Raw genomic sequence first — 71,724 nt, 5'->3', positions numbered from 1 at the left:
TTGCACAACGTATCAAAATACTACACACCACTCTTAAAGAATTTAATTGAAATGTTAATTGTATTTTTTGATCACAGAAACAATGACAAAATATGGAAAAATAAATAATGAAATATTAATTATATAAAGCAGCCCGTGTAATCATCTGCCAGAGAGTAGCCTCAATCGGCCAGAAACTCTCACCGGAATCGGCCCGAGCTCAATCTCCGCATCCTAGCCATAAGTAATATTGCCGAAGGCAGCCCAGCCTCGGGCCACATGATTTCGGCCTAGTCTGACTCTCAGCCAAGTCCCCCGACTCTCAGCCGGAATCGTCCCAGATCCACTGTGGTAGCTGGGTTGTAATGATGTCGACCAGACTGAGCCCCATTCTCCTCAGCCAAATCTTAAAAATTATTGACAGCGACGGCTTGACCTCATAACAGACCATATACTGTACCAGGTGACCCCCACAGCCCTGTCTGGATAGTAGCTATTCCAGCCACAGAGCTCCAGCCACAGTAACATATTTTGGAGATTTCGTTTTCATTTAACCTAGAGTGAGTGAGAAAAAGGCAATCCTTGAACATGGGGTGAGACGTTCTCACTAATTTGTAAATAAAGCCAGTTTGTTACTAGAATGATTTATTTCTGGAGAAACCTAACTTGATTATTTAGCAGACATCACTTGCTTATATTCAGTCAACACATACAGTTGAAATCGGAAGTTTACATACACTTAGGTTGGAGTCATTAAAACTCGTTTTTCAACCACTCCACAAATTTCTTGATAACAAACTATAGTTTTGGCAAGTCGGTTAGGACATCTATTTTTCCAACAATTGGTTACAGACAGATTATTTCACTTATAATTCACTGTATCACAATTCCAGTGGGTCAGAAGTTTACATACACTAAGTTGACTGTGCCTTTAAACAGCTTGGAAAATTCCAGAAAATGTCATGGCTTTAGAAGCTTCTGGTAGGCTAATTGACATAATTTGAGTCAATTGGACGTGTACCTGTGGATGTATTTCAAGGCCTACCTTGAAACTCAGTGCCTCTTTGCTTGACATCATGGGAAAATCAAAAGAAATCAGCAAAGACCTCAGAAACAAAATTGTAGACCTGGTTCATCCTTGGGAGCAATTTCCAAACGCCTGAAGGTACCATGTTCATCTGTACAAACAATAGTAAGCAAGTATAAACACCATGAGACCCATCAGCCATCATACCACTCAGGAAGGAGTGCAAATCAATCCCAGAACAACAGCAAAGGACCTTGTGAAGATGCTGGAGGAAACAGGTACAAAAGTATCTATATCCACAGTAAAACAAGTCCTATATCAACATAACCTGAAAGGCCGCTCAGCAAGGAAGAAGCCACTGCTCCAAAACCGTCATAAAAAAGCCAGACTATGGTTTGCAACTGCACATGGGGACAAAGATCGTACTTTTTGGAGAAATGTCCTCTGGTCTGATGAAACAAAAATAGAATTGTTTGGCCATAATGACCATCGTTATGTTTGGAGGAAAAAGGGGGATGCTTGCAAGCCGAAGAACACCATCCCAACCGTGAAGCATGGGGTGGCAGCATCATGTTGTGGGGGTGCTTTGCTGCAGGAGGGACTAGTGCACTTCACAAAATAGATGGCATCATGAGGATGGAAAATTACGTGGATATATTGAAGCAACATCTCAAAACATCAGTCAGGAAGTTAAAGCTTGGTCGCAAATGGGTCTTCCAAATGGACAATGACCCCAAGCATACTTCCAAAGTTGTGGCAAAATGGCTCAAGGACAACAAAGTCAAGGTATTGGAGTGGCCTATAGAAAATGTGTGGGCAGAACTGAAAAAACGTGTGCAAGCAAGGAGGCCTACAAAGCTGACTCAGTTACATCAGCTCTGTCGGGAGGAATGGGCCAAAATTCACCCAACTTATTGTGGGAAGCTTGTGGAAGGCTACCTGAAACATTTGACCCAAGTTAAACAATTTAAAGGCAATGCTACCAAATACTAATTGAGTGTATGTAAACTTCTGACCCACTGGGAATGTGATGAAAGAAAAGGAAGCTGAAATAAATCATTCTCTCTACTATTATTCTGACATTTCACATTCATAAAATAAAGTGGTGATCCTAACTGACCTAAGACAGGGAATTTTTACTAGGATTAAATGTCAGGAATTGTGAAAAACTGAGTTTAAATGTGTTTGGCCAAGGTGTATGCTTATCAAGGTCAAAATATAGCCCTGCTAATAGCCATAATGATGCTGTACAATGTGATCATCTGTGTTTGAAAGAGTACTTTCAAGTAAGCAACAATTTGTTTGCTTCATTAGACAACTTTGTTCCAATATTTTTGTAATTCAGTGATAATTATTCCCATAGTAATTCGTTATGGATCCATAACTAAATCAGCATCTGCATTTTGAAAGAGTATTTTTATCATTATTTTATTAACGAAAGCATAAAGATGCTGATGAAGAAATGCAGTAGTGTACATTATATGCTTTTACATTTGGACAATAAAGCATTTAAAGCATTTTGAAGATATAAGCCACCTGCATTTGTTTATTAGGCTACTGTGCAGTCTGACAAGTAAACATAGCCTACAATACATACTGTAGTAAACATGGAAAAGTGTAGAATTTCTTACATAAGGGAGAGCAGGCCATGTCCAGACTTTCTCGGTGACCTCAAGTACCTTCAATAATGGCTGTACTAGAGAATGCAGGCACGCGGGAGACCAGGGTTCAATTTCCTGATGGGCGTAAGGAGTAGGCTGTCCTTGAAAGTAAGAATTTGCTCTTAACTGACTTGCCTAGTTAAATAAAGGTTACACTAAGACCATAACATTTCTACACCCTATTTTTTTATTCTAGTCTAACCAATACCCAAACAGAGATGAAGTGAAAATAAACAATCTCATTGATTTATCAAGACCAGTCCCCATGCTTGTTTCAGAGCATGGCAAAACGGTGCTAAAATAGTTGTAGGCTATTGCTTCTAATATCAATATGCTCTTTAAATAAGTATGACCTACACCACTTTTAACAGCACATTACTCAACACTATTGAGACTCATGTTGACTACGGTGGGCCTATAGTATATCGAAAAATATGACGTGACCCTCTGCCAATAATTACATATAGAGGATATTTCTTTAATTTAGTGATATTTATTCCCATAGTAATTCGTTATGGATCCATAACTAAATAAATATTGGCATTTTGAAAGATAATTTTTATCATTATTTTATTAATGAAAGCATAAGATGCCATTATTAGTTACATTGTTTTAGTTTCAAAGTGCAGACTGGCACTAAGAACAGAACAGCGGGAACGTTTCCCAAGTCAGTGCCATTATTAGTGCAATCCCCATTAAATATTTTGGAGATTTCGTTTTCAAATCATGTAAAATGAGCGAGAAAAAGGCCATTATTGAAAATAGGGTGAGAAATTGTTACTAATTTGTAACTAAAGCCAGTTTGTTATTTAGAATGATTTATTTCTGTTTTTAGAGGGAGAAAAATCAAAAACCTACAGTCATCTCATGTGTCTACCAGTCGAAGCCAGCACGGGTATTGAACCAGGATCTGTACCAACACAGCTTGTGGTGTCTTAGACCATTGCACCACTCAGGCACTGTACAACATCACTGGTCGGGAGAGGCCTACAGTACTACAGTAAGAGCAAAATAATCATAACATAATAAAATAAGAAAAACCTTAGTGTAACAACAGTTTTAGTAAGTAATACTGAAGTCGTGCACAATTATCCGTTTCTATTTAGGTTTATGTCGCCCATTCATTGTCAGTTAGAGACACAGTAGGACCCAAAAGCATAATCAGTGCTCTAACTCCCCCCTTGTGCTGGTCCTGAGCAATAAAGTGGTGACGCAGGGTACCATACTAAACCACAAATTACCTCTAAGTCCCACGGCATAAGCTTTGCAACTTTCAAAGGAGGAACCAATGTAGGTTGATGTATCGTAAATATGTAACTTATTAATAGTCACATTATGTAAGCCAACCGAGTTGCAGTAAAATGTACCTACCAAACCATACACAAACGCAGCCAGCTGGCCACACACACACTAACTCACGTACACAGCCCTGTGCCTAGCTCATCCTGTTCTTTGATGAGAGCTAAAGTGATGGGCTTGAACAGATTAAGCTGGGCTCTGAAGTTCGGGGGCTTTAATTACAGAGACTATTTACTGCATGTTACAGGGAGATGTGCTCCGACCACCTCCCACCCACACCAAAGCCTCCTTTTGAAGGGGCAGATTGAGACAGAGGAAGTCCAAGGGCTATTTCCCATCACTAGATAGAGGGGAAGAAAAGAGGAGGTTGATTGCGTGCAGGAGTGGAATTGGGGTGGGGGGTTGGAATCACAACATGAAACTCCCAATGCAACATCCTAGGAAAAACACTTTTTATATGTCGTATAACTCTGTTCTTAAGCATTCCTCCCAATTCCACCCCTGGTTATTTTTGTACTGACACCATCATCCATAGCCCTGGAAAGCCTCAACAGCACAGTTGGAAAATCCATGCACCTTCAGTTTTCTGCTGCTGCTAATGATATATGTTCATCCCAGTGATAAGTAATAGAGTAACGTATATACTTACAGTAAATCACTTGTGATATGGTCGCCATTCCCCTTTTGTTTCTTACAGTCACCCAAGGTGAGAAGGTAACACGGTAGGCTAAGCTGCTGTATGAGCCGCGTGCACTTCAAAGTGCTCAATCTATTCAACGGACCCATACCAGCTTTCCTTAAATAGGGTGCCTGTAAATTAGGTTCATGTAAATAGAACTGTTCTACTCTCACTAGGGGTTTCTACGACAGAGTATGAAAGTGAAAAGTATGAGTCCCAAGACAAAGAGAACACTTGCATAAAATAACAAAATAAAGATGTTAAATCTGTTTTAGCAGTCAATTGTTTCAGCCTTTCTGTTGAACAAGTCCAGTACCATTCACGTCAAGCATGTACAGCTATCACCAAAACAAGACTGGACCAAGCGTAGTCAACCATTGACGTCATCATTCAAAATGTCGAAGCTCGGCAACATAATGAAAACATGACATATTTCACTGGCGAACGCGGTGAATGTACAGTAATTGAATTGTCCGTGTCATCTAATTTGTGAGCAAGAAGTGAGAGGTTGAGGGAGTTTGCTTTTACACATCATTAGGAAGGGAAAGTGTGGAAAAAAAGACAGCTGAGTTTCTTTCCTGCAGCATTCCCAATGCTCCTGGCTGGAACCAAAGTGAAGCACAGCCCGATGTCTCCTCATTCCCTGGGAGCAGTGTGAGAGACTGTGTGTGTGTGTGTGTGTGTGTGTGTGTGTGTGTGTGTGTGTGTGTGTGTGTGTGTGTGTGTGTGTGTGTGTGTGTGTGTGTGTGTGTGTGTGTGTGTGTGTGTGGGAGAGACCGTGTGTGTGTGAGAGACTGTGTGTGTGTGAGAGACTGTGTGTGTGAGAGACTGTGTGTGTGTTGACGGTGTGAATGGGGCCAGCTGTTAGAGTCGTAATCACTGAGTGTTCTGAGGCCTTTTCTGAAGCCTTCCCAAGACTTCCCCCACATTTGGCTGTAGCTAGACCTCTGTGGGATAGGTGAGGGCGTGCGTGTGTACATGTGACCGTGTATGTGTGTGTGTGTCTATATCCATTAAGTTGGGCTGTACTTGGATCTATCATCCAGCGAGACTGCTAGAGTACTTGAGTAAGAGTGATATTGACTAAATGGCACCAAAAAAAACATATTTTTCAAAACGACAAAGTTTGGACGTGATACCATCATATTTCAACATTTGGTATTTGGAAAACATCAATGGCCCATTTGTTCAAACCACTTTTATTTCATGTCAGACTGAATTAATTGTGTTCACTTTCTATCGCCTTGGGTGTCTCTTTATGCATTCCAAATGAAAACTCTAGCAAAGTCATTTTCAACCAATACTTATTTCAATTCATCACATAATATGCCTCAGTTTGAATTCAGCATTACCTGTACCCATATGTGAGTGGGTACAGGTAAGTCTATCCATGAATGTGTGTTTGTAATAAGAAAAGTAGATTTGAATGGTGCTTGCATTTGTGAGGCGTCATACATTACATTACATTACAGTTGGGAACCATCGCACTGGCTTCCTGTAAGGGCAAGGATAGACATTCCTGAAGTGAAACAGAAAACTGGGTCATATTCAGTAGGCACCAAATGGGATGAAACAGACCCAAGAAACACTTGTTTTCGTTTCCCGTTGCATAGCGTTTTGCTACGGTGTGCCCCAATAAACACGACCCAGTATGGTAGGAGGAGCAAAAGTGAGACAAGACACCAACGATATGTAGTACAGCTGTGGATATTAAAAAGGTTCCTTTTCAAAATGTCTGTTGCAGCAACGGTCCATTGTTACTGTGACAAACTCTCTTGCTGGGTGACGCCAAGCAGCAACTTCATCAGCGAACATCTAACAATAACCTATGCAGTTAAATACATTTCTGAAATATACCCGATAGTGCAATTGCGTCCCTTTTTAGAGCAAATGTTTTTACCTGAACTGCAGGTTAACTTTAGCATGCCCACACCTGTATGATTAACTTTACCACTCCCAAGACATACTATTAGTAAAAGTGCAAACACCAACAAAACACCACTCCACAAATGTATACATGAACATACTCAATACTGTTCTGCACAGTGCATAGTGTCCTCATACATGTATAGAAACTCAAACATGCATACTCTTGCACGTGTTTTGTGCACACATGCTTGCATGTTCGCACAGGGACACAAACACACCTACACACATTTGCACGTACACAAACACACCCGGGCAGGCAGGCAGCCAGAGCGTGCGCACACACAGCCACACACACCTTGTTCACCTTGTGGTGGGCCGGTATCCTGCGTTGACAGCGCGGACAAGGACTCCCATTGAAAAGTTCACTCTTCTCCTCCCCCCTGGCAGATGTTCACAGTTAGCGGGCAGTTTGAAAATGACAGATACGCTCACACGCCATTTTAGATATCCCAAATACCCTGAGACATGGCATGGGCAGAGGGAGAGAGGCAAAGAAGAAGGAAGAGAAACCATGCATACCACACATGCTAAATGGATGGGATAGTCTTGTGTGCCTCAGTCGGTGGTGCTAGCAATGTCAAGGGTTCAATTCCCACAGGGATCACATAGACATACTACACATGTATGCACTCACTAAGTGGCATGTATTAAGTTACTGAACATTGCTGTATGCAGCAATCGACAAGTGAATTGACATCTATGAATCTCTATGGTACAGAGGAGTGACTGGTAGAATGCACGACAGTTCCGAAAATCTTCACCCCTTCAGAGGACTCTAAAAAACGTGTCTCTTTATTGCCTGAATTCCAATCCTCTCTAGCACAGTGACCAGACTCAGATGCGTCATTCTTTGAAGAATCAAACATGTTGTTTATCCTAATTCCTAGAGTGGGCCCAGTTCAGTTGGATTGGCTCATCTCATCTCTCGCCCCAGAGAGTTATGTAAGAAGTACATTTCTCCACGTGGAGCGGAGTGGAGTCCAGAGAGAAATATGAAAGGAATGGACATCCATCCCCCATTGCCCTGCAACATGTCAAACACGAACACTGTGTGCCTGTGCTGCACAAAACGGGATGAGAAAGAATCATTCATACCCACTCCAAACAGACAAGAACAAGTGCCAAGCTGGCCAAAAGACAGGGCCGCTGCAAGAGCTACACTGCAGTGCGAGAGAGAGAGAGATAGCGAGAGCACAAGATTGAGCGAGAAACAGACAGAGAAAAAGACAAAGGGAAAGAGAGAGAGAGAGGGGAATGAGAGAGAGAAAGAGAGCGAGAGGGAGGGAGCAGGAGGGGGCAGCTGAAAGCAATCATCTGTCATGGGAAGAGGCCGTTACTGATGCGTTTCAGATGATGATGATGACTTAGAGGTTATGTTGCAGGTACAACATGTGAAGGTTTAGTAAAAAATTTCTCTAAAATCCCTTGAGTTCATGAGGGCACACTATAGCAAAACGCTGCAATGGAAAACGAGCGTGTTCAAACAGTACCTTTCCTTCATTTCGTGCCAGTAAACACGACCCTGGTCTCAGTCAGAGGTGGGTGGGTGGTGGGGAGGATGCTGGACTCATGTGTCAGGAAGAGAAGATCAGCCTGTGATTGGACGTGAGCGGCTAAAACAGATCAGAAATTTGGATTGATTACACTCGATATTCTCTGGACATTCTCCTATTTAAAACGTTGTTGTATCACATTATGTCAATTACACAGTTATTGAGACAGTCAGTGGTAATCAGGGGTGGAATAGGTAAAAACTGAATACCAACCATGTAAAATCCTAGGAATTCACCTTCAAAACCATTGCCTGACGACTCAAACTGAATTCTTCCTCTGCTCTGTTTGCTACACACTTCATTCTGAGACTGTCATTGTTGAAGTCGTTTGTGGTGACATCAAAATGAGGGGTGTTGTACAAAACAAAGTCATCAGCGATTGGATCATCTCTAATCAATCAGCGTATCAAAGCCAATGGTGAATTTTCAAAACGCTGCTTTACCGACGTATGTTCTAGCTCCACCCGAACCCATTGGTTTCTGGGATCAATCAGAATAGTTAGAATGTTGTGTTTGCGTTCTAGAAATCGTTGGGGAGGTACTCAGATCCAGACTCATTGCGGAGAAGAAGCTAGGGTGGTGTGGCCGGAGCAAGGAGGGAGCCAGGCAATGAAAAACACACTTTTACATGTCAAAATGTTTCCACTCCTACTTGTAATGCCTTGTGCAGAACAAGTCTTTCCCTGAGAGCAGTGATGTGTGGTGAACACTGGCCTATGCAGTTGTCTTAATTCATTTAGATTGGACACTCCCCATGTCTACATCCCATAACTGACTCCAATGCCACAAAGTATTTATTTTAGCTGGCACCAGCTTTACAAATGTGTCGAAAGTCAGTAACCATTGTTGGATTTGTCTGTCCCCTTTAATGTGGGGACAGAAATAAGCCCTTGTGGTTTGAATGAGAGACTCAGCTGGATTTATAGGTCCTATTTAATGTGGAATTCAGAACTCCATTAGTGGTATCAACTTCAGCAGTGATGACTTGATCTGTGTCCATCCATCTAAGTCTGATTAAATCAACAGGAAGATGTCATTCTGTGGCTATAAACTGCATCACTAACCAAATGAAAACAAATTCGTACAGTCACAGCAGTGACTGTACAACTAAACTCCCCCGTGGTCAATGAATCCTTCAGTTTATTGCATCTTAATCCAGTCTTAGATCTTTGGGTTTATTTCCTGTATTTACTAGAGACTGGGACAACAAAAAAATGAGAAATATTTCAAACTAGATGGATAGTTGTTTGAACAACAACTGAAGGGCAGGAATCTTTTCTCCAAGTGTTTTCCCTGGCCACTCACATGGAAACCTTATGCACATTCTGAGTGAAGAAGTAGAGATGCCTCAAAGAGCAACAGACCCTCCGCAACACAAAGTAGATGCTCAGAGGAAAGTCATCAAAACACTGACTATGAGATGAGTGGGTGACACACAGGACACATCAAAACTGGGTTGTAAATGGAAGAAAATGTCCTGAAACAGGTTGGGACTACCTGAATTTGTCCAATAAGAAACGCTTGTTTTCGTTTTCAACGGTGTGCCCTAATCAATAGGACCCTGTAGTCAGTTAGGTCAATCATTCTAATCTAAACTACTTGGCTGTTTATTTCCAACCTTGGACACTGAAGTGTTTACAATAGACTGCAACATCAGTAGTTGTGGCATCTTTAAGACTCCGCAAAAGGAGATCCTCTTTGTTGACGTTGGAGTGGCATGAAAGGCAAACCCTTATGAGCTAAATCAGGACATCATGACAATGGCAGAGCCAAAGTGTAATGCCTTTTGTTCAGAGCCTGCCAGAGAATGCATCAGCCCAACAGGATACACAGCTGAAACGCACGCACACACTTCAATTGAAACGCATCTGCATAGTGAAACAGCCTCAGAATGTCCGCTTGAACGGGGACGACCATTCTAGTAATTCTATTAATATGGTTGGCGGCTCGGAGCTATTGAGCCGACCCCCGTGGAGACCACTCTTCTCCCCCAGCTAAGGATGAAGGGGTGGGGTACAGCCAAGCCTCCAGTGGCCAAGGCCCAGCCAACCATGACATACTCTAGTTGTAGGGGTCTCTGAGGGATGGGCAAGGCTCTGTATCGTGTCAAACCCCTCGTCCATCCACACATACATTTGTGCTGTTGCTGAGACCGCTAGGTCACTGAGTGATGCGCTGTTTGGCAGGAGTTTAGGTGACCTGTTTCGAATTCCCTCTGATGTCATCAGAGCAAGTTGAAAGCAAAGCAGCATCACGGCAGAGTTCTTGTAAAGACAGGAACTGAAAAACATATGCTATCCAATCAGTGTATTAATAATTTACTTTACAGAGTCCTCATCTCGTGGGGACATAAGGTAGTAACAATCTTTTGTCACTGGAGTCTTTGGCCACAGCTTGCGCCCTATCCCAGAGACCAAACTCTTCCAGCTCAGCCGGCACTCTGAATAAGATAATAAAAAATAAAAAAGGCCCATCCATAACTCTAAATTATCTCACCGGAATCCATGTTACAGGACCGATCAGGAGCTTGTGTGCACGTTAGTAAATGCAAAGTGTTAAGAAATGAATCCCCCGCTAGGAGAGTGGGTGTGTGTTTAAAGGGCTGAGGTGAGGCAGTGGAGTCACAGTGCAGGGAAACCAGCAGGGGCCTTCCTGTTGGAGCAAATCTACCTTGGCCCATGGTCCAAAACTCCCTCAGAGAGAAAAGACACTGTTTCAATTGAGTATTTCACACACACCTCTCTGCAGGGAGTCGATACACATTCTTTAACGGCATGAGAGAGACTGAAGAGTAATAACTATAGGAATATAACCATTCCTTTCCATTTTGTGAACTGAATACATAGGGTTTCATTGACGATTTGGGATTCAACACTTGGGGTCATTGTCATCATTACTACACAATATCTGGTGTTCTTGGTTATACATAGAGCAAATGCATTTCTATTCTTTGAGAAAGTACTCCACCTACTGGCAATGACAGGAAGTATTGTCAACATTTAAAGTTTCACATGAAATAAAATGGTAGGAATAGTGTATTTTTCCATATCAAAGTTTATTGCTGACATGCATGTAGAGATTTGATGAAGTACAAAAATATGTCTTTTATACAAACTTTTTTTCTTTTTTTCCCCCCATCTCTGTACAATTAGCCAGGTTTTTGTATTAGACGCCCATATCCAACAAAGCAGCTTACAACAAATCCTGCTGGTTTTCAACCATTTTTTACCACCACATCATACACCATCATCTATTTTCCAGTTGAAATATTCAGCAAATCAAATACATCGTTAAACTGACAGACATTTCCCCCATTTTAGAATTATGGTAAAAATGAAAAATTAAGTTGAATGTTCATTAAATGAAAATCGGTTGTATTATGAAAAACATTAGGTTTTTCTGTAAGACTCAAATTCCAAATTCTTCCTTGTTGGTTGATTTTAGGCAATTATAATTCTGGGACCGCCTTGCAAGTAAAAAAAAATATTAAAAAATCATGCAAAAATCACATTTTACAAAGAGCTCAACATCATGCTTCGTATGGTGCTTTCAGTCCACAGAACGTCTATGAAGGGGACAACTTTCATAGAAAATTGGGACAATTCCAACAGCCAAATGTGAACACTATCTTGATAATGCTACAGATAATACATTACTATCAAGGGTCTTACCTAATAAACCTACATATTTATATCCAATAGTGGGTTATGGTCACCCTCAAGTAAGATGGGATCACAAATTTGCCTTCAACTTCAGCAAGGGCTGTGGTGTACACAAAATACCCTTTTCTCATCAACTACTGACACACTATCAACTACAATACTGCTTTTATACCCAGAAATTCACATTGAGGTGGGGAAAAAGCTAACATCTCAAAATCTCATTACATTTATGAATTCTTTTCAAATGTGGTGGCAAGCATTGCCTCCGATGCATAATTTGTGTTAAAGTGGGGCTGTTCAGGAGTGTGCAATGTTACAAAACGTTCAGATGAAGATATGATTTCCGGTCATGTTGAATTTGGAATCATATCAGTTCTATTCAACACATTCCTATCTGCAACATTTCACCTTACTGAATGTACCCCTGATCAGAGCTGATATCGTTCCACTAGATGGAAGCTCTACTGGTGTTGTCGCTGTAATGATGGTATTATATTTACATACTGACCAAAAGTCTGGTATGGGGCGATAAAACAGTTGGCATGGTCCCAGATCTGTTTGTGCTGGTCATTGTCAAGGCAACAGGAGTTGGCAAGACTGCACAAACAGAACTGGGATCAGGGTAATAAACAGATCACTACCATAAATCATCATAATGCACGATTATTTGTGTAAAAAATAGAACTATGCAGTCAGTCTCATTATTAGTGTAGCTTAAATCGACCACGAGTGTGTGGCAATGGTAAAAAATAATAAAAAGAGATCTTTAATGAAGATGGCTGATAGAGAGAAAAAAACTGCAATGGCGGCTCAAGTTTGAATGTTTGGAGAAACAAATGGAACCAGAACACTTCTTGCTTAAAGCTAAAATGGAAAATAGATTTGATGCCTGAAAATGGACAGTGAATAAATAACAAAATAAACATACATGAAATTGAGGAAAAAGACAATATACAATGAAATAGGACAAAACTGACTCAAGTTTCTACTCATGTGATCAATTTGGATATAAATAGGGTGAAGGCCTAAGCAATGCGAATACCTATAAAGATGGGCAAGCTTATGTGAACAGATGACTAATATTGTTCACGAGTTAGTAGCTTAGCAACATTGCTAGCTATTTTTTGACAAACTTTGCTAACAAACGACAACATTGCCATCTGTCTAAAGTAAATTTGCCGACATAATGGCAAACATTTTTCCTACTAAATATCTGCCTACTTTAGCAATGTCATCGTATTTCCAGGACACTAGTGTACTTTAGACGAAACAGCCGTTAGCCTCTGTGCAGAATGGTTGGATTGATCACGACGTTAGGCACCTCTATGGCACCGCCAGCAGAGGGAGGCTTGAGAACGTGCATAACGCGACAGACCACCTCATTGTTGAGTTTCTCTATGAAATATTACACTGATTCAATTATCACTATCAACATCATAGTAAGTCTCATGATCAGCTACTACAATATAACTTACAACAGCTAAAAGGGCTTGAGAGCTACTATGATCATCACGGCTTTGTTTGATTTGAAACTTTTGCTACACACTGGAGCATTCACGATTAAGACAGAGGCAACAGGAGGGATGCCCATCTTTCATAGCGGACACATTCAGTCCAGCCGGTCTTAGAAAAGCCTGTATGGTCTCAGTATGTGCAAGCAACTGAGGCAGGCAAGATAGGGAAGGATGGCTAGTTTAAGGGTCTGCACTGACTCACTGGGCTTAAATAACGTGGCTTTTTGACACCTAAATGCAAAACAATGGTTCCACAGGGGGTGAGAGCGAAAGCAAGAAAACAATGCAATCTGCTACTTAGAAGTAGGCGATTTGGCCACCCTTTGATAGTTAGCATTTTCAATGTAGAATAGATAGACGGGTAAAATGCTAGTTATTAGTCATAAGGAAAAAAGCTTATTCATATTCCACATTCCAAACCTTTATGCACCAAAACATAGTAATGCTTTCTGTCTACGGTGACAACACTACCCCGACAATTCCTTGTTTTCCGAGAATGGTGGACATGATGTAAAATGCACACAAAAAAATACAATTAAAAATAAAGATTGAGAGAGGTAGATTTGAAGTCGTCAGTTTAGAGACGGGACTAGTCCAGATCATTTTGGTTATGAGGAAACTAAAGAGAGTGAATTACGTCCATGATCAAGTGATCTCAGTTTGGAGAGTTGAGGGGAGAGAGGTTAGAGGAAGGTTGCTACATGGTTCTACTGGCCCTGTATTGCTCAGGGTTTTCAAGAATAAGTGGGGGTAGGTAGGAGGGTGATGGCCAGGTCTCAGCGGAGGGAAACAAATGGGGGGGGGGGGGGGGGCTTTTCATGTCCAAACACACACGCGTGTCTGGTATCCCCCTGGCCTGTACGAGTCCATATGTGCCCATAGCTGGCTGGCTGAGTCCATATGTGCCCATAGCTGGCTGGCTGAGTCCATATGTGCCCATAGCTGGCTGGCTGAGTCCATATGTGCCCATAGCTGGCTGGCTGAGTCCATATGTGCCCATAGCTGGCTGGCTAAGGGGGGGGGGGGGGGGGGTTCAGTGGGAGCCTTTGGTTGAGATCTTCAGATTCTCCAGCCATGCCATTCCTGTGCACACAACCAACACCCAGACTTGAAGTGTGAAAACTATGAGAGGTTGTCAGGTGAGTGATCAGTTCTGCCCCCCCCATGTCTATTCCCACTCCACCTACCTAACTCACCACAGCTAGGGACCCCTCTATCCAAGGGAGGGTCAGGCTGGGGCTAAGCTCCCATAGATATTCTCAGTTTCAGGGTACCTTCCCGACCCAACCCTTGTGTCCCCCACCCCACTTGTCCCCCAGAGGGCAAGGTGATGGGTGAAGGGGCTACTTCCGGAGGAAGCGCTGGGCCAGGATGGCGGCATCAAGAGGGCTGACGGGTGTGGCATCGTGGCCCAAGCGCCGCACGGGCGGGATGGCGCTGAACTGGCGCTTGGCGAGGAAGCTGGCCTTGGCCTCGTGAATAGTGTTCTTCTCCTCAGCCAGCAGCAGCTGCTGGCGCATGTAGTTCTCAAACTCGTACTGCGACGACTCCTCCATCATTTTCACCTGGGAGACAGATGCTTATTAGTTAGTTACACACTGGGTCGTGTTCATCAGGGCAGTGGTTTTCAAAACTCTTCTCAGTGACATTTTGTTATTGATTAGTTGAATCAGGTGCACTAGTTCTGGTATAGCTCAAACACATGGAATGGTTGGGGGTCCCTGAGGAGAGGTTTGAAAACCCCTGCATTAGAGCACATCATGGAAAATGTCTTAAGACATTTTGCAACAGAAAACTAAAATTAGCGTTTATTGGACCAGGTCTACCAAGTGCAGGTAGTCCCTTCCCAGTTTGTTAGTTTTCTTCTGTTTGGTGCCCACTGAACACGACCCTGCTGTTACACAGAGATACTGTTACACAATGAACACAAGTTAGAGAGCCTGGTTAATGATTAAGAGATCAGCGTCCTTGTCAAATCAGAGCTGATTAACTTACGCCACCATTCTCATCAATGGGGCTGTAGTGGAGCAGGTTGAGAGCTTCCAGTTCCTTGGTGTCCACGTCACCAACAAACTAACATGGTCCAAGCACACCAAGACAGTTGTGAAGAGGGCACAGCAAAACCTATTTCCCCTCAGGAGACTGAAAAGATTTGGCACGGTTCCTCAGATTCTCAAAAGGTTCTACAGCTGCACCATCGAGAGCATCCTGACTGGTTGCATTGCTGCCTGGTATGGCAATTGCTCGGCCTCCGACCGCAAGGAACTACAGAGGGTTGTGCGTACAGCCCAGTACATCACTGGGGCCAAGCTTCCTGCCATCCAGGACCTCTATACCAGGCGGTGTCAGAGGAAGACCCTAAAAATTGTCAAAGACTCCAGCCACCCTAGTCATGGACTGTTCTCTCTGCTACCGCATGGCAAGCAGTACCAGAGCACCAAGTCTAGGTCCAAGAGGCTTCTAAACATCATCTACCCCCAAGACATGACTCCTGAACATCTAATAAAATGGTTACTCAGACTATTTGCATTGCCGCCCACCCTCTGTTACACTACTGCTACGCTATCATCTATGCATAGTCAATTTAATTAACTCTACCTACATGTACATATTACCTCGACTAACCAGTGCCCCCGCACCGGTGCCCCCTGTATATAGCCTCGCTATTGTTATGTTACTACTGCCCCTTTAATTATTTGTTACTTTTATTTATTATTATAATTTTTTTTAAACTGCATTGTTGGTTAGGGCTTGTAAGCATTTCACTGTAAGGTCTACACCTGTTGTATTCAGCGCATGTGACAAATACAATTTGATTTTGATTTGAAAATACAGTTTCATGACTGAGAATGTTTGTCAAGCCATACTTGTACACATTTTTGTATTTCTTACACCACCTTTATATTTAAAAAGATTGGATTCAAATGTAATGAAAGTGCTTGCCTCATGGTGGCGCAGTGAGAACAAACACCAAGGCACCAGTCAGTAAGGGAGGAGCATTTGGCTCTGTTCCCCAGAAGGCTTTGGGTGAGGTGAAGTTCTGAGGCTTAGCCATGCGTTAATGCTAAAGGCTGAAGGTGGGTCAAGGGGGTTGTTGACCACAGGGATCTCACCTCCTGGAGATGCTCTGGGTGGCTGACCTGGTCATCGATGTCCGGTACAACCTGAAGAGGACCGGTCAAAGAGGATACTGACTGCCTACAAAGCACACACACAAAATAGAGTTTATCGACACAGCAAGGGTTGACTGATGATTCTATTGTGCAGCGTTTAAATTAATCTATTACGCTACGTTGCACCAAGTTAACATCTTGATGGCATTATAGATGATATTCTCACACCAGATGAGAATATATTGTTGTTTAGCACTTTTTCAACCACAAAACCACTACTGGCAATATTTAAAGTTCTCTCCCTGTCCACCAGGGGGCGTGACTCACCATGAGGCAATAATGCCGCTGAGAGACTCCAGGACCTCGGCAGCGGTCAGCCTCTGCTGGGGGTCTAGCACCAGCAGCTTCCGTATAAGACACACAGTGTTCTCCGACACACGCCCGTCCCTGAGGGGAGGGGGAGGAAAGGGAAGAAAGAGAGAGGGAAAAAGGGGGAAGGGTTATATTTATGGCCTTCAGTACCAGAAGGAGAAACTGTTGAATAATACATAGGAGGAACCAACAAGAGCATGGTCCTCTGTAGCTCAGTTGGTATAGTGTAGCGTTCGCAACGCCAGGATAGTGGGTTTGATTTCCCAGGATCACCTGTACATAAAATGTATGCATGCATGACTAAGTCACTTTGGATAAAAGCATCTGCTAAATGGCATATATTACTATTAGTTATAACAGTGTGTGGCCCAGAACTTAATTGATATTGTGCAATTCTGCCAAAGTCCTTGAGTAGACCAACTGTCATGATAAGCATCATTGTAGCATCTTCCAATTCACACCAACGCAGTATAAAAAGGGCCTTGAATAATGCCTGTGTGGCGCTGTAAGGGATGGAAGGTGTCATACGACATGTAGCACGCAACTCTGTATGGAGGTGCATGGAGCAATAATGCTTGTGTGGTTTTGTATGGGATGTGTGGTACTGTATTGGTGGGGGGGGTTGTATGTTGACCTACTCTGGGATAGAGTACTCTGCAGCCTTGATCTTGCGGAACAGCTCCTGAGGTATGCTGTCGTAGAAGGGGAACTGGCCGTAGAGCATAGTGAACAGCACCACGCCAAGGGCCCACATGTCACTGGGCTTACCGTGGTATGGCCGGCCTGCAAAGGAAGACATTAATAGATTCATTTAAAATGTTTCACGAGCTAGGTCTACACAATTGGCGACAGATTTATGCAACAACAAAAAAATATGCGCATTTTCCCACCAGAGATGCATTTCCATCAACTGGACTTGTTACAGATAGCGCTGTACAGATAGCGCTGTTGGCTAGAGAGCACGTATAGCCTACATGAGATTATTGTTCTGGACAACAACAAAAAAGTAGCGTGAGTTTTTATTTGTCAAACGGCAGCCAAGCATCGACAATCATGACATGAGAATAAGACCCTTGATATTTATTGGAAAGGAGCATCAAGCTCATCATTATGCACTTTCACCCATCCTGTGAAGTTCATCATTTATTTCATCTGTAGCCTAATAAACTGCATGCTTTTGCGTGTCCAAGTTATCGATATGTTACTATATTAATGAGCATAAAAGCATTTCAACCAGCATTTCTCACAATTAATTTTCCTGACAAAAAATAAAATGAGTATATTTTGTTTTGTCGACATTTGGAAAGTTCACCAAAAAACATGTTGACATTTCGAAAGTTTACTGTTTCCATCAGGCCTGTTGTGACATTTTGTATCTAACATGTACTCGCATAAAAAGTTTGGATGGAGACCTGGTTAACGTTTGACTTTTTGCAACTGAGAAAATGACGCTTCCTTAAAAACATGTTTTGCATATAGGCTTACATATCATGTAACAGTATGGTGCATGTACGTACATGCACCAGTACAATCACACTCAAATCTTAATTCAACCACAAACATCGTTTGTTGTTACTCCTCAACCCACTGTCCTCCTCTACAACCATACATAATACCCAGAATATCTCATTATCAACCACAGAACAAATGATTAACCAATGGAACACAAACAGAAGACAATGTGACTACCACTCTCTCCAACTGCAGATCTAGGCTCATCTTTCCAAGAAACTCCCAACCACAGTTACATATGGCAATACCGTACCTCCATTACTCTTAAACCTATGAAACCGTAAAGGCATGATGAGTCAGAAGCCAGTGATGGTAAGGGAGGAGCAATGAGCATGGTGCTCTGCTTTAAGACCAGAGGCAAGTGTTGTTATAAAGAGGTGGCGGCAGTTGCTTCCCTCCCTCTGCCCATGGGGCAATAATGGTAATGCAGTTGACACACACACACACAAGGGGGAGGGGTTGGGAGTAGTTTCCCTCTCGGTGAGTCATCAGTGTGACTCACTGGAGGTCAGTTTCATTGTTCTGTTTTCAACTTGTCAATGTTCCGCTCATATATGCCTAGGTTCTGTGTTTTAATGGAGAGAGGGGAAGCAAACACCAGCCAAATCTGCTCTTTTCACACATTTCCCACCAATCGTGTCTAGACCGAAGGGCTGAGAATAACTTTTCAAATGGTTAGAACCTCAGTGTACGCATGAAGTTCGTGCACAAACTACTGAGTGATGGAATATTGTGTGCCGTCTCTGCAGCAAGCGATTAAACTAATAGCAAAATGTAGCACAGTAACATGTTTGCAATAAAACCAAACAAATCAACACCACATACCCTAATACATGGCTTATCACGAGAGAACATCATGCAACTCTGAGATGATCAAGTTAATAAATGGAAGAAAAAAAAAAAAGCCGAGATATTTTCAGTCTTCACTAAATGTTCCAAGTTTGCAAAATAGGCTGTGTTGCCTAATAACCGGAAAAACCAACAGTGGACTGCCAAACATTACGCAAGCCTCCTGACTGACTCGCAGATTCCCAGCTCGACCCAGATTAAACTAGGCTGACCCTTCCTTTCAACAGAACAGTAAAATATATAAACAGGAGCTTCTCAGTCAAACCACATTACAAAAATAACATGTGAATTACCCTTGGAAATCAATAGGCCTACATGATTTGCATCCACTTGTTACATAAAGTAAGCATGGAGATATGGAAGTTTCAATTGAACTGTTTATGCGACTGTGTTTGGCATCAGTCAGTAGCATTTGTGACAGACTGATAGAGAACTTCCTTCTCCTTTCCCTTCACATGCCATCTGTGTGTGTGTGTGTGTGTCCTCTCACCACTCAGTACGTCAGGGCTGATGTAGGCTGGACTTCCTCGCTGGTCCTTCAGCAGGTCGTCCTCGCTCACCAGGTGCTTGCCCAGGCAGAAGTTGGTGATGGTAATCCGATGAGTCCTAGGGTACAGAGACCAACATACAGCAGGGTCATATTAAGTAGATACAAAAAAAAAAAAAAAAGTCACAAACTGAGCGAAAGACCGAAATGCAGCACAGTATGCCCTAATGCAGGTATTCCCAAATAGGGGTACGAGTACCCGCAATGCCGTCGGCGGTACGTCAAATAAAAATGAGTCACATTTTTTAATAAACAAAAGTAAAATTCTCTTCACATTTTCAAACAGTCCATTTATATCCCCCCCCTCGCCTGAGTAGCCTCGTTTCAGTGCCCAAAATAAAACCATCTACTGTTCAGCGAAATAACAATGCCAAATACATGTAGTCTAGTCAAATAATGAACATCCAATCATATTAACCGTCACTCTCTCGCGGGAATTCCACTAACAGTCCGTATGTAGCCAAACGTAGCTGCTGCTCATTCCGTTTGCTTGAAAATGTATAAATGGTAAAAAAATAAAATAATAATAATAATAATAAAAGGCCCGTGTCCACAGAGACACATACCACCAGCTCTAATGGTAGTACTGCTACTACAAGCAGTACTACACCTGCACTTGACGACACAAGTTGCTCTGCTTCCATGAGCACATCCAATGCTAGCATCAGTAATTCTATATTTGCTGTTAGCCAAGGTAGCATGGACACCGACAGTTGTGAATCTGATGCAGCCGAGCTGCATCAATTCCTCCACTGAACAGACCGGGACGTTGGACCATCAAAGACACGCAAATATGATGAGAACTACATTGATTTGGGGTTCACTTATATTGGTAGTGCCCTTCCTCAGCCACAGTGTTATACAGTATACGCAAAAGTACTCTCACAACGCGATGAAACATTCACTCTTGCGCAGACATTTAGAAACAAAACATGCCAATTTGAAAAATAAGCCATGGGAGTTTGAGCGAGAATTAAGACTACTTTCGAGTAGTAAAAGCAACAGATACCATTACTAAGAAGAGGCTAGAAGCGTCTTATATGGTGAGCTACCGAGTGGCTAGGACAGGCAACCCCCATACTATTGTGGAGGACAATTCTTCCTGCTGCTGCGGATATGGATGGGACAATGCTGGGGGGGAAAGGCCCCAAAAAACTATACCGACATTGCTTCATCAAACACCACTTTCACGATGCATCAGTAACATGGCAGGAGATGTTTTGAAACATTTACTGCTTCGCATACAAGCCAGTCAATTCTATGCATTACAGCTGGATTAATCAACAAACGTGGCGGGCACAGCTCCTGGTATATGTCCGTTACGTTTAGGGGGGGGTGTCAATTAAGGAAAACATCTTCTGGAAACCAGAACAGATTATCATATTTTTTAAAGTACTGGACAGCTTTGTGACATCAAATGGACTTTGGTGGTCAAGATGTGTTGGTATCTGTACTGATGGTGCAAAAGCCATGACAGGGAGACATAGTGGAGTGGTAACGACATTCAAGCAGTTTCTCCTGACGCGACTTGGGTACACTGCAGCATCCGAGAGGCTCTTGTTGCCAAGGGAATGCCTGACAGCTTGAAAAGAGGTTTTGGACACTGCAGTGAAAACTTTGTTAAAGCAAGGCCCCTGAACTCTCGTGTATTTTCTGCTCTATGCAATGATATGGGCAGCGGCCATGTAACACTTTTACAACATACAGAAGTGCGCTGGTTATCAAGGGGCAAGGTATTGACATGTTTTTTTTTTTTAAATTGAGAGACGAGCTTAAACTTTTACAGACTAATTTTCACTTGTCTGACCCCTTGCACAATTACAAGTTTCTCACACGACTGGCCTATCTGGGTGATGTTTTTTCTCACCTGAACGATCTGAAATCTAGGATTCCAGGGACTTTCCGCAACTATATTCAATGTGCGGGACAAAATTGAGGCTAAAAAGTTGGAGCTCTTCAGCCTGTGTTAAGGACAACACACAGGTCTTTCCATCATTGTATAATTGGTGTGCAAATGAACTCAAGCTTACGGGGACAATGTCAAATGTGATATAGCGAAGCACCCGAGTTGGGTGCACAAGCACGCAGGTACTTTACCAAAACGGATGACAAACTGGATTCGTTATCCCTTTCATGACCTGCCTCCAGTCCACTTACCGATATCTGAACAAGAGAGCCTCATCGAAATCGCAACAAGCAGTTCTGTGAAAATTGAATTTAAAGTCAGAAGCCACTGCCAGATTTCTGGATTGGGCTACACTCAATGTATCCTGCCTTGGCAAATCACACCGTTAAGACACTGATACCCTTTGCAATCATATACCTATGTGAGAGTGGATTCTCAGCCCTCACTAGCATGAAAACTAAATACAGGCACAGACTGTGTGGAAAATGATTTAAGACTGAGACTCTCTCTAATACAACCCAACATTGCAGTTATGTGCATCCTTTCAAGCACACCCTTCTCATTACCTGTGGCGAGTCATTCACAATTTGATGAACAAATAAGGTTTTATATGTAAGATGGCTAAATAAAAATAATTATATTATTATTTGTGCCATGGTCCTATAAGAGCTCTGTCTCACTTCCCATGAGCCGGGTTGTGACAAAAACTCACTCATTCTTATGTTTAATAAATGTATCGTATAGTGTGTGTGTGTGTGTGTGTGGCAGGTTTACAATGACGGCAAAAAACAACATTTGAGAGTGCGCTGACCCTGGTGCTAGAGGGGTACGCAGCTGGAGGTTGAATGTTTGAAGGGGTACGGGACTATAACAAGTTTGGGAACCACTGCCCTAATGAATATGACCCAGGAAACTCTACTCCACTTCCTGATTGTTAAAGTTTGCCTCTTCATCACAAAAAAATAAGTGTTTGGTAGGCCTGTGAAGACACAGGATGCTTCATGAAATAATGAAATAGATGCTGGCTGACGTGGGAGGCGTAGTTCACTCACTGCTTAATTTCACTGCATCACAATTAACTGACCACAGCATTATGGACTCCTTAGCGTCATCTTAAAAGAAACCAGAGGAAGTTTCAAAGAAACAAGACTACACGATCACCACCACCAGAAGGGACAACTCCAAACCAGGAGGACAGTGATATCTAGAGACAGGGTAAACGCCAGACAGTCTGGCGCCCAAGCACCGTAGCTAGGGACATCATATTGGTTTCTGTGGAAACATCATAGGCCTATCAGATGTTTGCATGAGTCATCGTAGATAAACTGTGTGTGTGTGTGTGTGTGTGTGTGGTGGGGGGGGCATGCAGGGTTTAATGGTAGGCCTTCATACAGTATCCCCATCCTTTCCAGAACATGTAGAGAGAGGGGAAAAAAAAAAAAAGGCTACACTGACAAACATGTGAGTCAACCTGTGGTTTGGGATAATTATCTCGATGACTAATCCTGCATGCCATTGGGTTGACGAATGTGTATGCAAAGCACATAAGGAAAACTGCACGCACAAGCTGAAGTCCACCCGCACGCATGCACAGGCTACACAATCACAACTGCAATTTAGCGCCTTGGTCTACTCAAGATCACGTTCTCACCCACAACCCCTTTCTCCAAGGACCGAGGTCAATGCAGCTTCCCCTATTCTCTCTCACCTGCACTGTATGCAGTTCACATTCTGCTCACACAGACAGAAGGCCACATTTAGGCTAAGGTTAATTGCTGTGAAAAAAATGCCACATTGTAAAAACATTTTTGAAGAGGAAACCTTTGTCTACAGTCTACCATCTGAGGCTGTTCAAAATGATTTGTGAACATGAGTCGTCTATAATACAGTAGCCTTTTGAAATTCACAATGACAGGAGGTGACGCTTGAAGGGCTCTCGATAAAAAGCTACTTTATGAAGGGGGCCTTTCTTTCGCCTGCATGCATCACACAACTGTGGTTGCTATTCTTACTCTGTATCCTCTCCATGAATGAGATAGCGTGTTCGCCTCGAGAGAGAAGGACCCTTAGGACTGGAGGGACCAAAAGAACCACACCGTCTCCACTTTCTGGTCGTGTGATCCCAGGAGACAGGAAACCAGAAACCGCCACATCCCCAGTGACTCCCCCTCATCCTGCCCAAAATAACTTGACTGATGGGAAAGGGGTTGAACATGGCACCCGCTGGCTCCACATGAAGCTCAACAAATTGCACTAACAAATAAACTAAAAATACATTTCAAAAATTCAGCAGGAGTGTCCCTCAATTGAAGCTATATTTGAGATTTTATTTTCAGAAAAACAGAACAGAACAGTGTGGTGAGGTCAAGCATTTCTCTCAAACATTTTGGGGATTTACCTGTGCATGACTGTGTCCCATCAAACACAATTAACATTGTAAAAAAAGTCAACTTCGCTTTCCAGTTTTAAACACAGACGGACTTCGAATTGCAACTAAAAGCTGTTCCTATTTTTGTAATGTCGCTTTTTTACTTATTTGTGAACCCGCTACCATCAACCAAACCCTTTTAAAATTGATTTGCAAAGTTTATTTCCAGCATAAGCAAACTCCTGACAATGATACAGCACACTGAGCTTTGCAGGACGGGGAGAAGTTGGTGAAGGGAAGAAGATTGTACAGGTGTAAACTAATCTTCAGCACAGTCAGTGGGAATATATGCAGAGGTTGATGTCAGTGTTAAGTGTCAGCTGACTGAAGCATGCTGACAAACAAGCACTATCGAAACTCAGTCTAAAGACTGTGCAGAGACAGGGGAGAGAGAGCGGGATGACCTGACAAGTGCAGCCTCTAAAGTCTAGTTTGCAATCAACCAAACATCTTACAACCCTAAAGTACACCCGCAATGTAACAGCTAATTTAAGAATTACTAGCCTACAAAACACCAGCTATTTAAAACAACTTGCTGGCAAGATGCAATAACAGCCTCATTCCATCCATTTCAAGCAGATAAATTACCTGAACAATAAAAAAATTAAAAAAGTAACGACCGTGCTGATGGAAAAGGAAATGCAGGTACATTTTTAAATGTCGGCATGCAATTTGTTTGTTCGACACGGTTGGTTCTTTTTGTCTAAAATGAATTATGCGAGAAATGGCAGCCTTTACATAATAGCAATCATATCGATGTAAACTTGGATTCACACGATGATAGGCTATGTTGTGTGATCCTACCACTAGGACTGGGGACAGCATGGAGTTTATTAGGCAACAGATGAAATAAGTTATGATAGGGGGTGCTTACATTTGTCCTGTTTCACACATGTACAAGTGTCTGGTGTAAAATGGAAAAAATGGTTTGTTGCATATCCCAAATATGGGTGAGGCCTTCCTCCATACATCTCTCTCCATCCATCCCCCATAAAGTATGCATGCACACTCAGCAAGGACACGTAGAGTAAAGGCAAAAGACAAAAAAGGAAGACAATGACAGGGAATGGAAGAAAGGAGTAACGAGCAAAGACAGTGTGAGAAAAAAAAAAGCCTTCTGACAGACAGAGGGAGGGAAAGTAAATAGAGGGCTGGGTGGGTGTGAGAGTGAGAGACGTGTGTGTCCATGGTGAGTCAGCCCTGAGCTATGGAGGGCCTTTGGCAGGCCTCTCCTTGTGTCTCCAGCTGGGACAGTGTTCCACTCGTCTGCTTCGTTCCGTGCAGCAGCCCCACCGGCCACAACAAAACACTTTCTTTCGTCACCACTACCGCTGCCAAATGGCGCTCACTAGGGATGCACGATTAATCTAAAATTGCGATATTGACATCCACAATATCTATATCGCAAGAGGCTGCAATATCGTTCTAGTTTCACTATAGACGGGTTAGCTGACAATGTCACGAAAACGATGTGCACGCTTCCATAGTGCAGAAGTCAGCGTGTTGTTGAGATTCTGGATGGCCAGATTGCTAGAAAGAATAATAAGAAACTGCCATGTGGGGAATCATAAGTGGCTTGTTTCATCTTGTTATTGATACAATGTCTTGTTTTGGAGGTGTTGACTGATTTCATGTCAATGCTAATATGGTAAAAAAATTCAAATTTAAATAAGAAAAATCACTAGCTAGCTAACCAATAACTAACAATGTATTTGAGAGACAATTGCTCATTGTGCAAATGTTAAATAAACAGACGAAATATAGCTTGCATGTTGTCATCCCTAAGCCAATCCCTTCTAATTTCCCCCCTCATAGTTGCAACAAAATAAAGGCGTGCGCTAAACAACTAACCAATCTATGCATGCTCTGACCGAACAGAAAGCTCTCAACAGATTTGTCCAAACATGAACGATGTAGCTATTCACTAATATAAATCCACGTTTCTATTTTATACTATTCATTTGTGTAACTTGCTCTCTGCAAAACACTTGTTTGTTGGTCTTACCAAGCTGCCAAATTTAGTTTACTCCACTGAGATAAGGCAAATCTTGCTAGCAAACATTTGCTCTAATACAGCCTAATACCAGTGAGTATATCAGCATTGGTTGTGCAACAGCTTGTTCTTAAAATCAAAGAGGAAAAGACAAAGAATATTAAATTCTGTCCGAATGTATCTATTTAAATCTAATTAGGGTCCCATGGGAAACACTGACCAACACTTCGGTTCCTACTGTCATAACCAACTCCTCCCTTTTTCCATTAGTTGTCATACCAAACAAAACTGCATTCCAAGTGCCCACTGTAATCCTACCATATAAATAGAATGGTCATTCTAAATTGTATGATGCCAACAGCATAGCCAAGTGTTTTGATCTATACATCGCAAATAAAATAGCAATATATGGTACAAAAATAGCACTTCGATTTTTTTGCAGCGCTCACCATTAATCATCAAGCCTTAAATTGACCAGGATTGGGATGCACTGCTGCACAGTATGTTCGTGTGTAGTGGGGGGAGAGGGAAGGAATTGAGGTAGTAAACACTTCTTTGCAGCGGCTAATATGCTTTTAGGTGATGTATGGCCACTACTATTTAGATATGTGTATGCATGAATGAAACTCATTCAGACCCATGAATATGCCACTTGCTCAATTGTTTAATAGTCTAGCACGTGGAGCCAAGAGGAATTGCAAAAGCTGTTGATCAGTTACAAAACAGTCACTAGCATACTCCTACATTTCATGGACTCAAGATAAAAACAGCTAAATACATTCACGGTAAATAAAATAAAAAACAATGAAAGAAATTAAGAAATCCAGCAGGGTTTTAAGAGGCACAATTTTATTTTACCCTTATTTAACTAGGCAAGTCAGTTAGGAACAAATTCTTATTTTCAATGACGGCCTAGGAACAATGGGTTAACTGCCTTGTTCAGGGGCAGAACGACAGATTTTGTACCTTGTCAGCTCGGGGATTCGATCTTGCAACCTTTCGGTTACTAGTCCAACGCGCTAACCACTAGGCTACGCTGCCGCCCCAAAATAGCCCCAATAAGGCTGGGATTTGACAGGGACCTCACAATACGATATTTAGGTGGCAATACAATATGTATTGCGATTCAATGTTTCAAACATATCTGCTACAGAGGGACAAGCGAGAGGATGAGTAAACAAGTTCTGATCAGCCATGGAAATAAGTGCTGAAAACAAATTGTCTCCCTATTTACAAAATGGAGAACTAGCTCTGAAGGAAAACATTTTAGTTTTGGTGCAGGTACAGCAAACTAGCATGAAAACAATATTGCGATATTGTCAAAACGATACAATACCGTCAAAAATAATATTTTGATATGGAAAGGGGGAATTCAACTTAAATGTCTTTGATACGCAACTATTGATTTGTTCCCAGATCACAACCCCCCTCCATCCTCACTAGCACGCACTCCGTTCACACACACTCAAAATAAAGAATACTGCCTAGCCATGATTGGTTGAGATAGAGGGTGAGTCATTCACAAGAAAGAGCAATTCTGTCACTCAAGGCCTCCCTGTCACATGGCACGTCCTCTCTGCTACGCAGATATTTGTAAACTCCTTTGGATTAACTCATTTTCATCAATGACAAGAGGCAAAGTGTAGCTACAGCTTTCAATAACAGAGTGGTCCTGAATACAGCTGCTGGTATCGACACAGCTCTTTCTTCTGAGGCAAAAGCAGTCTGTTTAAAGCAGAGTGGGAAGGATTATTTTTTTTACGTCTTTCGTGAATCATAAACTAACAGTTAAGAGCTTACAGTTAAAATACAGAGATAGTTAGTCTCATCTGTATAAAAAAAAAGTCATTTTCATTGTTAGCTAGCTAGACAGTTGCATACAGGTAACATATGCAGCTAGCTGGCTGAGATGGCCAGTTGCATTCTGCAGTTAGTTGATTGCTGATGTGCAAAGCCATGACGATAATATGTTCGTCAGTGTATTATGTTTAACTAGCTAGATACCGAAAATAGCCACTGTGGTGCGAATGCTAATCGACTAGCAAGCTAATCAAACCCCAAGTTAAGTGACAGGGACACATGAAATGGCTAAATAACTAGCTATCTACACATGTTCAACTAGCTTAATACTAGCCTCGTTCAGAATTCGAGAGTGAAATAGTTACACACTCGTCTCTAACGTGTAGGCTCAGCATTACCGAACAGTCCCATTAAGTCAGAATGATGAACAAACTTTATTTCAACTTACTTTACTGGTTGTCCACCGATGTTGTCCCTATGTCAGAGGTAATTTGATACAAAATATCCACAGGGAAGTCTTATCAACCCAACCTTTAGTACGCTGTCTGTATTTCCAGTTGTTATTTTCAAAACTGATGCAATTCGCACATGAAACGCTTGCACAATATGGCCAAGCCTAACCAAACGGCAGACACTTCCAGCTGATTGTGAGGGAACGTGTCAGCCGACAACATTCCGGTTACATTTGGTTATTGTTTACATAGAGTATCGCGTGTAATGCGTCAAGAGATTGAAAATCCAAGTGACAGAAACTACCGGCACAGCAAAAAGTCAGGTAAACATCATTATCCTGCGGATACCCCATCTCCACCTATCAACAGCATGTACCACCGGGAAAGTGTAAATATAATTTCATTCAACATTCTGGCTTGTAGAGAATATGGCATTGTTTTTTAGGGCGACATCAGTCAGACAAAAAAATTATCCATGGAGTAACCATGGTAAGTCTGTTTAGGCACATTTAGCCTGCTGCTAATTATTAGCTAGTTATCTTGTAATGTCTGCATTGCCATTGTCTGGCTGGAAACTGGTTGTGTGTGTGTGTACAGGGCATTTTAGTAACAGGCAATGACAAGCTATAGGAGATGAATTCATTAGTTTTTTTTTTACCAATTGTTCTGGAATGTGTCTTTCAGGAGTGTAAGGAGATGAACAAGCAGCACTTCAGGTATTTATTGCTGGTATGCAAGGTTTTAATGCCTCATCTATTTTTGTCTGCCTTTCTCCTTTATAGCTTAAAATTGTCTGGAGCCTGGTGTTGTGGCCATGGAGCTGTCACTCGGATGGAACTAGATTTCAGCTGCTGCGCAACGAGCAAGCAAGCATCCCTTGGACTGGACACAACCCGGCAAACATATTTTTGAGAAGATCAGGACTTTTGCAATGAAAAGGCCATAGACATTACGCGCCCTGCTCCAAAGGGCAAGACAGAAATATGTTCAGTTTGTTCATATCATAACTTGAAAAGGTCACTTAAAGGATCTCATGATAAAAGCCTAGATAGTGTTTTACTTAAGCCATTGTGTTAAGTTCTCCAATTTTAGGCTACTACCTTTAGCACTTGAAGTTAAAGTATTTTAATCTTGAAATATTTTCAGTCACGTGTTCACGTGAATTCTTGGTTGGGTCTTAACTTCCCTGGGATAGGGGGCGGTATTTTCACGTCCAGATGAAAACTGTGCCCAAAGTAAACTGCCTGCTACTGAGGCCCAGAAGCTAGGATATGCATATTATTAGTAGATTTGGATAGAAAACACTGAAGTTTCTAAAACTGTTTGAATGATGTCTGTGAGTATAACAGAACTTATTTGGCAGGCGAAACCCCGAGGACAAACCATCCAGGATTATTTTTGTTTTTGAGGTGACAGTGTTTTCAATGGGTTTTCTATGTGGATCTAGATTTAAGGCACTTGCTTGCAGTTCCTATCGCTTCCACTGGATGTCAACAGTCTTTAGAAATTGGTTGATGTTTTTCCTTTGAGTAATGAAGAAGAATGGCTGTTCAGAACGAGGGTCGAGTCTAGGGGACTGTTGTGGTTGGGTCGCGCAACCTGAAAGCTTGCTCCACTTTGTTTTTATCCGCTATTGAACGCAGTTTATCCCGTCTTAAATGTTAACGATTATTTACGTTAAAAAAATACCTAAAGTTGTATTAGGAAAGTTGTTTGGACAAAGATTACAGGTAACTTATTAGATATTTTGTAGTCATGTTGCGCGAGTTGGAACCAGTGTTTTTCTGGATCAAATGCGCCATATAAATGGACATTGGAGATATAACGATGGAATTAATCAAACAAAAAAAAGGACCATTTGTGATGTTTATGGGACATATTGGAGTGCCAAGAGAAGAAGCTCTTCAAAAGGTAAGGCATGAATTATATTGTTATTTCTGAGTTTTGTGTCACGCCTGGCGGGATGAAATATGATTGTTTGATGGGGTGCTGTCCTCAGATAATCGCATGGTTTGTTTTCGCCGTAAAGCCTTTTTGAAATCTGACACCGTGGCTGGATTAACAAGTTAAGCTTTATTCTGACATATTGCATGTGTATTTTCAAGAAAGTGAAATATTTACAATTCTGTAGTTTGAATTTGGCGTCCTGCACTTTCACTGGATGTTGGTCAGGTGGTATGGTAGCGTCCCATCTAGCCGAGAGGTTCAGGCTTAACGGGTGTAAAACAAAGCAGCACTGTAGTTCAATGTGAAAGGTTTTTTATTATACAACAATAGGCAATTTAATACTGTTAATGATTTGCCTAATCAGGAAACTTGGTGAGATAATGTGCAGAGAATTCATTTCGGCAATTTGGTGAAAGTATTCCTTTTCTAAATATACGTTTTCCAAGGATTAATGTCGAGCACGTGTGAAAATCACAGCCAAATGCCCTTTTCTCCTAAGCAGGATAAGTTAAACTTTTAAACCAGCATTACTTCCATGTTTTCTCCAACTACAGCGTATGATGTACCATTTTGAAGCTCAGAGTCTGTACATGTATTCAATGTAAAACACAATTTCAAGTTTTGGAACATAAGACCGAATAGAGATGGGGGGGGGGGGGGGGGGGGGTTTGGAAAGGGGGCTTTGTGGATAAGGAGCTGGTTGCATTCTGCAGGGTCTATTAGATTCTCGGCAGCACAACACTGTGACCTGATGTGCACTCGAGCCAGAGTTCCAACCATGTGTGGTTCCTCCCCCCTCTCTTCGAGAGAGAACAAAGTAAGAGGGCACGTTCTTCGCTCTCTTTTTCCCCTCGCTAGGTTCCCATCACTGCCTTCCAAAACCCAACCACAGGGAATGAGTCACTGACTCGTACGAGAGAGAGAGAGAGGGGGGAAGAGAAAGATGTAGAGAGCAAGAGAAAGAAAGAGGGGTGAAGGGGGATTGAGCTGGGATATCTGTCTCTTCTTTGAGGCTGCGAGGACTTGACCCTGCTCGGGTTGAAGGCCAGTTGCACACCGGATACACACTGGATGGGGCATCTCGCATGGCTGAACCAAATATGAAAGTGTGACTGAGTCCTTACCGTTTGTTCAGCACCATGTTTCCAAGCTTCAGGTCTCGGTGCACAATGTTTTTCTGCAGGGTGAAAGAGGTAGAGATGGATCAGATATGTCACCGTCAGACTGCTGTTGAATGAAGCACTGGAAAAGCAACTCAAGTCAATGCTGTTACTGCTCTATAGGAGCGGCTTAGCTTGGATGATGACTCATCGGAGGGGCTACATAACAAAAATGTAACAACATTTTGACTTGTCTGAACATGCCCAAGACTTAAGTTGGAGACCGTAAAGAAAACACACTTACATAATACATCTTTCAAAAACAAATTGTCAAAGCTATGCGTCATCTTGGCTCTAGATGAGTATACAGTCAAGTCAGTAACCAATTATTTGATCATGAAGGTCAGCCTGTGAAGGCAGCAGGCACTGACCAGATAATCTGATCTACAAATCATTAAACGTTCAAAACAACTGGCCATCGGATAATGAAAAGTCTGGGAAATCTGCAAAGTACATAGCAGACTGAACCCTAGTCAAGAAGCAGATGGATTTAGACTGTTTCGAACACGTTCAAAACAGCTACATTGTAGTCGGACTGAGTTGAATCACTGATCTACAAATTACCTCACATTCCAAATAATTAGGCATACGCATTGTGATCATGATTAGCGATTCTGCACCTCGTCTTCCTCAAACTGATCCCCTCAAACGTGCTGTACGTGTTTTGTTGGTCGGCCTCACCTTGTGCAGGGCCTCCACCACGCGCACCACGTCGTAGAAGATGACGATGGCCTCGCGCTCGCTCAGCCGCTTCTCCTTGATGACGTAGTGCTGCAGGTTGATGAGGTCCGCAGTCTTGTCGCTGAAGTCGTGCGCACAGAGGCAGTCCAGCACCAGGCAGATCCGCTTCTTCAGTCGGCGCACCTTGCCATTGTTAGCCTCCGGGTCCTCCACAATCTCGTACGCCTGATCCTAAAGCAGACATGGGAGAGAGAGCGGGTTGGTTAGGGTGATTAGAGAAGAGACCGTATCTTTTATCTGTGCGTGTTACAATCTGTTGATATGGGTAGTGTTCAGTAAGCACAAAACAAAAGGCCACGAAACAGAATGAAATGTGCTTGTCCAATAAAATGTTGGTTTTCTATTGCAAAACATTTTGCTACGGTGTGCCAGGAACAATACAACTCTGGGGCATTTCTTTAGAAGCATGTAAGAAATAATATAGATTCTGACAAAAGACATGACAATTGAACGGCTTCCAAATCGGAGGTGTCATACGCCGTCACCTCTTCCATTGCCGAGTGAAATTGCAGTCTGGCTTCAATCAGCTATGAGAGAGAGAACAGTGGAGGAGAAGACAGGGCTCAGTGATCTGTGTACAACCATCCCATCTCCAATGTGAATAGAACACAGTCTGGGGGGGGGGGGGGGGGGGAACAAAGGTCATTCTTCTCTATTCACCTCAGAGCGAGCCACTGTCCCCGTCCCCATTAGTATTGGTTTGTCCAGATTTAGATGGCTGGGCCTCTAAAGGCTTTCTGAGACAAATCATTATTAACTGGTCCGCTTGGAGACGGAACTATAATAAACCAATCAATACCGTTGTAGCCTTGAATGAATCACGCCGCAGCGGCACGGCTCAATGTAGCTATTCTAGGAAGAGCGTGTCGAGGAGGAATAGGGTTGTGAAAGAGAGGCGGCAGATGGAACAATAACAAAGTTATAAAGATATGGGAAGGGCGGGAGGGCTGAGTCACTGTGAGAGTGGTCAGCTGGGAAAGTGAAGGCTTAAAAAAAAAGGTGCTTCAATATCTCTACAGAACTATCTCTAAGCTCCACTGGACTTGGATTGTGCAGTGCGGTTGGTAGGGAGGGGGTGTGAATAGAATGTTTTTCCCTGAAGGGGTGTCTTTGGGAGGCTGGCAGAAAACTATGAAAGTCTCTCATCAGAAAGAATAACGTACAATCACAGTAATTCAGTACAGGTCTGTGAAGTTCTCATCATTGAAAGACATTACAATTGGCTGCAGCGCCAAGCGATGTACGTGAACGTTTGTGGCGCAACCAAGTAAACTCTTGCCATTTACCTGGAACAGGCCATGGTGGTGCACCACTCCGTCCTGGTTATGGAGCAGCGAGAGGAGGGAGTACTCGGTGTGCAGCAGCATCTTCCCCTGCCTCTCCTCCTGGGTCTCCCCGGCCGCGTCTGCCCGCTCCTCCAGCGTCAGGATCTACAACAGAAAGCAGCAGCAAGGTCGTGTTCATTAGGCAGTAAAAGGAAGAAAACTGACTGAAAAAGGGAGGGCCTACCTAGATTTGTCCAATAAGAAACACTTAGTTTTTGGTTTCCCATTGCAAAACATCTTACTACTGTGTCGCCTAATGAATTTGACCCCGAGGTCACGAGCACACACGCTCTGGGACTGGGGAGAAATCCCTGAACAATGAACCACATGAAGTCGTCACCCCACAATGCCTAAAGATGTACCATAACAGCTGACCCCAGCAGCTGATCTAGGCCTTGGGAAAGAACTTAGGAAGAGGGGTTGAGAGCCAGAGGGGACAAAACAGGCCTGCATATTTGGCACATCAAATCAAATTTTATTTGTCACATGCGCGGAATACAACAGGTGTAGACATTACAGTGAAACTCTTACTTACAAGCCCTTAAACAACAATGCAGTTTTAAGAAGAAAAAAAATGTTAGTTAAGTATTTACTAAAATAAACTGATGTTTTTTCCATGCTGGTTTCATTTCATCCCAGCAAAAACACATCCCTACATACTACGGTCAACACACTCAGGAGACAGGCCACTTTTTCGCTCTTCCTCCTAAAACACCTTGTGTGTAAAACAGATTATTGGATTGCCCCAATAAACAAAATGCCTCTACAGTTCGTCTTCTGCGCAAGAGCAGACTGCTGCACTCAAATAGGGCCGTAAAGGAATAACTGAACACTAACAAAGACATCTGTTTAGGAAGGTCAAAGTTTCAAAAGGCTATTGGAACACTGTAGCTAACTAGCTATTGTTTGAAGACACTAATTCATCTCCATCAAACAGTGAAAATAAATAATTTAAAAAAAAAACAGTGTGAGTGTGTCCACTCACCTTTAGCTGGTAGAAGTCATCCGTCCCATCCTTCCTGGCCAGACACTGCACTATGCTTGGCACGGGCGAGTTCCCCAAACGAGGCCCTGTAAGGAAGAAGTGGCAACAGCTGCATGACCAAAAGGTAAGGAGTGTGTGTGCCCTAATGCAAACCATTAGGAGGCATGCAAACTTTAACCCCCCTAACATAACGTTTTCTTACACGTCATCTAGCAGACAGCAGAAGTTTTATGCTACCGTTGCACAAAGTTAACAGTATACATTTTCTGAAAAGATTGAAACAGCAACTTTGCTTAATAGATTCTGAGCCATCTACCCAATGTTAAAAATTCTTCACATTCTTGCCTCAAGCTAACTGAATCCCCCCACCTCTTTCCTAGTTTCCTGCGCACACACAGTTGTAAGAGGCCAACCTTTCCCCTTTTTTGCCCCTGAGTAAACCCCATCCCTTACCCAGGACAAAGGGACCTGCCCTCTTGGCGTTGCTTCCAGCTATTCCAGGACAGAGGAGCTTGCTGGCCCTGACTGAGGTCTCTCCGGCCCCCCTCTCCAAAGAGCGTCGCTTAGACATGCTGGAGCTCTGCAGGAAGAACACAGAGACAAAAAGCTAATCAGATAACATCAGATCAAGATAGGCACATTAAGTGGTGTTGGACAGAAATGTGACCACAAGGAAGAAAAACTCAAACTGATACGGTCTTGATGTTCTTCCAGGCCACAAGCAAAAATATACATCTTGAGTTGCATAATTCAAAAGGCTAAGATTCTGACCAAAATGATGTCAATGTGTCATACAGTAGAAAATACATTAGTTCTCAATAATCCCTGAAACTGCATGACTATACCTGGGTCTCTCCAGAAGTTCTCTATTGACTTGACTAATGCAGCAGACTGTCTTGTGGTATGAGAGAGGAGAGGGTATAACCCCTCGCAACCACGTTAGAAAACCCCTCCCACAAGTTTACTAACACAGTGTGAATGGCTAGCCATTATAGGTTCATTCAGATGTCGTCTCTGGTGAGAGAGATGACACCTCAGCTTTAAATCCTCACAATGTGGCATGCAAATGAAACATCCATGTACTGACATTGAATGACAAATGCCTTGATGCGGAATGCTGTAGGATTACTGCAACATCAAATCCTGCAAGGATGAAATGCTAAAGATGGCAAAACATGTAATAGGGCTAGGCTGAATGCGATTTTGTGCATACATGCTTTTTCATTTTATCCTTCGCAATTACTTTCTGAAAATCCTGCTGCAGCTCTTAGGACCTATATCAGGCCCGGAAAATTGTTAGACTCTAGCCACCCAAGCTATAGACTGTTCTCTCTGCTTCCGCACAGCAAGTGGTACCGGTGCATCAAGTCTGACACCAACAGGATCCTGAACAGCTTCTATACCCAAGCCATAAGACTGCTAAATAGCTAACAGAATGGCCTCGAGGACTGACTTTGAGTTAACCCTTTTATTTTTGCACTGTCTATACACACTCACAGGACTCTCCAACATACACATTTATACTGACACCACACACATGCACTCATCATTTATGCTGCTGCTACTCTGTTAATTATATTTCCCAATGCCTAAATCACCGTACTCCTATACATAACTAACTAACACTCCAGTATCCCTGCACATTGTAAATATGGTATTGGAACTGACTCTATATATCTTCTTTCTATGTCATTTTTAGTACTACATTGATAACTGCATTGTTGGGTTTGGAGCTTGCAAGAAAGGCATTTCACTGTACTAGTGCACATGACATTAAAACGTGAAACTTAATCTGCACTGGTTTGCGGTTCCATAAATCTGTGGACTAGGCTATGTGGTGAGTTATAACCATTGACAGTAAAAGGATATGACTTCCTCTCAGAAGACAGTTTCCCATAAAAGGTTGGGCTCATGGCTTTTTCTCACGACAGAAAAATAAAAACCAACCCTACCATTTCCGATAAGGAACTGAAGGCACATGCCAGGGGAACCCGTGTGTGACACATCGTGACATCTATTTACAGTAACATGCCTACCTCTATAGGACCTACGGTATTTTATCTTTGAGAGGTATTTGCTTTTTTGCTGCCTGTTGATAATGAGTTCCTAAGTGATGAAACACGCTCTGGTTCCCATAACAGGAAAGTAATGTTCAGAACCAACTGTGTGTGTGGTGTGTGGTGTGTGGTGTGTGGTGGGTGAATCACTCAGTTCAGTCACCCCAGGGTTATGATGGACTAGGTTTTGTCAGAAATGCTAAAATGTCAGAGGGATGACACCAATAAGAGCGCAAACTAAAACATGTCCTAGAGTGTAAAAAGGAGGCATCGTTTCAGATTGAAAACAATGTGCGACTTCCTGTAGTGAAACTGCAGCACAAAGGTGATAGGTCAATGTGCCTAAAGACAGCATTGTGGTGACCGTAGATCTTTAGTGGACACATGCCAGTACAAGTTCAACCCGACTAGAGATGTTCAAGAGCGAGATGATTTGGGCTGATAAAAGTGGGAGCATAGAGGGCAATAACAATGCATTTGAATTACCTGATTGAGAGTAGACATTGGAAACTGACACACCCCAAAAAATCTAAGTATGCATTAGAGGCAACACTAGTCAAAATGCTCACACCTTAGCCAACACAGCGAACCCACAGAAAAAAGACATCTTTCCATTTTGAAACTGTTCCACCATGGGCCACAGTTTGGCTCTGGTGAGGACAGGACAGTTTGCAGCAGTCACAGTGGGCCTACACAAATTCTCACTTCTATGAGGATTTTTTCAGATCCTAAACAGCAGACTGTCTTAATCATGTCTCTCGCCATCTCAACCAATCACCCAGGGAGGCTTATGAACAGTGCTTTTCATGACTCCCAGTCACATGTGCAACTGTAGGAGAGCAGCATATTATATCAATCAATTAGCACACCATTTATTTGCACTAGTCATCTAAACTGAATGTTAGCCATTGCAATTTGCAAAGATGGAATAGTACAGGGCATGCTGCTAAAATGACTGTCCAACAAGAGAACTATTAGAAACTGAATCAGAGCCGACAGGTTCTGATGTGCATTTCTACAAGAGCACTGTACTGCCCTAAAACCATTTGACAAAACAATTACCTTTCTGTAACGCATGCACCTTAGGCTTGCCTGAAATGGGCAGCTCACAACTAGACTTCAGATTAGTTTGGCATTTGATGAATGTAAGCCAACTACCAATAGTTCAAGAACCAAAAAGGTCAAACCACCTGAGGAGAGCACAATGATTGGCAAGAATAACTTCAGTGCAATGGCATGCTAAGATGCAGTTTTATCTGATGCTGACTGTACTGAGAGAGAGTAGGAACATAGCCTACTGAATCATATCAGACACAAGGCACCAGAGAGAATCCCCCACGCCATCCACGGGAACATGCGTTCTTTAAATAGCTGGAGAGCGCACACACACGGCCACCATAGACGACTGGAGATCCACTCACGTCCTATTATAGCAGCATGAATCAAGCATTTCACACCGTGTTCTGTTGCAAAACAAAATAATTAGCTAAAAGCACTAACTAAAGGAGCCATCCCTAAATAAATCTAATAGAACAAAATGTCATTTTTACACGTCAATACCTGGAACCTAGGCTATATCCTGATAAATAACTGAAAAATAGTCCAAGCTATCACAATGTTGTCAGAGGAGATGAGTCATACAAATCACGTGCGATCGAAGTTGAACAAAGGATTTCTTGACTTGAGGTTGCACAAGTCAATCACCCTCTAACTATATTGGACATCATGATAAAGATACCTAGCTAGCTCGTAATGGGCATGTTGATGTACCTGGATGAAACCTCAACTGCCTTCAGCGCTCTTATGGTTACCTACCATCTTGCAGCCTATTGTTATATTTTGAATGCACTTGGCCATACAAGGTCACCAAAAAATAAATAGAGACATAGGAACGACGACAGCATGTTGTAAGGGGGTGTCAGTTGCAACATTGTATCAGGCCATCATTTGAAACAAATGAAAAGGAGCACGCATCGCAGGGATGCAATCCCCCAAGTGTAGTGTACACGACCCCTTTGACTCCTACAACGGACACGAGTGCCAACAATCACATTTGTCCACAAGCCATTGAGCCATCCTGATCTTATGTCATGACATGAGTAAAATCTAACTAGGTACCATTTATAGTACCGACAACCCACGAGCGTTTACAAACGAGCCCCACGCCCGAACGCAATGTTGTAGCAAAATAAGTTTTTAAACGAATATAAATTAGTAAAACACAGCGCATTTACAGTATGGGAACAGTGGTTATGTTAATTACAAAATAATGTACAATAATCGGCGTCAGAGAAACTATGTTAGGTAGCCTAACTAACGTCAGCTAAATCTGCTAAATTCCATTCGGCACGAGCAACCCAAAGCTAGCCGGAATTACAACAATGCACACCGTTCACACATCGGAACGACCCCAATGACAAATGTGCATGTATGTGTTAATTAATATGTTCAGTTTCCAATTTACCCATTGTGTGCTAAACAATACACATTGCGCAGAACGGGGAGGCCATTTAAACAAAGTACAAGCTAGCTACCACTAACGTTAACGTTACTACCGCTAGAGCAAGCTCGTTCGCCACCTCGCTCACTCAGGTCTTTTTCTTTAACAACTTACCTCGAGCTGAAAACGCCGAGGAAAGTCTGCGTTGTGTTGCTACTGCATGGACATTTCTTTAAAAGTATTTGTTCGGTGCATAAGCAGTTTGTTGCCCCAACCAATGGAGACCGTATATGGGGGGTTGATATCGCGCAATGTTTGTTTGAGCCACTATTACCGAAATGACCACTCAGGAACAGCTTCCATTCGTCAGCTTTCTGATCTCATCTTTCCATAGCAGCGCCACCTGACAACGGAAATGACGCAAATTGCATGACTGACAGACTTGCTCAGCCAATAAAAACAAAAACATAATTTGATTTAGTAGTGTTGTCTAGCAGATGCATCTGATTGATTGAGCGTTTGATGAAATGTGTTTGATAATAGGACTAGGAATGACATGACGTTGAGCAGAGGTTCAGTGTCCAACTATGTGGCAAATTCAATTCGATATAGTTTCAAAATGCACACATGGTTTTACAACACAGTTATACAAAAATGAAAAAGTAAATTGTGAGCTTGGAGGCAAATATTGTATCCATTCATAACTAATCAGTGGCAACAAAAAGTCCAGCATTACACTCCATTCACCTGCTGTGATATCTTGGTGCCTTAGTGAAATTCTAACGTTATATCCTTTGATTGCTAACAATTCCTCCATTCATGAGAAATGATCTAGCAAGGGAGAGGAATGTCCCTTGAGAATGAAATAGGCTACAACAACGTTATACTCCTATCATTATCCTCATCTCTACTCAGATGGATAACAGGCTTTTGGTTTAACTCCCAAACATATCTACACCTTCATTGTAATGCATGCCTATCGTACGTATCGTACATATTGTACGAGATAATTTGACTATTACACAGTCATGCAAACAGTACATGTATTTGATTGATTAGCAATCTTAGAAGCATAAATGAAAGGTGTACATCCACTCTGAAAAAATAATAGTTCCATGTGTCTGAAATGTGCTCCCTTTCCTCCCTGACTGTTATGCTGACTAACATTTCCTTTGGCCCAAAAAAATGAATCCTTCTACAAGCAGATCCTCATATGCTGATCCAAATTTAGCATCCCTCTTTTGGAACAATAATCCCTCCCCCACCTACTAGTTTCGATCCAGTGGGTAGGTACAGGGGGATATAAAGGGCACAAAGTGATTTGGGCTGCACTAGTCTTCCTGTGTTGACTCAGCACAGCGTATGCCCCTGGCCACATGAAACACTTGTCAGCCTGTGTGGTTAACAGTGTCCAGCCCACAGCTTTTGATGAGGAAACTGTGAATCATACCTTAAGAGAGCTTAGAGGTAGAGAGAGACATACAATATCATTCTAGTGTTCTATTTAATTCTGTGGGAAGTCACCCAGCCTTGTAAGAGTCTGCCATTTGCATCCATGGATATGGCACATTCTCTCTTTACATGCTTTAATTAAAACATGAAACATAGTGAATGTTTGGTTTAGGAATATAATGTATCCTTTTCTTGGTTTGTTTGTTTTTTAACCCTTGTTTAAGAAAATAAGCAGACTGAGAACACATTCTCATTTACGGGAACAACCTGGAGATGAGTAGCAGAGGAGAGGGAGTGCTTCAGTGACTTTGTTTTCCAAAGAAACCATGCCCCTGGGTAGCGCTGGTCTGACGTCTCTCTCTCTCCCCAGCAGACTGTTAGGAAGGCCTCACCTGAATCCCCCACCCACAGGTCCATTCAGCACAGCCATGTCTCAGCATGTTTTGACTTCTTGGTATGCACTGATCTTGTGTCTCTCTCTCTCTGTGTGTGTGTGTGTGTGTGTGTGTGTGTGTGTGTGTGTGTGTGTGTGTGTGTGTGTGTGTGTGTGTGTGTGTGTGTGTGATTGAAAGAATGTGTGGGTGAGTAGTTGACTGAGGGAGAGGGTTCTTCCGAGACATGCCCAGACGATCCGTTTCTCTTTGACTTGATGAGGCACTCAAATAACCCAAACCCATGCAGGTACAGCATTGTGCTGTTTCCATTGCAATATTAATTGTAGGTGCAGACAAGGAGGGAGTTGAGGCCAAATTTGGGATAGGTGAGATGGACAGTGTTTATGTCAAATATTAGGTTTGTATGTTATAATGGCTAATCCCATGTTCCATATAATCCTGTGACGTTTTTATAGAGACGAGTTGACTACAGTCTTTCGTGACAGATTTGTTTCTGGGTGCCAATATGAGTTGACTGACTTTAGTTGGGCAATGTGGGTGTCTTTATGCAAAGGTAAATGAGCGATAAAGTCACAACCCAGGGAGTGGGAGTAGACTTCTCACCCCTGTAATGAGAACAACTTTTTCAGTATTGCTCGATTCAAAACTAATTAAAAACGAAACGTATCAGCAGTGTGTGGGCAAGGAGGTCACAGTGTGGGCGAGAATAAACTAGATGACAAGAAATGAGGAGCAATATTCTCCTCTCTCTTGCCTTGAAAATTACATGGAGGGATTGAATGAATGTGCTGAATCATGATTTTGCCTCAATGCAAAGTGTTTGTACTCTGAAGGTAAAACTCCTGAAAAAAAAAATACTCTTTCTGCACTCGCGTACTGCTAGTCAAGCAATATAGACATGACTAAATGCAAAAAGTTATAAAGCAACAGCTCCCTCTAATGACAGGACTCCTCTACAACAACAAGAAATGTAACCTTTATTTAACTAGGCCTAACTAAGTCCAGTGGCGGTTCTAGACCATTTCAACTGGGGGGGCCAAGCTGGGGCCAGTTGTACTGTTAGAGGGGCCAGTTACATTAGACGTTATTTGTCATATCGTTTTCTTCACTGCATTGCAGGCATTAGCAGGCAAAAGACCATGTTCATTATCATTAGTGTTCCGCGTTGCCACTGTCTAATAACGGATGTAAAAAAAGAACGATAGCAAAAATTAGCTATGTAAAAATGATTTCATACTCCACATTTAGGGGGGCCACAATGGGGTCCAAAATTGTTGTCACAGGGGCACTGTACTTGTGTCATGCACAAAGTAGATGTCCTAACCAACTTGCCAAAACTATAGTTTGTTAACAATACATTTGTGGAGTGGTTGAAAAACTAGTCTTAATGACTCCAAACTAAGTGTATGTAAACTACCGAATTCAACTGACATCTTAATTTTTTTTTGAATCTTTAATATTTCACCAGAAAAAAAAATATATACATGTACACCTCATGATAAATAAATAAATAATTCCATAAATATACATCTTGGACCATCTGTCATATTGCATTAAAGAATCAGCTGTTTCGATACATTGTGGTTACATTAGTGTTGTGTCACACTTACTCCATTAACCTATAGCATCCCATTTGATGGTGAAATATTGCAATAATTCACATATAATATATTTACAAATAATTTGTCTTCCGTTATTTGAAGACACTAAAGGTCACCCTAAACATACTGTATATATTTATCCCATACCAAAAAAAATAAAAAATCTAGGTACAGTAGAACTTTCTCAAAATATGTTTTGTGATCCATTGTTTTGAATTACAATGACTAGTGCACTTGGGTTTCTTTCAGTTCCACCAGTCTCTTTAGGTCAGGGGTGTCAAACTAAATCCCTGGAAGGTCGTGTGTTTGCTGTTTTTTGTAATTTACTTTCAATGTATGTCAAAATTAAGGTCTAGAGAACTAGATGAGAGGAGCGAAAACCCGCAGACACAAGGCGCTCCAGGAATTGAGTTTGACACCCTCTAGTTTAGGTCGTGTTCATTATTTAATTACTCAGTCAGACAGAGTAAATCACATTAGCAAAATTGTAAATACTGTATTACAGCAGATATGTGATGGAGAAAACAGCATTATATTAACATCATGCGGTGATAATAAATTAAATGTATTTTTTATTTAACTAACAAATTCTTATTTACAATGACTGCCTAGGAACAGTGGGTTAACTGCCTTGTTCAGGGGCAGAACGACAGATTTTTACCTTGTCAGCTCGTGGATTTGATCTAGCAACCTTTCGGTTACTGGCCCAACGCTCTAACCACTAGGCTACCTGCCGCCCCAAAGAGAAAGTTACTATTTATCTGGGAAGAAAAGTAACAAGAAATATTGTTCAACGTGACATCCACGGAATGTCAACTTTAAATACATTGATTGAAGCGGGATCAGCAGAGCAGAAACCATTGATTGAATTGGAACAAATATGTCCCAACGCCTCCATTTGATGTTTCAGTGCGACCAACTAGTACAGTTGTATCTGTAACTTAAAAAAAAAAAAAAACCTTGAGATTACCACCATAAAAGCGCAAAATACAAATCGGCTAGTTTATTAGGTACACCACCTAGTTCACAAAAATTGATCGCTCTTACAGACAGTGAATCAGGTGGCCTGCTATGTAAAGCAGACAGACAGGCATCGAGTTACTGTTCGATTGAACGTTAGAATGGGCAAAACGAGTGACCTAAGCGACTTTGAGTGTGGTATGATCATCAGTGCCAGGTGCGTCGTATCCAGGATCTCAGAAATGTCCGCCCTCCTGGGCTTTTCATGCGCAACAACGTCTAGCGTTTACCAAGAATGGTGCAACAAACTAAAAACAGCAGTCCTGTGGGTGAAAAACAGCTCGCTGATGAGAGGGGTCAAAGGAGATTGGCAAAAATTGTTCAAGGTAACAGGTGGGCCACAAACAGACATAACAGAGCAGTACAACAGTGACGTGGCGAAGGGCATCTCTGAACGCCATCTCTGTGCACAACTTGTCGATCCTTGTCACGGATGGGCTACTGCAGCAGACAACACCGGGCTCCAATCTTATAAGCTGAAAACAAAAAGAAGCGGCGGCTCCAGTGGGCACGCGATCACCAACACTGGACAATTGAGGAGTGGAAAAATGTTGGCTGGACCGACGAATTGCGTTTCCTGTTGCGTCATACTGATGGCAGAGTCAGGATTTGGCATAAGCACCATGAGTCCATGGTCCCATCCTGCCTGGTGTCAACGGTACGTGGTGGTGTAATGGTGTGGGTTAATATTTTCCTGACACAAGTTAGGACCCTTGATACCAGTTGATCAACATTTGAATGCCAGAGCGTATCTAAACATTGTTGCTAAACAGGTGCATCACTTCATGGCTACTGAGGGGTCCAACCCGGTACAAGATGGGTGTACCAAAAAAAAAAAAAAAAAATGGACACTGAGTGTACATTCAAGCTTATGAAGTTTCCCCACTCTCTCTTTTGCAAAATGCACAGTCTTGCAGACAGTTTACAGTTGGTCCTTGCTGAACAAATTAATTGACCTGCTCACGTCACATCAGCATCGAAAAGCTCGACAGACAAACAAAGATGAGGTTTGTGTTGTGTGTGCTTTTGTTAGACAGCTGCCATATTTGCAGAGTGAGACAGACAGCACAGCAGAGCAGACAAGACAGTGTCCTACAGTAGAACACACCGTTCCTAACCAACTCAGCCTTGAGCCCTGCCCTCGGATTCTGGTCACCATGGTAACTGTCACAGCCCGTCCATCATGGCAAGAAGGTCATTCCCTTTACTGCTGGCACTCAATGGGCACGGCTCATCAGCCTCCTCCGTGAAGTCCCCCATGATCTTGACCAGCTCTGCATTGGCTTCATGGTTCTGAAAGAGAAGGCAAGCCACCAATGGCAGATCTGAAAGGTCTCGTTTGGGGAGGGGCTTATGTTTGATTACGGTACATCTTGTTCGACTGGCCCATCATGATCCTAGTGCATGTCAGATAACCTACAATCCTTAGCCTGTCAATTACAGAAGCTATTCAAACTGGGCAGCATGTCTGATCATGGGTTGTTCGTAAGTTCTAAGAGATGACTGCACGGAGGGAGTAAGTCTCCTGTGACAGGTTTTCATGGGGGACCATTTTGACGGTTACACCACAGCATCTACAGTAGGACAGTCTCAATCTATGAAATGCTTCCATATCATCCCTTCAAGTTACATAAAAGCATGTTATATAGTTGAATATTTATCTAGCCTCTGTGACTGAAAAAATATAGGTTAGAATTAACTTTACCTTAGTCGCTTGGATTTTTATGACGTCATATGAAAACTCGTCTGGTCTCGATATCAAGGCCTCCCTGAGAGGAAGACAAATCGACATTATTGTTAAAGGCCAGTGCAGTGAAAAACGTGATTTCTTTCTGTGTTTTATACACTACATGACCGAAAGTACATGGACACCTGCTCATCTAACATCTCCTTCCAAAATCATGGGCATTAATATGGAGTTTGTCCCCCCTTTGCTGCTATAACAGTCTTATGGGAAGGCTTTCCACTAGATGTTGGAACATTGCAGCGGGTCACTGAGGTCGGGCACTGATGTTGGGCGATTAGTCCTGGCTCGCAGCCGGCGTTCTAATTCACCACAAAGGTGTTCGATGGGGTTGACATCAGGAGTCTGTGCAGGCCAGTCAAGTTCTTCCACACCGATCTCAACAAACCATTTCTGTATGGACCTCGCTTTGTGCACGGGGGCATTGTCATGCTGAAACAGGAAAGCGCCTTCCCCAAACTGTTGCCAAAGTTTGAAGCACAGAATCGTCTAGAATGTCATTGTATGCTGTAGCGTTAAGATTTCTCTTCACTGGAACTAAGGGGCCAAGCCCGAATGAAAAACAGCCCCAGACCATTATTCCCCCTCCACCAAACTTTACAGTTGGCACTATGCATTGGGGCAGGTAGCATTCTCCTGGCATCCGCCAAACCCAAATTCGTCCTTCAGACTGCCAGATTGTGAAGCGTGACTCATCAGTAAGAAACACGTTTCCACTGCTCCAGAGTCCAATGGCGGTGAGCTTTACACCACTCCAGCTGACGCTTGGCATCACGCAGGGCGAAATTAGGTTAGTGTGCGGCTGCTCGGCCAAGGAACCCCATTTGATGAAGCTCCCGAAAGAACAGTTATTGTGCTGACGTTGCTTCCAGAAGCAGTTTGGATCTCGGTAGTGAGTGTTGTGACTGAGGACAAACTATTTTTACGCACTAAGCGCTTCAGCACTTGGAGGTCCTGTTCTGTGAGATTGTGTGGCCTACTACTTCATGGCTGAATCGTTGCTGCTCCTAGACATTTCCACTTCACAATAAACAGCACTTACAGTTGACCGGTGCAGCTTTAGCAGGGCAGAAATGTAACGAACTGAGTTGTTGGAAAGGTGCCATACTATGACGGTGCCACTTTAAAAAAGTAATTGAGCTCATCAGTAAGGCCATTCTACTGCCAATGTTTGTCTATGGAGATTGCATGGCTGTGTGCTCGATTTTGTACTCCTGTCAGCTACGGGTGTGGCTGAAATAGCCGAATCCACTCATTTGAAGGGCGTCCACATACATTTGTATACATTTCCACAGTAATATTGTAAAAATTACTATAATGCCCTTTTAGTGGAAGAGCCATTTGAAAGGACTGGCTGAAATATCAGCCTGTTTTGGTGGGATGGAGTTTTGGATTGCCTGGTGACATCAACAAGTGTAAATTAATTAATAGACCAATAAGAAAGACAGTTCATATCCTCTCTGCCAATAATAGCTCGTTTTCAGTTTCCCCTCCCCACTCAGACCACTCCCAGACAGTCCTAGCAAAATTCTAGGTTGAGAATTTGCTCTGCTAAGAAGCTAGTTTTGTTTCTTTTTGACAATTCTGATTGGAAACACTCACAGTAAGGTACTTAATTGTAAGCTAGAAACAATTTGATATTGAGATGAAAACGGCTACACTGGACCTTTAACAATGATACTGATTCTTAACAATGACAATGATTTTTCACTAGTCTAACTAAACATAATTCAAAAATCAGGTTCAGTTCATTTCATCATGTTGTGAGGAATACTGTTGTAAATCCTTTTTGAATGTTTTTTTATTTACCCCTTCCCCCCCCAATTTCGGTAGTTACAGTCTTGTCCCATTGCTGCAACTCCCATACGGACTCGGGATGTGAAGGTCGAAAGCCATGCATCCTCCGAAATAACAACCCGCCAAGCCGCACTGGAGGAAACATGTCAGCGTGTGTGCGCCCGGCCCACCACAGGAGTCGCTAGAGCGTGATGGGACAAGGACAACCCGGACGGTCAAACCCTCCCCAAACGACGCTGGGCCAATTGTGCACAGCCTCATGGGTCTCCCGGTCGCGACACAGCCTAGTATCGAACCCGGATATGTAGTGACGCCGCTAGCACTGCGATGCAGTGCCTTAGACCACTGTGTCACTTGGGAGGCCTGATACTGTTGTAATTCCATATTTAAATGTATCCACAATGACACATAAATACAACAAAACAATGCTCATAACATAAGAGGACTTACTCTTCTTCCTCATCTGTGGCAAAGAGGTTGACTCGGAAGCCACTGTCTGCATTTCCTGGTTTATGGACTTCCATACCCCCCATTAACCTGGCCAACATGTTCAGCTCCTCTTTGGCCAGGGGGTTTGGAGCTGTGTTGATCTGTATACACAAAGAAGGTGCGCATAATCATTAACATAACACATGAATTGCATGATTTAGCTGTTTAGGGCATTTCCCATTGAATTTAAGGCTGGTTTCCATTACATTTAAGGCTTAATTACAGATGAAGCTTAGTCTGACTTGGACAAATTGTCCTTACTATAGCCTAATCAATGATGAAATAACACAGATATCAATACTATTTTGACCCTTTGTCAAAATATTATATTGTAGGACATACAGTAAAATGACATTTATGAGCAAAAGTGCAAGGCCTTGCTGGGTAAATGTCTGTAAGAAAATAAATACAGCATAGTGATTAAGCATAATTCCAACTCACCGACTTTTGCTGTGCAGAGTTTTTGGATGCCCCTGACATGTGTGTTTCTACCGGACGGCTTACACTGTACCTGTGGGTAAACAGAAGCCAAGCACTTGACAAGCTGAAATACAATGTAGCATCACGGGGGAGGCAAATAAACCTGTCACTGTGTAAATTATTCACAAAACAATTTGCAGTGACTTTGAGCTACCATGTTGATTTAGGCCTACAGTATTTGACCATTGACCACAGTAGAGGAAATAGTAGAGAATTTAGTAGTCTCAGTGGGGGTAAGTCCAGGAAGGTCAATGGTTGTCAATACAGTGTGGAGCAGCACATACATGTTAGTGCCCAGCTTGATGACCCTCTCTCCAAACATCTCAAAGGAGCCCTCGCGGAGAACACCGGTGTAGTTCCCACCGTTACGGAACTGCAGTCTCTTCACCTCTTCGCCATTGCAGCTGAACATTCTGATGGTAACAAAAAAATACACACGAGCAAAATATTCTGCAAAAATACTTTTAACATCATGAGGCAACCGATCATTTCCTAAAGATAATTTCCCAGAAGACACGTCTAAAAATGCAAAGAGGATACTGTTCAAGATGGACCTTGTCTCAGACGTTTAGCTAAGCAGTTGCAATGTACTTGTAAGAGAGTGGTCACTAGTCTGATATCATCCGTCTACACTTTCACATTGTTCAATCTCAAAATTCGCCCGGTGAGCTTAAGTTCCTAAAACACAATAAATGAGTTAAGCACAGCTGCACTCAATCCCTTGGCAAATAGAGCTGTGCTAAAAGCAAGCTTTTCTAAATTTAGACAGCTGCTCGTTCAACACCCTCAGTAATGCAATTAGCTGCAGATACGCAGGTCTATATTAAGCTGACAACGTCTGCAAAAGGAAAGCAAATAGATGCCATCAAAAAGCACAAAACACAGTAAAAAAAACAAAAAAACAATGGATACAGCCATATTCAATGCATCTAATAAAATTGAGATTTTGCTCTATTGCAACAAACTTGGCTTGGTTGGATTCCATGTTATTTGGGTGTGGATAATTATAGCTGTGGTACCTGATAAGTCCTGGGATGTGTGTTCCGTGGGGCACAGGACCCGAGATCGGGAGGACAAAACGTCCGTTGGAATTCTGCACTTTGTCTTTGAGGAAGATGGACACCTGCAAATACAGGTGAGCAAAACATTGTGATAATTGTGTAACACCTTGTATAATCTCTCATGGACAGACTACTAAAACATAAATGATACCGTAGATCTGTCCTGATACAACAGGATGCGTGAGATAACAAGCAGCATTAGTTCCAGTGCTTTTGACAAATCAAGATTTCGCAGGTGTTAGCATCTGACCAATTATGCAAGAATTTAGTTCAGGGCTAACCAAGATTACACTGTGTATAATTCATTATGATGGGGTTATAATGCAGTGTAAAGGGATAGTTCACCCAAATTACAAAATGAAATACTGGTTTCCTTACTTTGTAAGCAGTCTATGGACAAGTTCTTACAGCAATTCATCCTTTGGTTTAGCTTCTGTTTTCAAATGCTAACATTTTAGCAGTTGATACAAAGTCATGGTACTATTAACATTTTTAATCTTTGAAATCAATCAAAAGATGCCACACTCCCCCTTCCCAACATACTCATCCTCTGTTGAAAAAGTTAAACAAACTTCTGCAAGATCATGAACTCACCCTTATGTGCATGTCTTGAAAGAAGATGAGGAGCGTTTGCCGGATGAGCTGAAATTCGCCACTAGACAAGGGTGTGTACATCTATAAATAAGAACACAAAACATGCAGTGAATAAGAGATCATACTGAACACTCAGCGAAGGTTTGAGCAATTGAAGGGAAGTTTATTGTACCTCTATGAGCTGTCTGTATGTCTCGTCAACCTGGCTGAGAATGCTTGGGGTGTCCTTCACAAAATCCTTGATGGCATCCATATGGTTGAAGGACACAAGGAGGATATCTTTGGCCCGCGGGCAGAGGAGCACCTGGTACTTGAAGGCCATGGTCATCAAGTCATACAGCTGTGTGCATGAACAACAGTCATATGGATGATGATGGGTTACTGTTATGCTCAAAAATATCTGCTGCCAGTTCATAATGTACACCAGATGGAGCCCTCAGCATACTTGAACAAACTAGGATTATGCTCTGCAGGTGGATTTATGCAACATTTAGGCTTATAACCAGAATTAATACTTCAAAATGCTGAAGATATTCTGTTTAATAGCCTATATAAAACCACTTTATAAACAACAGATAGAACTCTTCAAAATAGTCAAGCAATGATGGTGCAATAAATGATGAAAGCTTTAAAAAAAAAAAAAAAAAAAAAAGTCTACATGCGGTTTTAAGTGAATTGTGCAATTTCCCCAATTACCTAGAAGTAAGACAATTAAAGCATCACTGGGTACAGAGGATGTGATTCTGAGAATGTAATGATAAAAATGGTAATGTCGGCATGACAGCTATTCAGCTGACTCCAAAATGAGGTGAATGATAGTTAGATGTTGTTAGATAAATCCCTTTCTCAGAAAGGGGATAACAACTCGTTGGCCTTTCACTTCCGTAAAGGGTCCTTTTAATCAGGGATGAAACAGACGAAAATAGACAAACATAGAGAGATTACACATCCTTGTCCAATAAGGAACACCTATTTTTGTTCTCTGTTTTAAAACCTTTTGAAATGTTTTGCTACAGCGTGTCCTGAACATGAACCAGGTGTCACGATTCCATTCATACCTTGTCCATGCTGGCCTGGTTGAGTCTCATGATGGAGGCATGGGCCAGTCGGTCAAACACGGTCCGGAGGGTCTTCTTGGAGTACAGCTCCTGTGGCTTGAACAGCTCCTCCAAAAACTTTTTATTGAACATGGTGGTGATGATGTCATTCATAACTGGCAGAGTGAGGGCACAAGGTTGAGGTCAGGTCACAAGTAGGGAACTGGAATAATGTCGGTCTGTAAAGTTAGACTCATCAAGATGGCATCATCAACATAAACATTAGGAGGTCTTTCCAACTTGAAGACACTCGATTTTTTTTGTTTCACAAATAACCAAATCTGCTAAGACTGTCATTATTGGCTCTTCCTAACGTAGGCGTGCAAATGGAAAGAGCCCATGATATAACACAGTCTTGATAGAACTGGGTCCATGTTCAACAAGTGTCTCTGAGTAAGAGTACTGATCTAGGATCAGGTCCCCCTGTCCATTAATTATAATCTAAAAGGCAAAACGGATCCTGGATCAGCACTCCTACTCAGATGTATTATGAATCCGAGCCCTGGTTTTAACTGTTGGTGTTTGTAGATGTGAAGTCGCCCCCATGTTTATGATTATGACAACTGGGGTGTATTCATTACGGAAACCGTTAAAGAACCAAACAGAAGCAAACTGAGCAAACAGAATGAAACAGGGAGGGACCTACCTGAATTTATCCAATAGAAACTGGGTGGGTGTAATTTGTGGAACGTTCCAACAGGAATATGTTCCAAAAACTTCGGAAAGTACATGGTTTGCCAACAAGTAACGCCTACAAAGTAGCATGATCAGTTCACCTAGCTAATTAGCTGCTGAAAAACGTAATTAAATAGCCCACTCCCTACAACTTTGTATGCTTTGTTTTTGGCAACCTTGTTATTTATGAAGTTTTTGGAACTGATTCCTGTTGGAACGTTCCACAAATTATACCCACCCATAGAAACTCTCGTTTGCGTTTTCCGTTAGGAGTAAGCGGTTTCTGTTGCAAAACGTTTTCAAACAGACAAAATGTTTTGCAACAGAATCGGCGTAATGATTACACACCTGGCAGAGTCTACCTTTAAAATCAAGTGGTGCCGTGCTCAAAGGAGTCTACCTTTAAGCAAGCAGATGTGCATTCTATAGGCAAGGTTTAACGTCCACCTATTTCCAATTGCCCTAAGAAAGCCACAGCCTTTTAAACCATCAGCAGCTTGCAAAGTTATTTGATTGGGAGGTAGAAACCGGATTTCTTTTTAATAAAGCCCATGGCTGAAATCTCTACAATCTTGGGGGCAGAGTGAATGAATATCTCTGGGCAAAGATTTCATCCAGATTGTTCTACCAATGCAATACTCTGTTGGTTTCCTTGAAAGCCTCAAAGCAGAGCATGTAGGCCTAGAGATGTATTGCATGTGAAACATCAAAATACCTCTCCTTCTGTCATCCTCTATCCAATCAGCTACAAGTACAATGAAGAATTGCAGGTTAAAACACAGGCAGGGAGACAAATGAATGTACTCCAATTAATGGCAACCAGTTTGTGGCCATGACAAGGTCAGTGATTCACCTGTTGGTCAGGTAGCTAGTTGCATTCTAGCCTAATACAACCAGACAGCTAAGCTAGCTAAAGTTAGCTGGTTAGCTAACTAATAATGTTACCTTTCTTGGCTTTGTCAGCTGGAATATTCTGAGCGCTTAGGCGTTGATCCAAAATGTAGAGCATTTCTCCACCGAGATTAATAAAAAGCAGGGGTAGCGTCCTCGAAGACATATTTGTCGTATTGTGCTGGATAGCTAGCTAGCGAAATATCCCCTTTCTGTCTTGTTTAAGCGTATGTAAGCTTCCACTTGGTTGCCAGGTCACGAAGAAAAAGGACCAATCAGGTAGCACGTAAGCTAACGTGCAAATATTTGTTCTTTTTTTGATCACATCAGAAATTGAGACGTAACTCAACCGTTCATGATAATTTATACCTCAGTGTTTTGAACGTCCCTGATACATCAGCCTGTAAATCATCCTGAAAAGGACAACATGCCATTGGGAACAAGATAAAACTGAACTTTATTGTACATCTTATGTTCATACATGGTGCTATGAATTCTTTGCGCAGTACTGTTTGAGGGTAGTGGGTCAAATTTAATCGATACAAAAGTTAAAATGTACATAGTATAACAATGACAATTTGTATCAACAATATGTGACATGAGATTCATTTAACTTCCACTTGAAAATGTATTCAATTGACTGTACAAGTCAAACGTCCCCATTCCTGATGCGAATTTCACGGGCCATCCTGCACATCTCAAAGAATCCACAGCAACAGGTCATCAACGCATCATTGCATATCGTCCCCTGTAAGAAAATATGATAATCAAATATGATGAGAATGAATCAACCAAATATATGACAGTTCAAGTTCCTCAAGCGAGGGAAAACCACTAGGCTAATTTGTCATTATGTGTACTGATGAAATGGTCCTTTCCTGTCTTTCATAATAAAAGGGGTAGACTGGCTGGGACAGGAATGAGTTGCAGTTCTCCCTAGTGTGCATTAAAATGACATACTGAATGCATGAATGCCTCACCATTCCTAATTACTTTAGGCTCCTAAGGGTAACTAACATACCTGAATCCCATAGGTCAATCTCATGTGTGTCCTCATGGCTGTCATGCCTCCTGGAACACAGGCCAGGCATGCGTTCTCACCATACTTGTTAGCTGTGTAGCAACCCAATGCTAGTGGGCAGATGAAGCCCAAGGCACCTGTATGAGAACATTTTACCTTATTGTAAAATCCATAATATAGGAAACATTTTTACTTGAAACACTTGACAACCATTATACCCTATGGTATGGAACCAGGTAGGCCTACTTAGTGATGATATTTAAGGTCTTATTATTTGTCTCGATACTCACAGACTAGGATGTCACTGCAGCAGGAGCACAGCCCAGTGCTCCACTTGCCCGTCTGCACATTTGTCCCATAAGAGCCTGCTCCTGGCTGGTGGGTGATGACTGGGTTCGACATGTCAATCAAATGGGGTCAGCTTCAGTCACCTAACAACGAACCACATCCAACAGTGAGCACAGTGGTTGAAGTTTGATAATTTCCCCAATACAGCAATAAAACAAAACTAGCAGTATGTAAACTGTTGTGGGATGGGAAATGTTCATTGTTGTTTTTTCCTTCCTTCGAGATAATTGCATATAGGAAAGTTCACATAAAAGTTCCATACACTGGTACTCAAGTTATTTTTTCTGGTACTCAAGTTTATACACAGGTCCATTCATACCCTGAACCACCATCTTACTTCATATACTGCAACCCTCTTATGTATTGCAATAGGTTTTAATATAATTGCATATGTAAAATGGGATATTGTTGTATTGGCATTTCATTAAATAAAGACTAATAATAACTGTTGTATAACTTATGTATCATCACAATTGTACAAGGACAAGACATGGTGTTAAGACTGTAAAACTACTTCAAATACTTTGTATACTCTGGTGTACAAATATGCCAAATGTTGTAGATGTACATCAATTTCTACTGTTTCTCAGAAAGATGTAAACCTGAACATTTTAGGTAGTTTATTGATAAGTAGTTACTCTATTGTAGCTTTTTCTACATACGTGAGAGCAGAGGAAAGAGCATGTCACTCACCTATCTTGTCTGCAGCTCTGAGCTTCTCCAGATCTGAGTCAATACACTTTAGCAGGAAGTTGTGATACTAAAGCTGTGAACAAGCGCTGGTTACACACTCCTATGTTTCTCAAGACAACTCTCAACAGTAGTGCAAACACAAACATTCACAATAGAACAGTTAAGCTGTTTAATGACCTCACCATTCCTCAGAATTATAGGTTTCAAGGTCAATTCACAGGTGACAGAAAGTGAGTATAACCTTGGTTTAACATATGAGGTCGATAAACACCCAATATCTGATGTTCTTTCAGTTCCCGTAAACACGATTGCAAGCTATGTTCAGGGAAGTCATCATATGAGTAATCTTGCACTTCAGTTTCAACCACAGTTGAACCATAGGGTGTAATGTTCTTATTTCTCATATCTTTAATTAGTATTTTAATCAGCATCAAGTAGTATTTTATCTCTTTCAATTGGGGTAGTTACACATCACCATACACAAGTGACTATACGTGATCAAAGTGAAACACGCAACAACAAAAAAGAGAGAGCAAACAAATGTATTGTATAATCTATTTTATTCAATTCAATGATTAATTGTGGGTTTATTTGAGTCTCAGGTCACATATGCTGAGCACATAGATATTGCCCACACCAAAACCACATATCTGCGTCACTGCATTTATTGGGCCAAATGTGGTTTGATGATGCATCAACATGCATTGGGGACAGGAAGAATGAAGACTTAGTGTACTACAAACAACAAGTTATTAATGTTTGTTATTACAGTATAGCAATATTTTACATGGCCTGGTGGCATTGGTGGGTGGAGATTTCTCCTTAGGACAAATGGAATAGTCAAAAAGGAGCAAACGCCACCCACCTGAGGCACTGTGCCATGCAAAACTAATTTGCCCATTGAGCACAAGACTGAATGCATCGAGTAAGACAGACATTGGATACTGTAGTAGTTTATTGGGTTCCTGTAGCTGCTGTCTTGGCTGGTTCTGCCAGTTTGGGGAGGGGGGCCTGCTTAATTTTCTTCCTTTGCTCCAGTTTCTGTTTCTGCACCTCTTTGAATACCTAAGAAAGGACACAGTCATATAAACCTACAGCAAAAAGCCCAACAACAATTACAACAAAATTAGAAAAGTCTTCATCTTTGCCTTTACTTTTACATTAAGTCATGCATTAGACTATTGGTAAAAGCCATGGTTCAACACCCTGCATACAGCAGAAAGATTAACAAGAAAATTGCTAGTCTGGTCCCAGATCTGTTTGTGCCGTCTTGCCAACTATACAGTACAAACCACTCTGGGACCAAACTAGAAAATTGCGCTAAATGTAGTACTCTGGGGGGAAAGGGTGCTTGAGCAGCTTCTCCCTGCGGTCAAAGGCCATGAGCATCCATCGCTTGTTCGCTTTGTCCTGACACAAAGATGGGGGGCCAAAACACAGAGTCAGAGGTCAAATGGAGAAAAAAAATATGCGTAAAGCGATAACAATATTTAAGGCTTGATTCAATCCGTGGGGCTGAAGAGCGGCACTGTAGCGCGATTGAAATGTAAAGGTCATTTCCGATTGAGCTGACTAACGCAGTGTTCACTGTGAATGAAGTCTCCGATCTGTTTGTGACATCTTGCCAACTATACAGTACAAACCACTCTGGGACCAAGCTAGAAAATTGCGCTAAGTAAAGTGAATGGAGTTTTGTTGTGTACCTTTATGCACAGGGCCTTCTTGGCCAGCCAGCGTCGGGTGGCATGTCTGTAGTACTCCGGGGGGAAAGTGTAGGTGATGCCCAGCTGCTGGCAGACATGTTCAAAGGCGTCGTAGCGCGTCACCCTGAGGTGCTTGAGCAGCTTCTTCCTGCGGTCAATGGCCATGAGCATCCATCGCTTGTTCGCTTTGTCCTGATACAAAGATGGGGGGCCAAAACACAGTCAGAGGTCAAATGGAGAAAAAAATATGCATAAAGCGATAACAATATTTAAGGCTTGATTCAATCCGTGGGGCTGAAGAGCGGCACTGTAGCGCGACTGAAATGTAAAGGTAATTTCCGATTGAGCTGACTAATGCAGTGTTCACTGTGAATGAAGTCTCCGCGAACGCGGGAACATTGCCTTTACATTTCTATTGTGCTGTAACGCAGCTCTTCAGGACTACAGATTGAATCGAACCCATAGTCAGGGAACATGTCTTTTACATAATAGAGGAGTTGCTTTTCTTATTAAAAATAGCATAGCGATTTTGAGACTGTCAAAACCAAACTGTCTAAAAGTGAGATACAGTATAGTGACAGACTGCCAAGCCTTGGCTTTAACATTTTAGCTGTGCTAAAGGATAGATAGTTATATTTTGCAATATGTCTGCAAAAATGTTGGATACAATGTTACGTGTATACGTTGTGACAGTAAATTCCCAGCATGCAGTAGTACTACTCTGTCAAATGTCATGGTGGGTGTACGCACTACACAGGAAATCCTGTTGACAAACCTCACACCAGACAGGGAGGGGATCGGAAATGAAACGTGTGGAAATAATATGCATTCACGTCATGGTTACTATGGGGACTTAAAATGACACAGTCTTGCATTTAGCCTTCAACCATACACACCTTAGTATGTTTGTGCAGGTGCTCCTGGTAGTTTCGGATTTTGGAGGTCAAAATGGCCACTAAAAAGGTCAAGAAAGGCGTTAAGAAGTGAACAAACGATTGCTGAAATAAGGTGGTTCCTCAGAGGAAAAGCACGGTTGTTCACTAGGTACAAAACGGGAACCTACCCTTGACTTCTGTAGAGCTGCGGTCAGCTTCATCCCTCCGGACTTTTGCAATCAGCTGCTCCGTTTTCAATCTCAACTTCTCGCGCTGGTGACACAAAACATGGTGGTTTGATTATGCAATATCCAGCATAGGTATAGAAAAACGGTCGTATCATAATGTAAACTATAGCAACTAACAGAGGAATACACAAACTGTAGTTACTCTTATGTAGTTATTCTTATGAGCGCAAAGAGAAAGACTAGATGAATAGAATGTAGTAACAAGGTGAAAAGAACATACATGGCTTGCTAGTTCCAGTGTCAGAAGTCTTTTGACCAGGTCATCAGCGCTGTAAACACATAATAACAGATCAGCATTAGGAAGAGATGTACTGTATAGTAGAGGTATAGTACAAACGCTGAGTATGCCTATATATTGTACAAATAAAGACATAGAATAACTTTTAAACAGCATCATCTCATTGCTGTAGTTGTTCGGACGTGGGAGAGTTGAACATTCATGAGCCATGTCTGCATGACATAAAATACACTTCATTTAAGTCTGGACAAATGAAATGTACATACGTTTGAGCGATTGGAACAGCGGCATATTCCATTTTCAGCATTGTCGGAGGAAGATCACTCAACTGACTTTGCATCACTGATGGAAAAAAAACAGACAGTAAATATCAAACACCCAAGTGGTCTTAGATCAAATAGTTGACCTTGGACCTCCATACCTGGCTTCTTCTTTCTTATGGCACGGGTATAGTTTCTCACAGGCTGAATGGTGAAACTCCCAATACCTGGTAAGAATTAAACAAATTATCAAACAATACATAATTACTTAGTCCATTGCTTTATGAAGCATAGGATGGTGCCAGATTTATGCCTGCAACTACACTGAGTGCACAAAACATAAAGAACACCTGATCTTTCCATGGCATAGACTGACCAGGTGAATGCGATGATCCCTTATTGATGTCACTTGTTAAATTCACTTCAATCAGTGTAGATGAAGGGGAGGAGACAGGTAAAAAAATGATTTGTAAGCCTTGAAACAATTGAGACATGGATTGTGTATGTGTGCCATTCGGAGGGTGAACGGGCAAGACAAAATATTTAAGTGCCTTTGAACGGGGTATGGTAGTATGTGCTAGGTAAAACGGTTTGTGTCAAGAACTGCAATGCTGCTGGGTTTTCATGCTCAACAGTTTTCTGTGTGTAGAATGGTCCACCACCCCAAGAACATCCAGACAACTTGACACAACTCTGGGAAGCATTGGACTCAACATGGGCCAGCATTCCTGTGGAACGCTTTTCGACACAGTCTATGTCCCAAACGAATTGAGGCTATTCTGAGGGCAAAAGGGGCAGGGGTAGTGCAGCTCAATATTAGGAAGATGTTCTTAATATTTTGTACACTCAGTGTATGTCGCTGCATGAGAAAGTGTCTGTAAGCATGTTCAGCAGCAACATGGTTTGCAGTAAGAGTTAGGATGTCTTACTGTAGTAGTACTTGTAGGCCTACATTTTGTGAACTGTCGTGCAGAGATCATAGAAACAAAAGTGGAGTGTCATGTTCTGTATACATGATCAAGAGTGGTGGGGTGAGAAAAGCTACTGCAGACACATTGCAGGGGGCCTGTGGGGAAAATAACTCTGGTTCCCACATCCTCTTCATAAAAACCACTAGCAGACTGACTGATTACATGATGAGAAATGTATTAGTCATATGTCTGGGTTAAAATGGCATTAGCTTCGCACCTGTCTGGTTACAAATTATTCCTTTCATTTCAGCTGTTTAGACAGGTAGCTACTAGCTAAAGTTATCACTACATTAGTATACAATAATGATCTATTTTTATGAAACCATATAGCTAGCCTAGTTAGTATACACAGGATGATAAGGACAATGGAGTAGTGATTGATGTCCCTATACAAAGCCTGTGTCACTGTGTACAAAGAGAATAACTCTTGTGTACCTGTCTATAAATGTTGTTGTTGTTGTGATTAGCTATATGTACACGAGATATCCTAGATAATTGCTGCAGTGCCCTCTCCTGGCCTACCCAACGAAGAATTGTACTCGTTACATGACTAATGGAAAATAACATTTCTACGAGGTGTTATGATGATGATGATAAGTGGGTTTTCACACAAAATCTACCTACTCCGTATTTTTCAGTAATGGTTCATTGATTCTTGCTCGGCATGTGCAGCTAGCTAGTTGACATGCATGCGCGCGCATCGACAAGACGTTTCATTCGGGTATGGGTATATATATATATATATATATATATATATATATATATATATATATATATATATTTACCTGTCAATACAGTCTCATTGTTGCTGTGTGAGGGCCCTGTGATGACAGAGGTTGACGTCCGATGTTTCAATGGGAGAGACGCACAGGTTCCTTTCAGCCTGGATAAAACGCCACATTCTCGCAGAACGACAGATGTCGATTTAAGAGCGCTTCTTAAAGCTATACTTGATAACATGGCTGATTCAGAGATTATTTGATATGTATGTCAGGTATTAATGGTCAAAATATAACGAGTAAACAGCATTCGTCCCCTACATGAGGATCGCCATTTTGATTAGACAGAAGTAATCAGACGGAGAAGTCGATTCAGGGCCTTGAATAATCTTTCGAGGTCCTGCACACTCATCCTATTTCCCTAGTAAAAATAGCATTTGAATGACCAAAACATCACCCATAATGTTTTCATGCTATTAAAATGCTCAGAATTGAAGAAATTTTACATTTTCTCTCATCTCAAACTATCAGGAAGCATGAAAGAACAGGCTGAGTGAGCAGGGTTGCCATGTTTGCAGTTTTCCTGCCTTGGGCTACTTTGAAAACTTCAGCGGGTAAAAATGTATTGGTCGCGGGTTGCAGGTTTTTGGGCTACTTCTAAATTGCACCGTGGCCACCATGGCATCTCTTTACAGTTTAGTTTTTATTAATTTCACACTGCTACTGCTGACTATCATGCTAGCATTTAGTTTGCAACAGCACATGTTTATATAAACCTTGCTGTTTGCCACTCTGTCATTGGCAACAAACGATCTCCCTCCTGCCATAGAGTTGACATGTCGAACGTCAGCTAGCCATTTTTATGACCAGGCGAAATCATGCAACAGCATCATTATTATAGATATAAATGTCATTGCAAAACCGCTAAAACAAATGAAAAGGGAGCTAGTTCGCTGTCATTTCAGAGTTTGGTGTGACTGTTAGTTTAGCTGTTGTTTGCTAAAAATCCACATTACACTCTGGGGTAGGGATATAACTGTAATGACCTGACTAGATCATGAAGGAACAACTGTCCTGACAGAGGATGGAGTTAACGAATGGACGGTTTATTAACCCAACTTAACACAGGCTACTGTTTGGCCGTAGCCCACGCCAAATAAATGGAAGGTACACTACAAACCAACCGTGACCTTCTCTTGTGAAGCCCAGACGTAAGAGAGAGAACAATGGCTAAACCCGGTCTTAACTTCCAATGCTCCATCCCCCTGCCCAACCCCCCTCCACGCCACTCCGCCAACCACCAGGCTGCCCGGTATCAGAACATTCCAGGCATTCCCGTGATTGGCAGATAGCAGGTTGATTGGCATGACCCCGCGAACACTGGTAAGTACGACACAACCCACTAATAGCCTAACACATAACCCACAACTGTCTGTGCGGGTCGCTACATAACTTTCAAGGTTCTTTGCCTTCACTGGGTATATAGTTCCTTTTTAGTAGTGTTCTTTAATCTCGTCCAAAGAAGCAAAAAGGATTATATATGGAACCCCAAATAACCCTTTTTTTTCTAAGAGTGTAGGACTTGGGCTTGTCAGGATACAAGGAATGAGGCAAACAACAATTATGAGGGGAAAGTATGTAGCTAGCTAGTTAATTAGTTAGTTGTTCTCACATCACTTGTCATGTCTGCCTGCTGCAGCGCTCTCTCAACACAAACTAATGTGCTTAAAACACACCCATTCGGCCCTCCCTCACTCAGTAGCAGCCTGCCTGCTAGCTAGAAACAAGAGGAAATAATGTGTTGAAAAATGTACACTCTTAGGGTGCGTTTGTAAATTCACTCTGGCTATCTACTCCGATTTCAGAGCACTCTCATCTGAGTTTGCCAGGGTGCAGAATAACTGATGAATTTACAAACGCACAACAGCAGTTGAATATGACCGTTATCAGGAAACGTCATCCAAAAAACACAATTCATTTGTTGCCAGCAGCACAGTTAATCACCAACGCTCTACATAACATGAAAATAGACCAACCAGCTCTGCTAGGGGGAGTAAAATGGTCAGAGTGAGGTGTTCTCTCGTTTGTGTATGGAAGTAACTAGCAAGGTAGCCAACTTTAGCCAGTTAGCTTGGGTGCTTGACTACCGTTGTGAGGTCAGAACACTTCGATTAACCCTACTGTACTCATGGCTTCCAGTGTACAGTCATGGCCAAAAGTTTTGAGAATGACACAAATATTAATTTCCACAGTTTGCTGCTTCAGTGTCTTTAGATATTTTTGTCAGATGTTACTATGGAATACTGAAGTATAATTACAAGCATTTCATGAGTGCCAAAGGCTTTTATTGACAATTACATGAAGTTGATGCAAACAGTCAATATTTGCAGTGTTGACCCTTCTTTTTCAAGACCTGGCATGCTGTCAATTAACTTCTGGGCCACATCCTGACTGATGGCAGCCCATTCTTGCATAATCAATGCTTGGAGTTTGTCAGAATTTGTGGGTTTTTGTTTGTCCACCCACCTCTTGAGGATTGACCACAAATTCTCAATGGGATTATGGTCTGGGGAGTTTCCTGGTTATGAACCCAAAATATCGATGTTTTGTTCCCCGAGCCACTTAATTATCACTTTTGCCTTATGGCAAGGTGCTCCATCATGCTGGAAAATGCATTTTTCGTCACCAAACTGTTCCTGGATGGTTGGGAAAAGTTGCTCTCGGAGGATGTGTTGGTACCATTCTTTATTCATGGCTGTGTTCTTAGGCAAAATTGTGAGTGAGCCCACTCCCTTGGCTGAGAAGCAACCCCACACATGAATGGTCTCAGGATGCTTTACTGTTGGCATGACACAGGACTGATGGTAGTGCTTACCTTGTCTTCTCCGGACAAGCTTTTTTCCGGATGCCCCAAACAATCGGAAAGGGAATTCATCAGAGAAAATGACTTTACCCCAGTCCTCAGCAGTCCATTCCCTGTACCTTTTGCAGAATATCAGTCTGTCCCTGATGTTTTTCCTGGAGAGAAGTAGCTTCTTTGCTGCCCTTCTTGACACCAGGCCATCCTCCAAAAGTCTTCGCCTCACTGTGCGTGCAGATGCACTCACACCTGCCTGCTGCCATTCCTGAGCAAGCTCTGTACTCGTGGTGTCCCAATCCCGCAGCTGAATCAACTATAGGAGACGGTCCTGGCGCTTGCTGGAGCCTTCTTCACAACAATTGAACCGCTCTCCTTGAAGTTCTTGATGATCCGATAAATGGTTGATTTAGGTGCAATCTTACTGGCAGCAATATCCTTGCCTGTGAAGCCCTTTTTGTGCAAAGCAATGATGACGGAATGTGTTTCCTTGCAGGTAACCATGTTTGACAGAGGAAGAACAATGATTCCAAGCACCACCCTCCTTTTGAAGCTTCCAGTCTGTTATTCGAACTCAATCAGCATGACAGAGTGATCTTCGGGCCTTGTCCTCGTCAACACTCACACCTGTGTTAACAAGAGAATCTCTGACATGATGTCAGCTGGTCCTTTTGTGGCAGGGCTGAAATGCAGTGGACCTGTTTTTGGGAGATTCAGTTCATTTGCTTGGCAAAGAGGGACTTTGCAATTAATTGCATTTCATCGGATCACTCTTTATAACATTCTGGAGTATATGAAAATTGCCATCATACAAACTGAGGCAGCAGACTTTGTGAAAATGTATATTTGTGTCATTCTCAAAACTTTTGGCCACGACTGTACACTCCGAGAGCAAAATGCTCTGAATTTATGAACAGACTGTCACGTCCTGACCAGTAAAGAGGTTATTTGTTATTGTAGTTTGGTCAGGACGTGGCAGGGGGTGTTTGTTTTATGTGTTTCAGGGTTTTTTGGTTAATGTTCTATGTTAGTCTATTTCTATATCTGTGTCTAGTTTATCTATTTCTATGCTTAGTTTATTGGTTTGACCTTCAATTGGAGGCAGCTGTTTCTCATTGCCTCTAATTGAAGGTCCTATTTAGTAGGGGTGTTTTTTCATAGGTTTTTGTGGGTAGTTGTTCCATGTGTAGCTGTGTGTCTCACAGGACTGGTTTTTCGGCATTGTTGTTTTGATTAAGTCTTTTGTTTCGTTTTCTTCTCAATAAACAAGAAGATGAGCATACACATTCCCGCTGCGCCTTTGTTCCATCTTTACGACGAACTTGACACAGACAATCAAATCATATTTTATTTGTCACATGCATCGAATACAACAGGTGTACAACAGTTGCATTGTTGGTTAAGGGCTTGTAAGTAAGCATTACAGTGAAACGCTTAATTACAAGCCCTTAACCAACAATGCAGTTTTAAGAAAATACAAAAGAAAGTAAGAGATAAGAACAACAAATGATTAAAGAGCAGCAGTAAATAACAAAAGTGGGGCTACAGGGGGTACCGGTACAGCGTCAATACGCGGGGGCACCGTGTCGAGGTAGTTGAGGTAATATATACATGTAGGTAGAGTTATTAACCTCTTGACGGTCGCCTAGGATAGGGGGCGCTACAGCGATTAAAAAAATAATAATTAGTGCCCATTTTAAACGGCCTTCTACTCAAAGTCAGAAGCTAGGATATGCATATAATTAATACTTGTGGATAGAAAACACCCTAAAGTTTCTAAAACTGTTTGAATGGTGTCTGTGAGTATAACAGAACTCATATGGCAGTCAAAACCCCGAGACAGATCGTAACAGGATGTGGAATTGTGAATTGCGTACTCAACTTCATCAGTTTGCCTGTAATTCACACAGTGAGCAATGGTTCATTGAGCACTTCCTATTGCTTCCACTAGATGTCCCCAGTCTTTACAAAGTGATTTGAGCCTTCTACTGTGAAAACTGACTGAATGAGATGCTGTGGAAAGTGGTGACATGAGGAGGGCCATCACCATTATGACGCCGGTGCCCCTGGCTACCCTCCTCTTTCGAAACGTTTTGAAAGACAATGCAATCGTCCCCCTTGAATCTTATTGGAGCTCTGGTTGAAAAAGGCCCTAAAGATTTATGTTATACAACGTTTGACATGTTTGAACGAACCTAAATTTGTAAAAAAAAAAATGCTTTTTTTCGAAAGAGGAGTCCCGCGCACGACAGAACTTTTGGTGCAGCCTTCAGAACGCGCTAACAAGAACAAGCTATTGGAACATAAAGGATTAACTTTTTCGAACGAAAATACATTTGTTGTGGACCTGGGATTCCTGGAAGTGCTTTCTGATAAAGATAGTCAAAGGTAAGGGATTATTGACAATAGTATACAAGACTAGATTTGATATGCGATTGTTCCAAGATGGCGCTGACCTGTATTGCTAGAGTATCGCATCCCCTTTTATCGCAAAGTGTGATTTCCCAGTAAAGTTATTTTTAAATCTGGCATTACAGGTGCTTTCAAGAGATATTCATCTATAAATCTTAGAATGACAATATTACATTTTAAAAATGTTTTCGAATAGTAATTTAGTATGAATGAAAAAAGGAAACCGCACACTGTTCTTGATAGTATCACTGATATTTAATAAGCTTACGTATCGGCCTAATGGCCTTCGTCAGAGCTTTTGTGAATTTTCGGAAAACAGCACGTCTATGTAGACCTAGCCCCACCCACATCCGTTCCACGTATGGAAAGGGGTTGGAGGCAAAGGAAAAATAAATAAGTGCTACCAAACATAACAATATGCATTTCACAAATATTACAAAAGTGTATAGACAAGACGTACCGAACACGTCCATAAAATCACAACGAGGACATAGCAAGTTTTCATTAATCATTGGGTACATCATACGAAAAAACAAAGTAATCTTAAATAGGAACATATTTTAAATTCACAACATAACATACATAGGCATTTCATCATTAAGTCCTTTAGGAAATAATGTCTGGAGGGTGAAAATCCAAAAACATTCTCTTTTGCTCAGAGTATTATTAATATCACCTCCCCTGTCTGATATCTTGACTTTCTCTATACCACAAAATCTAAAGGTAGAAATGTCATGCTTTTGGTCATTAAAATGTACTGCGACTGGATAATCCCTGTCGTTTCTCCTGATTGAACTTTTATGTTCACTAATTCTCTCACCATTATGACGCCGGCGCCCCTGGCTACCCTCCTCTTTCGAAACGTTTTGAAAGACAATGCAATCGTCCCCCTTGAATCTTATTGGAGCTCTGGTTGAAAAAGGCCCTAAAGATTTATGTTATACAACGTTTGACATGTTTGAACGAACCTAAATTTGTAAAAAAAAATGCAGTTTTTCGAAAGAGGAGTCCCGCGCACGACAGAACTTTTGGTGCAGCCTTCAGAACGCGCTAACAAGAACAAGCTATTGGAACATAAAGGATTAACTTTTTCGAACGAAAATACATTTGTTGTGGACCTGGGATTCCTGGAAGTGCTTTCTGATAAAGATAATCAAAGGTAAGGGATTATTGACAATAGTATACAAGACTAGATTTGATATGCGATTGTTCCAAGATGGCGCTGACCTGTATTGCTAGAGTATCGCATCCCCTTTTATCGCAAAGTGTGATTTCCCAGTAAAGTTATTTTTAAATCTGGCATTACAGGTGCTTTCAAGAGATATTCATCTATAAATCTTAGAATGACAATATTACATTTTAAAAATGTTTTCGAATAGTAATTTAGTAAATTGTAGCGCTGATTCACCGGATGCATTTGAGGGAAAATAGTTAGTCAACGTTACGCGCCGATGTAAAATGCTGTTTTTATATATAAATATGAACTTTATCGAACAAAAGAATGCATGTATTGTGTAACATGATGTCCTAGGAGTGTCATCTGATGAAGATTGTCAAAGGTTAGTGCTGCATTTAGCTGTTTTTTGGTTATTTGTGATGCATGTGGTTGGTTGGAAAATGGCTATGTGGCTACTTTTACGATATACTCCTCTAACATAATCTAATGTTTTGCTTTTGCTGTAAAGCCTTTTTGAATTCGGACAACGTGGTTCGATTCAGGAGAGGTGTATCTATAAAACGATATAACATAGTCCTATATTTGAAAAAATATATATATTAAATTTCGTTATGCTAATGGCGATAGGATTTTTCGCTGGATGTCCGTCAAGCGGGTTATTAACGTGACTATGCATAGATAATAACAGAGAGTAGCAGCAGTGTAAAATGGGGGGGGGGGGGGGGGGGCAGGCAATGCAAGTAGTCTGAGTAGACATTTTATTAGCTGTTCAGGAGTCTTATGTCTTGGGGGTAGAAGCTATTTAGGAGCCTCTTGGACTTAGACTTGGCGCTCTGGTACCGGTAGCAGAGAGAACAGTCTATGACTAGGGTGGCTGGAGTCTTTGACAATTTTTAGGGCCTTCCTCTGACACCGCCTGGTATAGAGGTCCTGGATGGCAGGAATCTTGGCCCCTGTGATGTACTGGGCCGTACGCACTACCCTCTGTAGTGCCTTGCAGTCGGAGGCTGAGCAGTTGCCATACCAGGCAGTGATGCAACCCGTCAGGATGCTCTCGATGGTTCAGCTGTAAAACAACGCTCTGATTTTATGAACGGCCAGAGTGCACTCTGACGGGTTCTATATAGAACATTTTGGTCAATTAAAATGTTAACTGCCATTCTGTTCCAAAAATCAACTGCCATTCCAGCATGATAATGCAAGAGGATGGTGGTTGAAGTTGAAAATAGCCTACCAACAAGCAAATTCTGTTTCAATTTATTAAGGTAAGCAAAGTTTATTGTTTAATTCAAATATATGCAGCCAAAGTCATATGATAAACTATAGCTAGGCTAGATACATACAATTTATTAGAATTTGAGCACCGTTTGTACGCTACCAAAGCTAGCTAGCTACACAGGAAAAAGTTGGCGACTTTAATTAGTCACTTTACAAGCTAGTTAGCCAACTCTTACAAATAAACATAATTTTTTATTATGGAATATGTCAAATAGAGCTACAGACCCAGCCTGACATTGACTATCAGCTTGTTACTTTTATTTCGGGATTTCAGTGTGGAGTCGGATGAGGGGACTATGTTACATGACGCCATTAGAAGACTGTTGCTGACCTCTGTTGAATGTACATGATGGGCAGTGGGCTGACTGAGAGGAGGTATGCATCTAAATTATTTATAATAAATGATGTATAATAAGTCTTGGTGATTCAATAGCCTACTTAACCATTGCATGACTTTTAACATGCTATCTACAGTATGTTTTGCTCAATCTGTCAGTAACCAACTATCATAGGCAGAGGATCTCTCTTTTGGCTGCTGCTGACAACAACAGCATGTAAGTTGTTCTTCTGCACCATAAAAAATTACAATGCCTTCGGAAACTATTCAGACCCCTTGACTTTTTTCAAATTTTGTTATGTTACAGCCTTATTCTAAAATTGATTAAATTGTTTTTTTCCCTCATCAATCTACAAACAATACTCCATAATGACAAAACAAAATCGTGTTTTTATAAATGTTTGCTAATTCATATACACTGCTCAAAAAAATAAAGGGAACACTAAAATAACACATCCTAGATCTGAATGAATGAAATAATGTTATTAAATACTTTTTTCTTTACATAGTTGAATGTGCTGACAACAAAATCACACAAAAATAATCAATGGAAATCCAATTTATCAACCCATGGAGGTCTGGATTTGGAGTCACACTCAAAATTAAAGTGGAAAACCACACTACAGGCTGATCCAACTTTGATGTAATGTCCTTAAAACAAGTCAAAATGAGGCTCAGTAGTGTGTGTGGCCTCCACGTGCCTGTATGACCTCCCTACAACGCCTGGGCATGCTCCTGATGAGGTGGCGGATGGTCTCCTGAGGGATCTCCTCCCAGACCTGGACAAAAGCATCCGCCAACTCCTGGACAGTCTGTGGTGCAACGTGGCGTTGGTGGATGGAGCGAGACATTATGTCCCAGATGTGCTCAATTGGATTCAGGTCTGGGGAACGGGCGGGCCAGTCCATAGCATCAATGCCTTCCTCTTGCAGGAACTGCTGACACACTCCAGCCACATGAGGTCTAGCATTGTCTTGCATTAGGAGGAACCCAGGGCCAACCGCACCAGCATATGGTCTCACAAGGGGTCTGAGGATCTCATCTCGGTACCTAATGGCAGTCAGGCTACCTCTGGCGAGCACATGGAGGGCTGTGCGGCCCCCCACAGAAATGCCACCCCACACCATGACTGACCCACCGCCAAACCGGTCATGCTGGAGGATGTTGCAGGCAGAAGAACATTCTCCATGGCGTCTCCAGACTCTGTCACGTCTGTCACATGTGCTCAGTGTGAACCTGCTTTCATCTGTGAAGAGCACAGGGCGCCAGTGGCGAATTTGCCAATCTTGGTGTTCTCTGGCAAATGCCAAACGTCCTGCACGGTGTTGGGCTGTAAGCACAACCCCCACCTGTGGACATCGGGCCCTCATACCACCCTCATGGAGTCTGTTTCTGACCGTTTGAGCAGACACATGCACATTTGTGGCCTGCTGGAGGTCATTTTGCAGGGCTCTGGCAGTGCTCCTCCTGCTCCTCCTTGCACAAAGGTGGAGGTAGCGGTCCTGCTGCTGGGTTGTTGCCCTCCTACGGCCTCCTCCACGTCGCCTGATGTACTGGCCTGTCTCCTGGTAGCGCCTCCATGCTCTGGACACTACGCTGACAGACACAGCAAACCTTCTTGCCACAGCTCGCATTGATGTGCCATCCTGGATGAGCTGCACTACCTGAGCCACTTGTGTGGGTTGTAGACTCCGTCTCATGCTACCACTAGAGTCAAAGCACCGACAGCATTCAAAAGTGACCAAAACATCAGCCAGGAAGCATAGGAACTGAGAAGTGGTCTGTGGTCAACACAAGCGGTCATATTTAGCTAACTCTCAGCTGACAGAAACAACAATATGAATTATCTAATAGCAATTACTATTTACAATTCATCACATCACGGGTGAGCTCACCATTGATTAAAATAATTCAATAAAACACTTTCTAAAAATCGTAAGTAATCCGCAGATGGCTAGTTGGTGCGAGCCACCATGTTTTTTTCTTCTTCGAGTCAACCAAAGATAATAAGAGGAGACAAGATGAGTTTGGTCTGTTTTCTATATGCATGTTGAAGGGGGTGTGTCGTCTACGATCATTCACTTCTGTGAAGTTTATTTGAAAGATGAGTGAACCATTCATTCCTGCTTCCTCCCTCCCTCCGGCACTCGACGTCGCCGGTCTACTAACCACCTGTCCTGGCAATTGTTATTAAGCACACCCGTTCCTCATCATTATGCACACCTGGTCATCATTTTGTCCGAGATTACTTCCCCTTTATATAGCCCTCAGTTGACATCAGTCATTAAGTAGTATTGTTTTCTCTCACGTTCTGTGCGCTTGTCATGTTGGGTCATCGGTATAATTTCTTTATTAAACTCACCTTCTGCACCTGGTTCCTGACTACCAGCGTATATGTTACATTTACATGATACCCAGAATGCATTGTATAATGTCAACAAGCATGGCGCCACTGGGAAATAGCTTAGCTTTAGCTCATCATTGTAACGCCCTGGCCATAGAGAGGGGTTTTTGTTCTTTATTTTGGTTAGGCCAGGGTGTTACATTGGGTGGGCGTTCTATGTTCCTTTTTCTATGTTTTTCTATTTCTTTGTTTTGGGCCGTGTGTGGCTCCCAATCAGGCACAGCTGAAGCTTGTTGTTGCTGATTGGGAGTCACACATAAGGAGCATGTTTTTCCTTTGGGTTTTGTGGGTAATTGTTTCTGTTAGCATTTGCACCTGACAGGACTGTTTTGGCTGTCAGTTTTCTGTTTTTTTGTTTAGTGTTCACGTTATTCTATTAAAATTCTAATGATGAACACATCCTCTGCTGCACCTTGGTCTACTTCCACAGAATTACCCACCACAAAAAGACCAAGCAGCGGAGAAGAGGGCAGATGGAAGTCAAGGAGGACTATTGGAAGCAGCGCGCTCGGGAGGAGATGGCATCCTGGTCGCTGGAGGTGTTGGAGTCAAGGATTGACTGGACATGGGAGCAATTGCGGACCCACTGTGACAACCTGTCTGGGAGGCAGGTAGAGCCCGAGAGGCAGCCCCCAAAAATGTTCTTTGGGGGGGCACACGGGGAGTGTGGCAGAGTCAGGTTGGAGACCTGAGCCAGCTCCCCGTGCTTACAGGAGGCAATGTAGTACTGGTCAGGCACCGTGTTATGCAGTAAAGCGCACAGTGTCCCCAGTACGCGTGGAGAGGCCAGTGCGTTACATCCCAGCTCTTAACACATGCCGGGGGAGATTGGGCATCGAGCCAGGACGGGTTGTGCAGGCCATGCGCTCTAGACCTCCAGTGCGTCTTCAGGACCCAGTCTATCCTGTGCCTGTGCCCAGGACCAGGCCTCCAGTGGGTCTCCCCATCCTGGTCTCTCCTGTGCCTCCTCCACGGACCAGGCCTCCAGTGGGTCTCCCCATCCTGGTCCGTCCTGTGCCACCTCCCAGGACTAGGCCTCCAGTGGGTCTCGCCAGTCCGGAGCCGCCAGAGCCGCCCGCCAGTCAGGAGCCGCCAGTCAGGAGCCGCCCGAGCCGCCCGCCAGTCAGGAGCCGCCAGAGCCGCCCGCCAGTCAGGAGCCGCCCACCAGTCAGGAGCCACCAGAGCCGCCCGCCTGTCCGGAGCCGCCAGAGCCACCCGCCTGTCCGGAGCCGCCAGAGCCGCCCGCCTGTCCAGAGCAGTCAGAGCCGCCCGCCAGCCCGGTGAGTCCTGTGCCTACGCCTAGGGCCAGGTCTCTTTCATGTCTCCCCAGCCTGGTGAGTCCTGTGCCTGTGCCCAGGGCCAGGCCTCCTTCATGTCTCCCCAGCCTGGTGAATCCCGTGCCAGAGCCGCCCACCAGCCCGGAGCCGCCGGAGACGCCAGAGCCGCCCGCCAGACTGGTGCGTCCTGTGCCTGCACCCAGGGCCAGGCCTCCTTCATATCTCCCCAGCCTGGTGAATCCTGGGTCAGTGCCGCCGGAGCCGCCAGGGACGCCTGCCAGCCGGGCGCAGCCAGGGACGCCCGCCAGCCAGGCGCAGCCATCGCCGCCCACCAGCCGGGCGCAGCCATCGCCGCCCGCCAGCCGGGCGCAGCCATCGCCGCCCGCCAGCCGGGCGCAACCAGGGCCGCCCGCCAGCCGGGGGCAGTCAGGGTCGCCCACCAGACCTTCGGCGCGGCCAGGTGCGCCACCTAAGAGGGCGACGCCAAGGGTGGGGGGGGGGGGGGGGGTGTACTGTAACGCCCTGGCCATAGAGAGGGGTTTTTGTTCTTTATTTTGGTTAGGCCAGGGTGTTACATTGGGTGGGCGTTCTATGTTCCTTTTTCTACGTTTTTGTATTTCTTTGTTTTGGGCTGTGTGTGGCTCCCAATCAGGCACAGCTGAAGCTCGTTGTTGCTGATT

The 71,724-nt window shown here is 42.6% G+C and overlaps 4 protein-coding genes across 4 annotated transcripts; all 4 read right to left on the bottom strand.

Moving 5' to 3' along the window:
* Positions 1–11,163: 11,163 nt before the first annotated feature.
* Positions 11,164–39,332, bottom strand: LOC106605122 (serine/threonine-protein kinase 40). Its single transcript, XM_014200452.3, has 11 exons — positions 39,105–39,332; positions 34,887–35,013; positions 34,434–34,519; positions 33,410–33,553; positions 32,064–32,294; positions 31,347–31,399; positions 19,640–19,755; positions 17,427–17,571; positions 16,744–16,863; positions 16,417–16,501; positions 11,164–14,868 (listed from the first exon to the last, which is right to left on the bottom strand). Exons 2-11 carry the CDS (start codon positions 35,002–35,004, stop codon positions 14,647–14,649), a joined length of 1,320 nt encoding a protein of 439 aa, XP_014055927.1. The 5' UTR covers positions 35,005–35,013; positions 39,105–39,332; the 3' UTR covers positions 11,164–14,646.
* Positions 39,333–43,355: 4,023 nt separating this feature from the next.
* LOC106605121 (protein OSCP1) lies at positions 43,356–52,486 on the bottom strand. Its single transcript, XM_014200450.3, has 10 exons — positions 52,281–52,486; positions 50,622–50,776; positions 49,736–49,903; positions 49,564–49,644; positions 48,928–49,031; positions 48,193–48,321; positions 47,870–47,939; positions 47,390–47,529; positions 45,104–45,167; positions 43,356–44,691 (listed from the first exon to the last, which is right to left on the bottom strand). Exons 1-10 carry the CDS (start codon positions 52,390–52,392, stop codon positions 44,566–44,568), a joined length of 1,149 nt encoding a protein of 382 aa, XP_014055925.3. The 5' UTR covers positions 52,393–52,486; the 3' UTR covers positions 43,356–44,565.
* Positions 52,487–52,664: 178 nt separating this feature from the next.
* ponzr11 (plac8 onzin related protein 11) lies at positions 52,665–54,559 on the bottom strand. The gene is made up of 4 exons (XM_014200560.3): positions 54,289–54,559; positions 53,538–53,678; positions 53,248–53,384; positions 52,665–52,974 (listed from the first exon to the last, which is right to left on the bottom strand). The coding sequence occupies exons 2-4, from the start codon at positions 53,647–53,649 to the stop codon at positions 52,876–52,878; spliced, it is 348 nt and encodes a 115-aa protein (XP_014056035.1). The 5' UTR covers positions 53,650–53,678; positions 54,289–54,559; the 3' UTR covers positions 52,665–52,875.
* Positions 54,560–54,831: 272 nt separating this feature from the next.
* On the bottom strand, positions 54,832–59,755 carry LOC106605120 (small ribosomal subunit protein uS15m). Its single transcript, XM_014200449.3, has 8 exons — positions 59,369–59,755; positions 57,774–57,839; positions 57,619–57,694; positions 57,335–57,383; positions 57,055–57,139; positions 56,888–56,946; positions 55,992–56,183; positions 54,832–55,353 (listed from the first exon to the last, which is right to left on the bottom strand). Exons 1-8 carry the CDS (start codon positions 59,541–59,543, stop codon positions 55,243–55,245), a joined length of 813 nt encoding a protein of 270 aa, XP_014055924.3. The 5' UTR covers positions 59,544–59,755; the 3' UTR covers positions 54,832–55,242.
* Positions 59,756–71,724: the final 11,969 nt, after the last annotated feature.

Source organism: Salmo salar, chromosome 05 (genome assembly GCF_965601325.2).
Source record: "Salmo salar chromosome 05, fSalSal1, whole genome shotgun sequence".
Lineage (NCBI taxonomy): Eukaryota > Metazoa > Chordata > Actinopteri > Salmoniformes > Salmonidae > Salmo > Salmo salar.
The sequence above is the reverse complement of the archived record's forward strand: the minus strand, read 5'-3'. Positions and strand labels throughout refer to the sequence as shown.

Bases quoted from the DNA above. Each gene is read 5' to 3' on its own strand.
- LOC106605120 (XM_014200449.3), bottom strand. From the start codon at position 59,543: ATGTTATCAAGTATAGCTTTAAGAAGCGCTCTTAAATCGACATCTGTC. The intron at 57,840-59,368 runs GTAAATATATAT...AATTCTTACCAG, and splicing joins CAATGAGACTGTATTGACAG to GTATTGGGAGTTTCACCATT. The intron at 57,384-57,618 runs GTATGTACATTT...ATGTGTTTACAG, and splicing joins GCTGTTCCAATCGCTCAAAC to CGCTGATGACCTGGTCAAAA.
- LOC106605122 (XM_014200452.3), bottom strand. From the start codon at position 35,004: ATGTCTAAGCGACGCTCTTTGGAGAGGGGGGCCGGAGAGACCTCAGTC. The intron at 31,400-32,063 runs GTGAGGCCGACC...TTCACCCTGCAG, and splicing joins TGGTGGAGGCCCTGCACAAG to AAAAACATTGTGCACCGAGA. The intron at 17,572-19,639 runs GTGAGAGGACAC...CTTCCTTTGCAG, and splicing joins CAGCCCTGACGTACTGAGTG to GCCGGCCATACCACGGTAAG.
- ponzr11 (XM_014200560.3), bottom strand. From the start codon at position 53,649: ATGTCGAACCCAGTCATCACCCACCAGCCAGGAGCAGGCTCTTATGGG. The intron at 53,385-53,537 runs GTGAGTATCGAG...GTTCTCATACAG, and splicing joins CTGCAGTGACATCCTAGTCT to GTGCCTTGGGCTTCATCTGC. The intron at 52,975-53,247 runs GTATGTTAGTTA...ATTTTCTTACAG, and splicing joins GATTGACCTATGGGATTCAG to GGGACGATATGCAATGATGC.
- LOC106605121 (XM_014200450.3), bottom strand. From the start codon at position 52,392: ATGTCTTCGAGGACGCTACCCCTGCTTTTTATTAATCTCGGTGGAGAA. The intron at 49,645-49,735 runs GTACAATAAACT...TCTTATTTATAG, and splicing joins CATACAGACAGCTCATAGAG to ATGTACACACCCTTGTCTAG. The intron at 44,692-45,103 runs GTAAAGTTAATT...CTTCTCTTTCAG, and splicing joins TAAAAATCCAAGCGACTAAG to AACCATGAAGCCAATGCAGA.